This window comes from Falco biarmicus, chromosome 5 (assembly GCF_023638135.1).
Source record: "Falco biarmicus isolate bFalBia1 chromosome 5, bFalBia1.pri, whole genome shotgun sequence".
NCBI lineage: Eukaryota > Metazoa > Chordata > Aves > Falconiformes > Falconidae > Falco > Falco biarmicus.
The window spans coordinates 11,862,573-11,934,661 of NC_079292.1; positions in this window are offsets into that span (position 1 = coordinate 11,862,573).

Here is a 72,089-nt window from a genome sequence, read left to right on the forward strand (position 1 = left end):
AGTGGTGGCTTTAAAGAAATACCACTAGAGGGCAAGATGACAGCTGTAAGCCATTTGAATTTTGTGACTTCAGTCCTGCAGATGTTGATGAGAAATCATTGACTCCAGTGGTGCTGAAACAAGCCTTAAAAATCCATTCTTTTCCACAAATACTTAAAAATTCCCCTGAAACCCTTAAACGTGAAAGAGAAGCTATTTAAATTAAGCTAATGTGCTATAAATAACTGTTATATGTAATTAACAAAAGTTATATATACTGTCAATCAGTTTTATAAAACAAGAAGATGCAGGTATCATATCACATGTCCTTCTGAAACTATCTGGAGTTCCACAATATAAACAGCAGATCTTTGTAATTCTGTGATAGTTAAATAAAATATTTCAACGTATATACACACACACACACGCCCATGCCTACACAGAGACACAAATTTACCTCCACATTAACAATATAGATGGAGTGCTGAGCAAATGTGGAAGAGCTGAATTTGATTCCTAATACTGGTTTATTGTTCCCTGGAGCTTCCAAAAATGCTTTAAAAAATATCTAATGCAGTCCTACAGCCGGAGGCTTCGAGCTTGTCAGATGCCATAAACAAAGCCACAGTGGTCCTGGTCAGTACTTGAATGAGAGGCCTCAGAGGCAAGAAAGGAGTCTGTGGGATGCATGTATTTTCTGCTTTTAATCCTGCTGCTATTTCAGTCTCCCACAGAAGTTCTTGCATTTCAGTTTGTTCTCATTGTGAAACCTTTGTTTCCTTTTCTCCTTATATTTTAAAAAGAAAATTGTATACAAACAGTGGGAAAAGTCCTCAATTACCAGCTCATTTTTTTTATTCTAAACATTACTTGCATAAAGCTTCAAAGGAAATAATAAGCAGTGTTTGAAATAAGGTCTTTAGCATTTGGCTCATTGTTTAAAGGATGCTGTGGATAACATTTCAATTACCAAGTTACTGTGGCCTCAACCTGGAACCGTTTCCCTTTAATTTTGTCCCACAAGTGCACATAGCTGTGATAGCACTTCTTTACATTTATACAGCATTCTTTGCTGTACGAGTCCCTAAACACACTTCATCAGGCATACAGCAAGTTGATACATTAAAGAGGTTTCGTCTTGCAAGAAGTGGGCGTTGAGCCTTGGAAAAATCCTGGCACGGAGTGAAGGGGAAAGGCCCCAGTATGTTGGCTGTTGAAATGAATCTGGACTTCTCCAGCCTGTTGAGAGTCCAGATTTGCGGTGTCTGCACATGAGCATGCCTCAGGGTTGACCCCTTGGAGCAAGTTCAAGCATGTACTTTCTGAGAGTAACTAGGTCCTGGTGTACTCTCCCAGATCAGATCAATCTTACACAAATTACTAAAGATGGCCGTGGAGAGGAAGTCTGATTTTCAACACAAATTGTAGAGGCTTCATCCTGATGGAACATCCTAAAGCTTTGAGCTCTTCTTGCATGGCAGGGCAGGCCTGTAAGTGCCTATCCCTACACCAATGCCCTTTAAATCCTCGGCTTGGTGTGTCAGGCCCAAAAGCCAAAGAAAAATGTCTGACAGGTCCTTGAGGGCAGATGCTGTTGGCCACAAACCCAGCAAGAAGGGCTGTCCCTCCTCTGCATGACTGAGGCCTCAGAGGAGGTACAGGATGGAGCTTCAGGGCCGGCCAGCCCAGCCGCAGCACAGGCGCGGTGACCCACTGCCTCCCAGGGGGCTGCGTGCGGCCCCACTCCTATCGACACGACATCCCTGGGGCTTGGGAGAATGTAGTGATGGGCTATTTAAAGGGCGTGAAAAGTCAGACGCTTTTAGGACAAGGTGGGCTGTGGAGATGGTATTTGTCCCGTTTATCTTTTCTCCTTTTGTCAGTCCCTGGGCTAATCTGGCTGCTGGTAATAGTGGAGCCATCAGAGGCACAGGCAAGGGATGCAGAGGGGAGCATCATTCTCCTGATCCAAGAGGAGGAAGGGGGATCCCCCTCAAGAGACTCCTGATTGTAAAATCCTCAGTTACTGATGAAATCCTGCATGTGGCGATTGCAGTGCCCCGTGGGGTAATACTGGCGTTCAGGATCAGACAGCTTTTATAAGCTTTTTTAAGCTAGCACAAACCACAGATGAGCCAATTGTTTCTGGTAGGCTTCTGCAGGACTGAGTCATTTGAGGGACAGTTGCACAGCTAATAATTTTCTAAGGAGCTAGATCTGTAATGGGCAGGGTATAGCACAGTTATGTGGCTTGACTCTGTAGCAGATGAAACTTCCCAAGTGATTTGAGGAAAAGTGTTTCTTTAGTTTCTGTGAATTTGAAGTATTCTGTGTAAAAGTTTCCATCACCGCTGTTAATCATGCATATTTTAATAGCTATGTGCCCTGTACATTTGGTGGCTACACAGGACAGCAGTAACTAATGGTGATCTTTAGAGCTAGTTGGGTAACGTATAGCTAGTTGCATGTTTCAAAAATGCTGAAGACCGATACTCAGACACAGACACATGCAGACACATATTCTGTGGAAGTTTTTCAGTGACCGTTTTGTTATTTTATTTCACAAGCAATATTTAATTCTCTTTTTGGTCTAGTTTCTCTATTTATCCTGTATCTGATGATCAACCTGTTGCTAAATAGAAGCATCAGTGGAGTTCATGAAAGCAGTGCACCTTGGGGAAGCTCTCAGGAGAGCAACCCAAAAAGGTGATGGCGATGGGCAGATAAAGAAACTCACAGGGCACTTACTTGCATTTCCAAACATAAGATCTTGAGATTCAGAGAAAATGTTTTGTCTTTCAGGTTTTCATATTTCACAAAAAAATCAAATGGAGCATGAAAAGCAGACCTTGGAAAATTAACCAAAACCCTAATTTTCTGCAAAATACTGCTTCAGTAGGAATATTTTCATCAAGCTGTTAAAAGCATAAAACCCCCTGCTGATTGAACATAGTGCTCTGCTCTGAATTGCAAAAATGAGTATAGATTCTTAGACATTTGCATATATACCAAAGATAAAAGTCAGGTTCCAGCAGAATTTTGTCTCTATTGAAGATCTCAATCCCTTGAACTCCACTGAAAGCTCTTCCTCCCAGCTCTTAATTTTCTGTTTGACTAATTTCTCTGTTAGTTAATAAGAAGCTATTTACACTTCATTACCAAGATACTACTGTCAATATTAAAATATAGTTGATACTCAAATTTACCATTTACATTTGCTACAAACTAAAGTGTACATTATCTTTTTTCTTATGCTAATGATATTATTGCAATTCCCTTTGTAATATAAAATAGTTAATCCTGCTGTGGGTTTGGATAGAGTATTTCATGCCTCCATTTATTAACCCTGTTGTCAAACAGCAAACAAAAACCATGACTGGTTTCTCTTAGTTACTGTTGCTTTGGAAACTAGTTACATGTCTTGATTTTTAAATGACTATTCTTTCAAAAAAAAGTTAAAAGAATCTAGGGGATTTTTTCTTTCTTCTTTCTTTCTTTCTTTCTCTGTTACAATTAATATGCTGTGTCTAAGAACTCTATTTCAAATCGGTGGGCTACAGCTTCTGAGCCTTCTGAGTCAGCCTTCTGAAAGCTAATTAACTCATAATTCAATTTAGAGTAGACATTTATCAGCAGAAACTTACAATTGGAAAGGAAGGATGGTGTAAAGACTAATGAAGTCTTGTGCCAAGGTCTTTACCAGCCTTCCTCAGTGACCTTAGCAAATCTTTGTGTAAATACTGTTATTCTTTTTTCCTGTATCTGCTTTATCTAGAGAAGAAGTGTTTTGAGCAAGGACTATAGCTGTAGATGATAATGACTTCAAAGTGCTGCTATCTTGACAGTATCCCTCAAAGTTGTTTCTTGTTGCCTTTGAATCAGTAATGGGTCTCTGGAGTTGTCCCCAGCATAACCAGGGTGGAGGGGTCCACTGTGACTTAAGCTCTTGCAAGAAGGAAGATAGAAAGCACGGAAAAATCTTTCAGATTCTGTGATAATACAGTGTCCACTGTATAATCTTAATGTAATATATTTGTAATTATTTAATTGTAGATTTCAAATGACATTTTTGTTTGGTTTAAGATGTGTCTAATTCATTAGAGTGAGAAGGAGCTTACACATATATCAATTAAGCCCGTGTGATTTTTAAAAATAGTTGTTGTGAAACAGGAAATACAGAACAGGTACACATCCATCCCATGGCTTACCCTTTAAACACACCGTTAGAAACACATCTTTATCTAGCATCCAATAATTGCCTCATTAACTCTAAAACATTGTTAGGATGCTTTGTCTTCTCTGGTGTGCTCAGAAGAACTGAGTTATTTTTACAGCAGCAGGGAGTCTGATTTTAGTACTACGTGTTCATCACAAGATTTCTGGCAAGAAGAATGCTTTTTTATTGGAATTTTTGTCACGGATTGAAATTATTTTGAAAGTTACCAAGCTGACAACTCTGGAGACTGTCTTCCTGTATTTATCTGTTGGATGGGTACAACACTGGCAGTGACTGCTCAAGTTGCCCTGTATTCTTACTTTGCCATCTACTCCAGGCAGATGTAGAAAGTCTATCCTTAAAAAGGACAGAGGCAGTCTTCATGCATGACTTTGTACTGATAAACAATAACAATTCTGCAGTGCTTCTACATGCTAAAATCCTCTATTGGAATGGCACTCAAATCATCATGTTTATTTTCATCTAAGTCTTGACTAGTACCATTTGATCTGGTAACTAAGTCGACTAAGTAAGAGATTTTCTTCCTACTCTTTTTATATTCAATAGCCAGAGATCTGTTTTGCCAGAGGAAAATTCAGAGCAGGAGCCTGAAGTTAGGCGCTGAGAGTCTCTAAATTCACTCCCCACTACCCATCAAATTGCCAAAGATTGAGTATCCCTACAATGGACTTGCACCTCATCGAACCAGTCTCCCTACAAGCCCTGGAAGTGCATTACTTTTTGGCATTCTCATAAACTACCTGAAAGGAGGTTGTAGCGAGCTAGGTGTCGGTCCCTTCCCCCAAGTAACAAGGGTGAGAGGAAATGGCCTTGAGCTGCACCAGGGGAGGTTTACGTTGGGTATTTGGGAATATTTCTTCACTGAAAGGGTGGTCAAGCATTGAAACAGGCTGCCCAGGGAAGCAGCTGAGTCACCATGCCTGGAGGTATTTCAAAGACCTGCAGATGTGGCATTTAGGTGCTGGACTTGGCAGTGCTGGATTTACAGTTGGACTTGATCTGAAAGGTCTTTTCCAACCTAAAGGATTATATGATTCTAAACCCACAAGGCTCTGATACTTCCCAAGGAAACACCTGTAGAAGAGAAAAGTTATATGGATAATGCTGATATTGAGAACATAGTTTTCCATTTCTAGCTCCCAAAACATCTCAGCAGAGGAATGCCTTTGTGCTTTTTTCATATTCTGGAGCAAAGTATTTGCATTTCTCTGAGTACTGCCCAGGACACTGATACTAATGGTAAGTACCTCCTTGTAGGATTGGTATATTTTAATTTTACTCAGCTATTCTGAATCTGTAATACAAGAGAGATTAAATTTAAAGAAAACAAAAGCGCTCATTTGAAAATGCCAAATAAACACTATTGTAGATATTTAGTAACAGCCTGCCAACAAAAGTTAAAGAAAACCATCAATTATTCCTAAGGTTGTATCTGAAAGTTTAGCTAACAAGCCATAGACACTAACAGTTACCTAGTCCATATGATCAGGGATGCAGAATGGGAAAGAAGCAGGAAGGGACTGGAACTACGGTTTCTATTTAGATTTCTACCTCCTTTGTGACTACTGCTCCCAAGTTAATTCCGGACCAGGCTGATGCTCACAGGCTGCTTTCCCTTGTGTGGAAATGTTAATGCCCCTTTTACAGTCGTCCTCTCTTGGTGGAAAGCGTGGCTTGTTTATCATGGCTTGTCTAAATTGCTAGCAAATGTTTACTGTGGTGAGAGGTAAAACACTCTTTCTACCCTGGCAATTTGTAGAATTCATCCTGAAACCTTTCTACATAGGGCACCTTATATTTACTGCAAACGTGTGCAAACACGGGGTTAGGGCTGCATCTCATTGCTAGCTCTCTCTAGGTACTGGAGGGTTTTATAATCAGTTTGGGACCCCTGATTCCCAACCCTTGTCCTTAAATGGTACAGTGATACTCCTCATTTGAACACACATGCTCATTCCCTCCAAAGCAAATAGCCCATTCACTGCTTGCCACACTTCTTTGATAATTAGCCTCAACTTTCTTAAGACCCCCTTCCAATTTACAACTGCAAGATACATGCAACCAAGATGATGAATGAGCTTTCAGAGGTCTGTCTGTTAGATGGCAGCGTGTGACATATAAGCATCGGATACTGAAGGCAACAGCTTGGAGTTGTAACCATCTTAGTTACTGTTCCTTTCTTAAATGATAATTCTTAATTCCTGTTTAGGATCTATATACCCACAGATTTCATGGAAAATATTTAGTTAGCCTCTGAACTACAGACTCCTCAGGTCTCCAGAGGAACATACGTTAAAGGATGAAACTAGATGTTACTGTGAAAGCTGAAATCTGCAGTATTTTAAAGATTTTCTTTCCTAAAAATATGCTTCTTGATCTACTGTGAATCAGATATCTCAGTATATCCACTCCCCACTTACTGCACTAATAAAAAATAAAAATAAAATGGAAATAAAACCACATTCCAAGTATGTTAGAGACATCTTCAACAGCACAACAGAGTAGACAGTATTAAGTTATTCTTTTATAAGCATTAGCTACAGAAACTTTGAAATTAAGAAAAAAGTGACCTTCAGCTTAATATACCCAGAAAACGTAATGAACAACATCCTGGGGATAAGAATATATTGACCTCATCCACATTTAAGGCCCCTTTTATCACCTCAGTCAGCTTGGCAGAATAGTCAAGGGTTTTTTGTATAAATTACCACTTTTTGTTCCTCTTCCAAGAACTAGCACTTACTGTTCTGGGCCTAAATTCTGACTTCATCAGAAGAAAAGTAATTACAAAGTGTTTGGGAAGTATTTAGCATGATATGCTGCTTGTTACAAATTAAAAACGTGCCTGGATACACCTAATCAGGTGAAACGTAGCTGTACACAAAACAGTTTTGCATGCTGATGTTGAAGGAGCTGTAACATGTTGAATGTCAGAGAACAGAAAAAAAAAAAGTGTTACCTCTGAATAATTTTAATGAAATGACAGAGAATGAAGTACGTGTCTCAGATTTTCTCTTTTGGCCTGTGTTTGACCAGAAGGCACATCACTGGGTTGCAAAAGATGCTGAGTGACACAGAATCTTGAGGGAGAAGCCCAAATGCTGAGGAGGAGACAGAGAAGCCTTCACTTCCAGCATGTTCTGAAGCTTGTAAGAAATGCAGTCAGAGGGTTGTGGTTTGGGTTTTTTTTGGTGTTTGGGTTTTTTGGTTTTTTTTTTCCTGTAGATAATAAGATCTCTGATAAATGTCTACTCTGGTTATATTTTGCCTCTTAATGATGCATCAGGACTACTTAATTGCACCAGCTGGCTGAAAACATCTTGCCTTCCCAGCACAACAGAAATATCACAGTGCTCTCCCCACCCCACCCCCCACCCCCCCAAAAAAAAAAAAAAGGCCTAACTGTTTTAGAAAATGCTAACTTTTCACATATCTTTTGATCATTTCTACTAGAGGTTAAAAAAACCCAAACCCACATCTATGGAAACTGCTGTGATCTCTGTTAAGAACCCTATCAAGAAGTTGTGTTGCTATCTCACAGGATCATTATCAGAGCCATAGACAAGACATCATATATTGCTTTTTCAGAAAGTTTTCTGAAACAGCATCATACTTTTCAAATTTTAAATAAACATATAAATATAAACACTATCTGCAAATAAATAAATAATATTACTGGTTTCCTTATCTGATGAACATACTTTTTTGTTTCCAAGTAGTAGGTAATGAGGTTCAACTCACAGTGAGTGGAGACCAAGACAACATAAAGGACTGAGACCAGAACCTTAGAAGTACGCAGTTTCTCATGCTAGTGTTTTCTAATGACAACAATATACTTTCCTGATATTTAGTGGCTTGCTTTCGTAACTGTAACTCCTACTTCCAGCTTTACCTCCTGGAACATATCTTGTGTCTACTAGGTTGCAACAATATTGCTTCAAATTAAAAGGTGCTGCTTTAACCTAAAATCTGTCCAAACAGAGTTTTGTTCGTGGTGATGTATTTTGCTCAGGTTTAATCGTATCACGTATAGTTTGGTGTTTTGAAATATGATTCACATCACCTTTGTACAGTTAATCTAAGACAGTTTGATAGTCCATCAGCAATTAGAAAACAGAAGGCCATAGGCCTATATTGAACAAGTGAGTGATGCAAGTATGAGGCAGTGTCACCATAGCAACTCGGCTTGCACACAGGATGCTGTATTTAACCTTAGGGAGCTCTTAAAACTTAATTCCTGAAATAGCTAAGCACTATGTGGTAATGGGGATGTGCCTTCTGTGCTATAGCAGTAGATTTGTCTCAGAAATGTGCAAACGCCTTGGCCCAATATAACTTCAAAGTAAGAAACCAATTGTGTATGAGCATTCACACTGACGTGCCTCATGGAATTCATGACTCACTGTTGTAAATCTGCAAGATTGATTGCTCTTTTTGGAAGTGGGAGGGTGCTATCTCTATAGTTTATTGCAGTAAGACAGAAGCATCTTAACAGGAATATATTTCCAGGAATTACTCTTAAGAGTTTTATCCCATTTTCCTCTTGCTAGTCCACACACCCTCTTCTATCTGCACAGTTACTGTAAGCTTTGCCAGGAAAAGGAAGAAAAACACATTTTTGTGTTTGTCTTGCAGGTTTGAATTTTCCAGCTCCTAGTAAACTAGCCATGTGGATATTAATTAGAAATGTGACTCTATATACCCTCAAGTCAGACAGAAATTGTGAATTAGCCTCACTAGAGGGTCATGCTACCATTAAAAAAAAAGCTATATGCAGTCAGTCTTTGGTAAAACCAACATTTCAACAACCTTTGATGAGGAAATGTAAGGGGTTTAGAGGTGTAAGATCACAAGATCAAAGTGAGTTCTTAGAAGAAACAAGCAGCGTTAGGTTTGAATACTGTGTAGTTACTACCTCCCCTCAGCGGTCAGGCTAATGCTTCACCATTTCCACATTTTGCTTAAGATTGACCAATATGATAAAATACCTAGGTCAAGAGGCCAGATTCACTGGAGGACTTGTTACCTAACTACCTTTCAGGGTGCCTAAATCACATATCATTCAGGGTTTCACAAAACCCTCCTGACTACTTTAGATGTCTGCAACCCCATGGCACCTCAGTTTTCGGTAGTAACATCACCAAAGTCCTCGCTTTTCTGCAGAAACAATTGATACGCAGCCGTCCAGTGTCCACCTCACACCTATGCTCTGGCAAGACTTACAAATGAGGCTTTCCCATCTGTATCTCACCTATAGGATGGAAGATGTCTTTATATAAAATGATCTTTTGGGGAGAATCACTTATCTGAGACAAGGAAATGTGAAGATCTGTCAATAAAAGAGACACATTTATGGATACCTAAATTCCAAGGGAAGATTTAACAGAAAAGCCCCATTTAGTCTTTTAAGGAAATTATTAGGCAAGTTTACCAATAAGTGAGAAAACAATAGTGTTCATAACATACTAGAGAAAAAGAAGAGGCACCATTACATAATTATATCATAGCTGACGTAGTATGGATTTCAACTATATAAGAGAAATGTATAGACGGGGTTGTGTTAAATGCTGTGTTTTCCACACCCTGCTATTGCATTGCTGTTCAGGAACATGTGCTTCTATTGTATTTTAGTAACTCGTCTGAACAGATAATTTAAAACTCCATTATAGTTGAGTGAATTTTATAGAATTTCCCAACCAGAAACTCTGGTGTGAAAGTGGAAAAATGCTGAAAAACTATCTGGTAAATAAGAGAGCAAAAAGAAGCATGAATACTTTTACAATTTTTGCCGAGTATCAAAATCAGGTTACAAGGCTAGCTGAAAGTATTTTGGCCAGTCCATCAGTTTCCAAGTCACACTAATCTGTAAAAGCTGTGGGTTCATTTAAGAGTCAAGTCCTGTGCATGGTGAAGTCAGAAGCCAGAGGTTCCCCACTGACTTCAGCAGGGAAGAAAGGTAAACCCCTTTTAGGAGGGATAAATGTTGAAAATTTTCACCTTCAAGACGAGTAAGTTTTGGCCCAGCTCTTCAGTAAGGTATAATCCTGTTATTTGCGGTGCTGCTCCAGTAACAAACTTCTCGGTGGATGGCTGTGATTAGAGACTCTTGTAACATGGCCAGAGACGCCCATCTGCCAGTCTGACCACCCTGCTGGGACATGGGCTTCTTGACTAATCCAAAAACCTTAGGCACAGTGGAAAGACTGTTGAGGCATATCCAGTCCCTGACTGTGACTCATGCTATTCACGTTACTCATCCATGTGGGCACTAATGAAGTGACTGTGAGGTTCTGGGAACACAGGGGACGGAGTCCAGGTCACAAGTGATGCTTGCCAACACTCCCGTTTGACTGCAGAGGCCTACCCTGGGTCATATGAGTCATGGATTTGAATGTAGATCTTTACTAATAATGTTGCATTGGGCTTCAGCTTCGTTCAAAACAATGTGCTGCTTTTTAAAGGTGGAATAGTGGCAAGAGGGAGGCTGTAACAGGGAAACTGTCTGATAGCAGTGCTCAAACTTTGGGACAAAAACCTTTGATCTAGAGTTAAAAAGATGTGCACTACATCTCCAGAGGAGACAATTACAGAGTTTCAGATGCTGTTTGAAATGTTATTTGTCATTCACAGTATTGCACAGACTGGCAAAGTGTCTAATCTAATCCCCAGACTGACCTTCGGGATTTTCCAGTAGAATGACTACAGATCAGACCATGACTTCAGGCTATTTAAAATTATTATTCTAAAAAGTTAAAACTGCTAGCAAAACACTGTCTGAGTTCAAGCAAGGGTATATAATTGTCTCATTGTCTTAATTTCATAGAATCACAGAATGATGGAGGCTGGAAGAGACCTCAGAAGGTCTCTAGTCCAAATCCTGCTCAAGCAGGGTCAGCCACAGCAGGTTGCTCAGAGCTGTGCCCATTCAGCTTTGGAGTGTCATCAAGATGGTGACTCCACAAGCTTTCTGAGAAACTTGTTATAGTCTTTGGCCACCCTCACAGGATAAACACCCCAAAATTTTCTCTTGCATTTAAATGTAATTTCATATGTTTAGGCATGTGACCATTGCGTCTCAGCCCATCACTGGATACCAGCGAGGAGTCTGGCTCCATCTTCTTTACTCCCTTCCACTGCATAATTTTTCTGGAAAGGTGGATGTTGGGAAAAGGGGTCATAGACTACACTGCTAAGAAAAATCTTATTTCCCTGGGTAAGAGCGAGGCACTACCACAGCCACTGGGGCGGTTTACCCACACCCAAGTAAAGTAACTGCTGAACTCCCTCCTCTGCATGCCCTCGTTACTGAGTGACTGCCAAGAATGATTTTCAGTGATTCACATTAAACTGGAGAGGCACCTCACGTGGAGTCCCATTTCTTCTAAGTATTTTTATTAATGATTGAATGATGAAATTCAATTAAAACATTTAGAAAATCTGTGGACAATATGAAGGGACAGAACCAGAACTGGAAATTAGTCTGAAAAATCATACATAATCTGAAATTAGAAGCAGATTAAATTCAACAAAGACAAATGCAATAGACAAATGTAACAGGAGTGACATTACACAGAAAAGGATATGGGGGTTGTAGTGAATCACAAACTGGCTATGAGTAACAACAAAATATTTAGAAAAAAAGAAGTCTTGGTCAAAGACAAATACATTCATAGGAATATTGTACACAACCCTTGGGAAGTAATTATTCTGCTCTCCTTGGAAGCCAACTGGATCTCAGGCCACTGTGTCCACTTTTAGATACATTTTAAAAAAGATGGTGACTTGGAGAAAATCAAGAGGAGAAGCAAAGAATGCTAAGGGGTTTAGAAAACACAATCCATGAAGAAAGGTAACTCCATTCCTTTCGGCTAAAAAGGGGGCAGGATAAGTCTTCTAGTATGTAAAAAAGATCACTATAAAAAGAGTAATGATCAGTTGTTTTTTAAGACCAGCGAGGAAGGCCAAGAAATTGTTGCAACTAAATATTGTCTGCTCTAAATTGCCCTATTAATGCAATCTTTTAAGAAGGAGTATTTTGGCTGTTGAAGTACTGGAGTTGCTCTCAAGAACACATCTGCATGTTTTTGATCGGCTGTGTTTAAGGACAGTTCATACCAACACCTGTTGGGGACAGTGCAGGGGAGGGACAGGGCAGCCTTCCGTTGTCCTTCCCAGGTCTCTGTGGTCTTAGGGCAATGAGTCTCAAAGCAGATTAAGTGCGTCCTTTTTCATAGCATAGACAAATGTACATTCTGGTTCCTATACAGAACACATGGGTGTCCTTGGAGAAGGAAAGGTTCACACTTACCAGGCAGCAGATGGGATAAGGATCTATAAACAGGAACAGAAGAAATATTTCCTAGTGTATAATTGCGGTTTATAAAATCTACTAGTGCTGTCCTGAGGGCAGTCCTAGAGGGCTCCTGAGGTAGCCTAGTTTTCTGCCCGTAAACCAAAAGCTTGGGATGATCTCCCTCCTCTGATGTAATCCTCTCTCTGTCTCTTCTTAAATAATTCTTGCTAGGGCTGTTTTCTCCCTGGGCACTCAAAAATCTTTCTTTTGGAATGTGAGAGCATGCCAAGCCCCAGATATTTTTTCTCAAGTGTCCTGAAAAAATATAACCTAAATCTTCCTACAGAGTCCCCAGATCATCAGCTAACATAAATCAGCACATTGCCATCGGGTAGAAGTGCGCTTCATGGAAGATGGATGGCATAAAAGTTCTGTAAGTAAATTAAAAGTGTCAAAGCAGTGGTCTGAATCTAGAAACATTTCTTAGAGGGACAGAAACCCAACTCTAATTTACCAGTCTGCAATGTAAAGAAGAGGTTATTAATCTGGTGCATCCTGTCTTTGTTAGTAAAACTTAATTATACAGCAAAGCTCACGTGAAGGCGGTGGCTGCTGCTGCTCTTCCGCATAAAATTAAGTTGCATTGCCAAACCAGCCACATACATGCAAACAGAAGAAAACCTGCTGGTCTTTGGCAGCCAGAAGATCTGAAATGATCTTTGACTAAACTGAAAAGGCCCAGGCATCCCTGGTGTTCCTTAGTTAAAACCTTGCTGTCTTTCCAGTCAAATGGGCCACAGTCAGAGCAGGCCTTCTCCTTAGTGGAGCTGTCAGTGATCTGTCAGTGCGAACTGGCCGCTCATTCTTGTGGATGCTGTGTGATTCCCCACTAGAACTAAAATCATGTAGGAATATCAAGTTTTCTTTACTTTTTAAAATATAATTCCAAATGGTCTAATGGATAATGTATACAGATCCCTAAAGCATTTTTGTCACTAAACCTTAAAACAGCATTGTTCCCTCTTGTTAAAATCTGTAGATTTTGTCCATAAAAGAAGCCATGTGCACATACCCTTCTCCGTAGGGCAATATACAGAAATTTATTTCTTTACCTGTAGAGTCTAACTTTGTCAACATCTCTCTAAATAATTTCACAATAAACTTTGTGAGACAGATTCATTCCTGAGGAAAGCCAGCAGAAGTCAGTATAAACAGACTTAAATTAACACCTTTTCACTAGAGGTGAATTTATTACCTACTTCACAATTGAAAAGTTTGATCCAACAGTAAGGCATCAGAGAATGAAAATAAGAAGTTATGACAAGACAAAAGATACTGTCACTGCTTGATAAAACCTATGTTAAAAATGCTAGTGTTCCTTCAAACCCAATTCATTCCAATAATTACACAGTCATTAAAGCAAGAGTCTAAAGGGAAAAATACCTTCATGGAAGAGTTCATGTGAACAGTTATTTAATCTGCTTTTTAGTATATCTAGATGAAGGGCTTTTTGCTGAATTTAGGACAATGTACTATCAGACCTCTGATACTCATTCTACTTAATTACTTCTCTGCCAGGATCATTTTTATTCCTAGATCTACATATAAGGGTAGTTTAGAGGGAGAAACCCTCTTGCAGCTGTAGGAGAGTCATTCTCATCATTCTGTGAGTGGTTTCACACTGTATGTTCCTCACATTTTTCAGCCCTAAATAGACAACTGTTGATTTCCAAGTAGCCTTTTCGGTACTGTGCCTGAGGGCAGCTCCCACAATCAGATTTAAACATTCAGATACTGTCCTATTGCTAAGGTGGGCACCTCATCCCAAACACAGATCATCAACGCCCTTGCTGTGCTGCTGCTTAGCTAGGTATGCTCTCATATTCTAAAAGATTATGTTGCTCTCACCCACCTTCCCAGCTGAGCACCCTAACAACCCAGTTATAGACACATTTTTGCACTTTCATTCTCTCAGGAGCCCAATGAATATTCATTCCATGCAAAGTGGAACATTTTGAACAGAAATAATGGGACACCTCACCCGTGTGCCTTAAAATAGTCGACCTTTAGTGATCGGCATGTTCACTTTGAGGAGGGAGATGTCAGGTCAGATTCCCTCAGGCAGTAAAAGGAATTTAACCCAAGCCTCCCACAGTCTTGCTGGGATAGGTAGGCTTTATGCTGTAAACTTGTTCCTTGCTGTACCTTTCTGGTTGCTTATCCGTGTCTACATGCAGCTGTTGATCCCTTATGTAATATTGGTCATTTATGAAAAAATAGTACGATTGCCTCTGTGATGCTCAGCTGGGCTTCCTTTCAGTGGAAACCAGGGTACACAGAGCTGAGCCCCTCGCTTTGCCTCAGCAGGATACGGGCACGTACTCAAACCCAGCAATGTGAAAGCAGTCACTCTTTGCATGGTCTGGATGCCGGTGTTAAGTAACCCACCATGCTGGATCCTCTAGGAGATGCCTGCCTTTCCTCATCTTGTGTGGAAGGCAGAGCTTCACAAGCTTTTTAAACTGGAGAAACACCTAACTTTTCGAAAGGATGTCTGCCTTGCAGTGTTGCCACAACTATATTTATTTACAAATAGCTACAAGTAGTTTAGCCTGGAATGCTTGTTTATTCCTCTTGCTTTCCTCAACTCTCCTTGCTTGTGTGCATAACACTACATATACATGTGGTGGGATAAGGGGTTCAGGTTTTGCTCTGGTTTCATGCAAAACCTTTCAATGTCTTGAAGAATACTCATTCAGAGTTGTTGATCCTGTACTATGGTAGGGCACCTGAAAGCTATCTGTTCCACTACCAACATCTCTGCAGATTTGCTCTGATTCACAAATGATAGTGAACTTGTCTTCACTGCATTCCTGTAGAAATGGTTTGTGCTAATGTTCTATTGTCAGAAACGTCTGCTGCTTTTAGATAGCCAGCCTGGAATTCATGTTTCAGAGCACTTAACCTTTTTATAAAGTTTTATGCAGTGGGAACTATCTCCAGCTGCAGTTGTGAGTACTCACTATGCCTGCAAATTCATCTACAGCTGTTTCATAGTAGATACCCAGAAAATGAGGAATGCATCACTTGTGGCCGCTTTTTGGAAACTGTGGTTTGGGTGACCTTCTCAGCATTATGCAGGGCTTGAGGAGAGGTGCAGGGATACAGTCCTGGCTATCTACTGCAGCACTCAGATTTGGAATGAAAGAGGCAGGTGTTTGGGGAGCCATATTTTCCTCTGGTGCACAACCTTCACTTGACATAGGACAACACTGACCACGTGGATTGAATGTGTAAGAAATCCTGTGGAATAAATAATATTTGATCACTGAAATAAACACTCTATTGTAACACCTTTTTATAATATCAAAATATTCTTTAAAAGCAGTAATAGTCCAGGAGCAGCCCATCTTATTCCTTCTGTGTGCTGGGGTTTCTGGTCAGTGTGGGTGAAAGGAGCTGTGGTCACACAACAAAATGTTGGCTTATCAACTGATCTGGTAATCTAGTTTGGTTTATAGCAGTTCAAGGGATTTGAGAAATGAGCCTGGCCTGAGGCTAGTTTATGTAGCCTAAACCTTAAGAAGTGAAGCAATTATATAATGAATGACTTTGAACTTTTTTTCTTTACTGGGAGGTGTTACAGGTTGACTTAGAGCAGATTTTAATAGAAAAATAATGCCAAGACTCACTCTAAAGCTTACTTCAGGGTCCATAAAAAGAGCAAGCAGATCTTTTTGTTAGGCAGTAGGGCCAGGGAAGAACTGTGACTGTCACCACCTGCAGTAGTGGTCTGATGGTAACCTGGGGCTAAACTTCATGGTACTGGGGTGACTCATCCAGAAGCAGGCTCTGTGTGTGCTTACACATACATACATGTGCACATGTATTGAAGGCAATGTCTGGAAAATACCCATAAACGTTACCCAGAGAAGCAAAGTGTGAGACCTTCCGAGGCACAGAGGCAGGAAAACTTCTACATTTGTTTATTCTGTGTCTAGCAAAGCAAAATCCCGCTATTTTTTTCTTCTTTTCTTAAATAAAACTGACTTACATTTGCATGCTGTACAATTACTCTGACCAAAGAAGGAGCAATGGTAAAACAGACTTCAGGCCTGGGATAGTATTGTGAAGAATAACTCCTTGGAAAGACACTGAAGCAGAAGGGGAAGCAGAGGTCACATCAGATAAACCTCTGAATTAAGGTCATATGTTGTTTTTTGTGATTCTGACTGTTTCTGTTCATTTTTGTTTTTACTTGCGTGCTTTTTTCCTCCCCTCTTTTAGGAATTGCACAAATTCATCTAAATTTGTTACCAACATTTGATTTAATTTTACATTCTTCTTCACCTTCATGACTTTTTAAGAGATGGTGTAAAGTATATAAGTTTAAATAAAGCAGTGCAGTTGAGAGATCTAGAAGACAATCAATTTATTGGAGATGTTGATATTATTAGATATGGCTAGACTTAATAAAAGCTGATTTTAGGTCTCTTTTTGTGAGACAATCTGGTTTAACTGGCAAGTTGACTAAGTCAAACCTTGACCAAGGAAAATTAATGTTGGGGAAAAAACACCCTTACAGATACTACTCAATAAACAGAGAAATCCTGTGGTGATTTTGTATATCATAGGCTAGTCCTCAGCCTACCAGAACAGAAATGGCAGAAAATAGTTTCAGTGGAGGCTCTGAAAATAGCTTTTGAGACTTGGTTCTGCCAATTGTTCTACTTCAACGACATCCCTTGAGAACAGTGATCCCTGCAAGACAAACTGAAGTCCAGGGAAGCCTCATGGTCTTGTTTCTAGTGCAAGTAACCCAGCAATGCAGAGTAAGAAGATGCTGCTGGCACAGCAGCTAAGTGAAAATGCAGATATTGTTCTAAAAGTGATGACTTCTGATGACTATGCTAGATTATGCAGCGAGAAGTCACGATACAATGCTGTATGCATAAAAACAGTAACTGATTTGCCACTTCCATGTGTTTTTACAGAAAAGAAGTGCATAGCAAACATGATTAGGAATAGTGTTTCTTACAATTTTTGGCCCACAAAAATGCTGTAGTAATTTATTGTGGATATGTGTATAGCATTCATAAATAATGTTGTGTTGCTTCCCTTGACATACAGATGAATGGGATGCATCATGTTTAAGGACTATCTCGTTGGCATCTTTCACAACATGGCTTTAAAGAAGGGAGGCTAGGCTTCTGCTCCAGCAATATTGGGAGGGGGCAGCAAAGAGTGGGGATCAGATCTCTTTACAAGAGGAAGTTTGCTCTTCCTACATAATTTGACTGACCTCAGCCAAATAAAACAAGTGTAGTGAAACCTATAATAATAAAACCATAGCAAAAATCAGACATGCAATACTTTATGTTACTATAGACTGGCTAAAAAACAGCCAGTACACTACACTATGACCAGTATATTTCCCGAGAAATCCTACTCAAAGCTTGATCTTTAATGCTATTAAGATGAAAGTTTGAGAAATCAGAAAATAAGAATTACAGCTGGGAAATCTGAAAAAATTAAATCTAAGCAAATATGTCATTTATGCAAACAACAACAAGGTCACAAGTGCAAATAATTATAAAGTTAGGACTGTAAAACATGAAAAAAGGGATGCACTGTTCACCATCGGACCACATGCATTGCTTTGTTTTGCCATAGGACATTATACACGGACTAAAAAGAGATGGGGCAGCAGTTTCAGTAGTGAAATGTATCCTTTAGATCTTGTACATAGCACAGAGAACATTCTTGCACTGACAACACTCGCAAAAGGTACATCAGATGACTTGTGATTCTTCTTGAAGAGTAGCTTTTATTTACCCACACAGAAAAGATGACTTGCTTCTATTTTTTTCAGTGTTGATTTCTATTGGTGGAAAAGAAGCAGACAATGAATCTGCTTCAAAAGCCAACATGAGAGGGAGAAGGTCTAGGACACTTCGTTGTTGTTGTTGTTTGTTTGCACCATGTAGAAACAGGCTTGCATGGAGCTCCATGGAAGATGGGGGATAAGTATTGATTAAAAGAAAGAGTCTAATGCTATGTTAGCACAAATATTAATCAGGTAGAAGATAAATCTTATTTTTACTTTGCCTTTTATGTAGTAAATAAATTCTTTTCTTAAATTATTTTCCATGGATAATCCCCAGCAGACATTGGTGAAGCGATTTGAAGAAAAACAGAGCAGGACTGAGCTTTCATCTTCCTTCTGAGAGTTCACAAGCAGTACTCATGAGAGATATGGACAAACTGTCAGGGCAAGAGATACTGGGAAACCTAAGCATAAAAGCATAAGAAAGGTATGGCAGGAGAGAGGTAATTTTTAAGTGGAATGCAAAATTATGCAGAAATCATGTGGGTTAAATTCTCTCAAAGCTGGAAATTACTCATCCCTTTCAAATGCAAATGATGTAAAGATGTCTTGTATCTAAAAAGGTAAGAGTGCTCACTTACTAATAACACATAATATCAAACATGTTTTAATGTAGGCTATCTGGAATGTGCTAGTCAGGAAACTGATCTAGGCAGCAACAAAAGTCATTAGAGATATTTACAGAGGTTTCAAAAATAGGCTATACATTTTTTACCAGGAGTCTGTATCCAAGAAGGTGGTAGCTAGAATTAACTTCAATTTCCTTGGTGACAGTAATGGCTGAATGAAAGTTTTCCTGTAGTGTGGTGAAGCTGGTGGTATGGATCCATCCCTCCAAAAAGTTATTCCTTTTAATACAGTACTCAAGAGACTTCAGATTTTAAATGAAGTTCCGGTATAAAATATTGCTATTTTCTGTGCTGAACTGTTAAGTGAGGGGTTTGGGGTTTTTTTGCATGTTAAATGACTGACTTGCACGTGAAAAGGAGAGAGGCAGTTGGGGTAACAGTCTAATTAAAAGATCAGTTATAAAAAGTGAAAGTTTAAAAATTCAGTGGCTGACTTGTTTTGGCACATTCTCCATTGAATCAGAAGTTTAATTCTCTCTGGCTAGAAAATTAATAAACTCCTCAAGTTCCTGTTGGGATACATTCAGCAGGGTGTTTAAATAGCTAGTCTACAGAATCGTTTGCAATTGTCAAAATGTTCAAGTGAGCTATAAATAGCCAGAAGTAAAGTAAAACAGCTTGCTTCCTCCACAAAGTTGTATTATTGTTCCCTACAGTACTTCATGCATATCAGAAGATTCCTTTGTTATAACAGGGTCTCTGCTCCTCAGCAGTCAAAAATAACTGGGAAGAACTGAGTTTGAAGACTATACATTGCAAATGTGTCCCTGCCACGTCATGGCTGCACTGCTTCCACCAAGCCGGCCCACCACCTCCACCCTCTGCTGTCACCTGCACCATAAACATCCTCAGCTTTGGTGGGACTCGTATTGGCAAACAGATACATGAACATCAGGTTTTTTCCATGGTCTGTCTTCTCAAAGATTTCATTCCTGTGTGCCAAAATTGCTCTAAGTTGACAAAATTTCAGTGACTTAAACTGACAGCAGTTGTAAGAGGTCAGTGTTAAGACTGTGAATGTGTGGATCTTGTCCTCTGTAATGGACCTGACTACTTAAAATTGTCTTCTAAATTTGTTAGGATACAAACATTCATAACAGGTTCTGGTAATAACACAAAGGTACCTGCTGCTGCATCCATTTTCCAAGGGACTACTGGCTGGAGGGAGGGGTGGGGGAAGAGGACACCTTCTAAGGAGCAGCGATGTACTGCCCAGCACTATTCCCCTCTGTCTGCCTGCCCCCTGCTATGGCCACAAATCCCCCAGCTCAGCAATTTCAAAGTCTGATCTAAAGTTTGCAGAGGTCAGGGGTAGTCCTTTCACTTTGAGAGGCTAAATGACACCTTTTAGGATACCAGTAATATTTCTGTGTACTTAAAATTATCATGTATTTTGCTAAATTTAGGCCACACAGAGGTTTCAGAGGCAGGTCATCAGCTTTTGAATCTATAACCATTGTTAATAACAGTATGATAAATTTGTTTCCTTTTATGTTTTTTGGGTGCTGCTAATATTTATGTTCTATGCAGCAAGTCAATGTCATTAAGTGCAAGTGTGTAGGATTTTAATATTGAGAGGGTTCAGACTGTTTGCCTCCCTTGGCGAGACTGAGTCATGAAAGGAAAGGTTCCCTACAGATCTTGCAATATCATTCATTATTTAACTCAATTCCATATTTCGTTTTGTAAAAAAAAGATCTTTAAAAGCTTTAAGTAAAGGTGATCTCCATTTGTGTATGGAAAGGTGTGTAAAACTGTTTGGCAGACTGTGACTAATGCTGAGAGAAGCTGTTTTTGTTATTGTGTTTAAAGAGGATTATACAGTACAATTCTTTGATTTTAGCAATCAGGAAATTTTAAAAGAAACCGTCTGGTCATGGCAGCTCTATGTCTCTTTGGAGTTATGATATTCAACAGTAACACAGAGCGTTGCTATGGTAATTAAGCATTTTTCAAGGTTTCAGGTTTTTTTTTTTTTCAGTTTTCTTCAGTTATTAATAATTTTCCTAAAACAGTTTGGAAAAACGCTGGTACATTAAACGATCACTTGTTCCTCATAAATGAGCTATTTAGAGTCTAATCCTTGTCTTTTAAAAGTCTGTGGCAAATCTCCCACTGACTTTTATGGAAACATGACTCAGCCTTAAATATCTGGCAATTTTGGTATTATTTCCTCCAAGTATATTTTTTTAAATCAGAAATATTGAAAATGCCATGGTTTCTGACACACTAATTCCACCAGGGCTTTTGCAGGCATGTTGTTTCTGGCGGTAGAGTTCAGCTAACTTGAGAAACCCCAAGGCTTGTTTCATACCTGCTGCTGGTGCAGGATTGTCCTCTGTGGTACCCCAGCAGCTGGGCACGGCCATTCTCAGCACCCAGTGTCTGAGAGGCTGTGAAACCACAAGTTCTCGTAATGATCATACGGCGGAAGAAAGAACAGATTATAGGCAAAAGTATGCTGTAGTCTGACAGCTTTCACCGGTGGCATTCCCCCTGAGCCACCTCTGCCCCAGGGTTCCATCCCCTTGTAACTCACTGGCGGGATGTGACAGAGCAATCCTTCTGCTGGGAGATCCTGGAGGCAGCTCCCAGACTGGAGCTGGAGGCTGTCACCCATTGCTGCAGCGCGCAAAGCAAAGGCTCCCTGCTCCCAGTAGATCCCAGATGCCCCAGAGCCTGGCTGGGCACCACCAGGCACTTCAGAACAAGAATCACAGTAGCCAGGCACTGGGCGAGGGGCTGCCTGTGCATGGGTCAGGCTGCCCTTTTAGATGTCCACCCTTTCAGATACACCGAGTGGCTCAATCCTTTGAAAAGACAAACCAGGCCGTCTTCCGTCTCGTTGATAATAGCCGAGTGGTTAAAAGCAGGCCGGGAGGTGGAAAATGAGGAGCAGCATCTTCAGCCTCCTCTTTACTTGGCCACTGTCCTAACAGCTAAGGTATTGCACAAGCACGATCACTTACTGCTGCCACTGCCATTAATGGCAGTTACTGCTGTCACTTCGTTAAATTCAGCGTATGTGCAGTACGTGCAGATGAGGCCTCCAGATGGGTCTCTTGAGAGGCACACCTATTTTGTGTGTCCCAAGGAATCTCAGATGGGAGATGGGTTGATATCAGATGTTCAGGTCAAGCAAGACGGTAATATCTCCAGCCATGGGTGACCCCACAGCATCTGGCACCCCAGTAAGTTTTCTGGGTAAGGCTTAGGTACAGACAGACTGTCAGGCATCAGGGGTGGAGGGCTGGGGAGGAAGACTTTTTCTTTTTGAATCACTGTCTTGGACCTTCATGTCTTCTGCTTGAACAGTGCTTTAGACTCCTAAATGGGTTTTTTTGGAACTTGTCCTTAAGAAATTGTGAGACAAAGTTTTGCCAGATACATAGGATCTACATCTTGTGTACGGTACTGGAATCTTTGTGAAACTTCTGCAATAAGGTGAAACAAATATAGACAAAGTTTTCAGTCTTATTTTTACTAATTGAAAATTCCACCTCTTAGTAAAGGGATCAAAGAAAGAAAACAGATGGTTTGGTGCAAGATCATTCCTCAAGTGGGAAGAAACCCCTTCTTTTTTTCTGTGATAGTCACAAGATCTGGAGCACATCATCCTTGAAGAGACTTTAGCCCAACGTGATCTTTCCAGGCTGCCTTATATAACCAAGGACAAAAATGATTCCTTGACACAATACTCATCCTGGTCTTGCATTTTCAGCTCCTTGATTTTTAACACAGGCTTCCTGAGGTATTTCCCTCCTTTTGGCCGAGACAACCTGTACAGTTAAGGTGTATAAGTACCAGCATAGGTACTCATCTTCTCTCTTCTCCCAGACTAGCACTGTACATTACTTTGAAGCAATGTGCCTTTCAGTACATCTCCTTGTTAGCTTACTCAAGAGTTAAGGATCTACATCTTTAATTGCCTACAACTTGAAGTTAATTAATTATAGCCTTCAACATTCAGTCTCCCAAGTGATCCCTCTTAGTTCCGCTTATAACAGGAAAAGCATAAACAAGCATTTTCACTGAAGTGCTGCAGGAAAAGCTGGCTTCAGAGTTCAGACAAGAAGCTGGCTTCAGTATCTCGCTGGATTTGTCCTCAGTGGTTTGGATTGTTCCCTCAGCTGATTGATGAAAACCTGCCATGGTTTAACCCTGGCCGGCAACCAAGCACCAGGCAGCCGCTCGCTCACTCCCCCTCACCCAGAGGGATGGAGAGGAGAATCCAAAAGGAATGTAAAACTCAAGGATTGGGATAAAAACAATTTAATAGGTAAAACCAAGCCGCGCATGCAAGCAAAGCAAAGCAAGGAATTCATCCCTGCTTCCCACAGGCAGGCAGGTGTTCGGCCATCCCCAGGACAGCCGGGCTTCATCACGCGTAACAGTTACTCAGGAAGACAAATGCCATAACGCCAAATGTCCCCACACTCCTTCTTCCCCCAGTTTATATACTCAGCATGACATCTCATAGTATGGAATACCTCTTTGGCCTGTTGGGGTCACCTGTCCTGGCTGTGTCCCCTCCCAGTTTTCAGTGCCCACCCCCACCCCCCCCCAGCCCTCTGGCTGGCAGGGCCCAAGGAAGTGAAAAGTCCTTGATTTAGTATAAACATCCCCCAGCAACAACTAAGACCATCACTGCCCTATCAACATTGTTCTCACATCAGAGCCAAAACACAGCACTGTACTAGCTACTAAGAAGAAAATTAATCCCAGCTGAAACCAGGACAGCAAGGTAACCCGAAGTTTCTATAGAGAATATAGTAAGGCAACAGAACACAATGTCAGAGATCAGAGCATCACATTGTCCAGTCCATGAGGATATATAAGTGATGCAGACTGACTGGCTCAGAGTTCAAGAAGTTCTTGCATTTTTCTTTTTTGGTCTCAATGGTTTCCTTCCTTTTCTTGGAAAGTGTGGTTATTGAAGATGTAGTCTGTAATGGTCTTATTAGAGCTCTTGTTCACAAACACCAGTTCTTTAGGTAGGCTGAAACGATTACAAGAAATGCAGCACAGTTCGCCAACAATGGCAGGTCAACAGTCTTCCACTTGTTTTGTTTGTCTTCCACTGCATTTTGAGGGAAGTCATTGATCTCTGGTTTGATGGATCTCCACAAGTCATGCTTAACCCAAACCAAATAATCAGAAAAAAAATAAAAAGGGTTAGTATGAGTTCTTGTGGATTATCTGTAGGCTTAGCTTTCCCAGCCCAATAAACATCTTGGGAATTCTTGGACTCCTTTGAACCCTGCAGCTTGAGATTTGACCTTGGTCAGCTTCTGATCAACGGCTAATTTTTCATTTACACAATAGTTCAGCAACTTTCGCTTGAGGTCTTTGACCTTTACAGATACTGTCCCATTTTGTACTGCGCTGTTTACTCACCATTCCCATGGTGTTCAGAGACCCCTTCTCGTATAAATAATTTCTGATCAATGGACAAAGCTTGGGACGAGCCAAAACAGGCTTGTAGGAATTTCCTGATGGATGACAACCACCTTAATGTCACTGTTAAACAGAACTGAGTGTCCAATGACTCACTTAAGTATCAGGCAAGTACATGTGCTGGAAGAGGTGTGTCACAGGGGTCAGACTAAACCCCACACAACACACATCTTCACAGGAACACTTTTATTTAATGAAAATGTTGCATGTGAGATTCATCACATGGATAGCTGTAGGTATCTCCACTTCAGGTGCATGGAGCAGATTGCTGAGGACAAATCGGTCGTTTTTAGTGTGTTTATTGTGGTCTTGTAAGAATGGCTATTATTTAATGTTGGCATCAGATAACAACATAATGTCATTGGGTTTAGCAGAACTCTGCCAAATCTCTTGCTGCTCTAGGTGCTGCTAACTTTCCAGCTTGCTGTAACCGTGTTCATAGGTGTCAGACTTACCCTTTAGGAGGAGGTAAAATATTTACCAAACATTTATTATCCTAACAAAGTATTGTGTGCTTTCTTTGCTTCTTCAGACATTTTCATAAGAACTACATAATATTTTAGGCTTCTGGGCCGATGGCAGAGAGCCATTCAGTTCCTTTCCTGGCTTATTTTTTCAGTTCTGATGCTCGCCCAAAACCCTCAAATTTGATTTTCTACTTGCTTCATTTAGAAGCATCATCAAAAATAAATGGTTCTGGGGTTGTTACCTTATAAGCAGGAACCATGGAGCCTGAGGCTCTGCTTTTGACTGAGCTCTTTCATGGATATTGTAAAACTTACTTACCATTATCAGAGCTTCCACTATTGACCTATGCTGATACCGTGTAACAGATTTGTTGTATTAAATAAAGATGCCTTCGATACAGCTTGTCTATGCAGTGTGTCAGGGGCTGCTTCTTGGAAGAGGGGGTGATGGTTGCAAACAAGGGATGGGAGTGTCTGTGATTTATTTTTCTATTTAAAAAGAAAACAAGATGTTTCCACATAACCATAACAGAGAAGGAAGACTCCACTTAGTAAATTAACTAACTCTATTTACACTTCATTCAAATAAGATATACTGAACATGCTGGTGGTGTTGCACAATGTTTAGCTTGTATAGTCTGAACTTTGTGTAGACCTTGTGCAGGGCTCTGGCATTTCCTTTCTTATGATTTTTAATAGCTTCCAGTTCATGCAAACTGGAGCATTTAAAAACTTCTGCACCTCATATTTTTATTCTTTCTTTCACTCTGCGGTCAGTCTCCCTCTACAGGGGCCTTCAGCAATATCCAAAGGACAAGTTGCTTAATGCCTGTCTTCAGCACATGGGTGTATCTTTAATAGCATGCTGCTGTGGGTACTCAGGGGTGCTCAGGGATTTCTCTTCCCTGGAACTCCTGCTAACTCAAGTGCAGTGGGGTGTTACTCAGGATGAGAACTAGGAAAGGCTCTGGGGGCAGCTTCCCCGCTGCCACGGGACTGACAGAGGGAACAACCAGAAGTCACTGCCTGCGGCAGCTCAGGCCTTGAGCCGTGGGGAAGTGCAGCAGCAGCAGGCAGACTTTGGGCTGCCAAATCTCCCAGACACTTACTTTCCTGACCAGAAATATATGGACTAACGAAGTGTATGATTAATAAATATTAATAATATGTTGATTATAGAACCTGCTCTTTTCTCGATGGAAGGCTTGGCATGTGCTAGAGCAACAGCCCCTCAGTGCTCATTGATTTAGGCTGTTTAAAACTCAGTCTTTCTGAGTAGTTATTACAGTCAATGCATCAGATGTCCCTTTTTCTGTTGCTAACTTTCCTTGCTAGTTGCATTGTTTTGTGAAAAAATCAGCTGTATAATGCATTGCCTCTGAACTGTAGGAACATCAGACTATAGGAAAAAACAAGGAGAATAGTTTCTGCTTAGCCAAAGCCTCAGGTTTAAGTCATGTCACACCATGTAATGACAGGTAAAAATATTGCTGAATCAGAATTACTGAACTTTGTGGATGGTGGTGTTTAATATCCACTTGACTTCTGGAAAGAAGAATTGCAAGAAAAGGTAGATAGATTCACACTTAGTCTTGTTCCCAAGCCAAATCTGAGACCTGAATTGCAAATTATAGACAGGCGTGAGTGTTTTTCTCTTTTAAAATCTCTAAATATTTTTGTTCGTTCTTTAACAACAGAAACACTCTGAATTTCATCTCACAAATCAAGAACTGTGATCTTGAGCTGTATCTACACTTGAACTATGACTTGTTATAATTCCTGAAAGGCTAAGGCCTAAAGGCACAATTTATTTCTAATGGTGACACTACGACCATGTGTCACGTCAATACTCATACAGAGACTTGAAGAATTAGTAAACGATAGACCAAAGTAAATGTATAACAATTCTGTATTATGAGAGAATGAGCTCCCTGGGTTTGCAGCTGGCGAGGAAGAGTCAGAAAACCCCAGCTGTGCTTCAGGCAACAGGCCTGCCTGTGAGGAGGTCTAAGAAGTAAAAATATGTTGGGCTGTTAATATTGGCTCAACTGTCAGCTACATTAGAGAAACAGAGATAGATAGAAGATGGCTAAAACAAAATAGGTCAAGTGAAATTCATATGGAGGAAGGTAGTCTAGTCTGCAGGATGGGAGCAGAAGTAAGAGAAACATATCAGAGTTAGAGGGGAAGGTTTTATGATGGGAGAGAAGGAAAATTTAATCAAGGCTGAAGACTGAAGCTTAATTAATCACTGATGTATCAGCATATCAGTAGGAGAGGATCAGAAGGTGAGAGAGGACAACAAATGAGAAATCATAAAAAATATTGTCTGAGAAATTATGGAAAGATGAAGTGATGAGACACAGAGGGAGGAAGAGGTAATCTAAAGCTGAATTAGAAAGAGAAGAGAATAATGGCTGGTGCAGGCCAAGTTTGTGAACAAGAGCGTTGAACTGGGGCTACCTTTTCTCAGGGTAGCTTCTCTTGACTATATAGAGTTGCTTTGTGAAGTTTCCTCTTTTATGGAAGGGAACATTCAGTGCTTAGCTTGTCACACTCTCGCTTTTCTTCTTCTATCATTTCCAGAGGTATGGTGTTTGCCCTCTGCAAATCATCCTTCTCCTATAAGATATTATGCAGCACACTTTTCTTTCTTTTCTTAGTGCCTGATAAAGAACTGAAACAAGCTGTTTCAGACTAAGGTATTTTTAGTGCCTCACCAGTCACTGCTGTAATAGGCTTTTATGGCTCAGCATGAATTCCCTGCAGGTAGATACTGAAAGCCTAATCCAAAACTGCATAAAGACAACTAAAAGAAGTAACATAATATTTGCAGGCAGATCTACAATTCCTTTGTCCTGCAGGAATGTGATCAGAGGCCTAAGTTAAAAATACCTTTGTTGAGTATGCTTATCTTAGCCCTTTGAGGGGAAAAAGAAAGGAAAAAAAGTATGAAAATACATAAAACCAGAAATAAGGGGGATTAGCGATCTTGTTGCCTCATATGAAGCACAGCAAAAGGATGTCAGGTGCTGCTAAATGTATCCTCGTTGCTAGATATTTTATAAATAACCTTTTCTCTTCAGGCAGCAAATTTAATTATTCTAAAGTTTTAGTCTTAATTTTTGTCTTGGGCCACATTTGGGCAGTTAATAGCATCAGGGAACAATACACATTAAATCTTGAAATGTCCGGGTGCAGAGAACCTAGTTTAAATGGGAACTAGATGACTAGCTACATTCATCTTTTTTTTTTTCAGCAAAGGCCTTTTTTATTGAAACTTTCAAAAGGTGCTACCAGCTGTGTGATAACTCTCCCAGAACATGTTAGGTTTCTAATGGACAAAACTCATTAACCCAGCTTTTTAACACATCAGACCGTGCCACCTTCACTTGAAATGAGGGAGCATGGCCAGTTGCAGGTCCCTGCTCCAGACTCGTTACACGTTCTGCTGCCCATGTTTGCTTTTGGGGTCGATTCTTGGCCACTGAACAGCTGGTAGGGTCTGACACAGTGACGCTCCCTACAACCAACCTAAGCTCACTTTTCCCCTAAACGTGCGCATGCTAAATCTATCGCTCAGTCTTATTGTATATGTTACAGGAGTTGATCAGGAGCCTCCTTATGAAACAGATTTCCATTGAGAAATTTTGTTGGAAAAGAGTTTCTCAAGCCAACTCTTCTGCCAGGTCAACCTGCTCTTTGACTGTCTTCAAAGCCTTCTCTGTCTGCTTGTTTCTGGTGAGCTGGAGGTGGGCCAAGGTTTCCAAGTCTTCCAGCTGATGGTTGCAGGGTGTAGCTGGTGTCTGAGCAGTGTGGAACCCAAGTTATCACCAAAGCCAGGGCTCCTGGGTTAGCGGCTGACTGCCTCCGCAGCTGTCATCTCAAATGGTGGCTTTCCTGACACCAGCGGCCTCTTGGTTAACAGGAGAATAGATTGCTAGTTAGCTGGGTATCCACTGCCCAGGGTCTCCATATCAGCCCAGGGAAGGAGAAAGTAGCGGTCCCTTGGTCAGTCTCACTTCCCGGTAGTCAGCAGGCTTCAGGGTTTCTCCCTCATGCTCTCCAGCCATCTCTTTCTGTGGAGCAGGCTTTCAGCTCTGCGGGAGCCCGCCTACGTAGCAGGCAGCCAGAGGAGCTGGACAGCCCAGAAAACAAGCTGAAAAAATGTCTGCATCCTTCCAAAGTGGAATTTTTTCAGGCTTTTCCCTCCCACAAAAACGTTCTGATTATTAGCCTTTGTGTCCCAGCTCAGCACAGCTTTGCTTTTCTTCCAAAAGAAAAGCAAGTTGGAATAAAAGAGTCATCTGGCTAGCCCTGGTTATTTTATTCCCCTTTTCAGGCCATACCTTGGTATGCAGCAGGATACCCTGACATGGGAACCAGAAGTATTAGGCTCTCTTGGAAGCTAAGGCTGAGATTTTAATCTCTGGATGGAAAACCAACCCACAGAGAATTCTCTCTGGATCAGAATGAAAGCTTGAACTAGTGGCTTCACAGCTGTACATGAAAGAAGGTTAAACCAGGCAGCATTTAAGGGGTGGTATAAAACTGTTTTGATCACACTCCTCTTTAGCTGACCTAATGACGTTTGGAACAGATAATTACTTCAGCCTTTTTTTTTTTTTTTACTTTTGTAATGACAATTACAACATTGTCATGACTGTTGGTACTGCAATCCATGCTCATAACCTCGGAGAGGGAGGTTGAGAATGAGAAAACGGTGAGCCATTAATATAGCAGAGTTGTTGTTAATATGCAGGCAGAAACTGTGTTAGTGGAGCTCACTGATAATATTAAGCAGCAGTAGCAATCCAGAAGGCATCTAACAAGCTTCAGACCTGTGTAAAACTAATGCTGAAACTATAGAGTTTGGGGGGGTTGGGATTTTTTCTTTTTTCTTTTTTTTTTTGGTGGTGGTGGTGTTTGGTGGCTTGTTTTGTTTTTTTTTTTTTATGTATATTATTTAAATTGGGGGCTTATTACATGATATATACCATACAGAGATGGTTCAGTGTTAAATGTGAGATGATTGCTGCTTTTTAGATTTGTACTGGCAGAAAGAATTACATATATGTAGCTTCATTTTAACAAGATTAACTAGAAAATACTACATGCCACGCTGTGCTGCTTTTTACTGAGGTTTGCATTTCTTATCATTATGATTTTTTAACTTGACAACCTTAAAATTGTGATAAGCACATCCCTTATAATTTATTTTTCATAGTAAGAGTTTTTCATAAACATGGCATTAAAATATTTGTAATAACTCTTCAAACATTACACCTAAAAAATGGGAAGGAAGTTTAGAGACAGATAAGTTTTGATGAGTCTGTTGGCTGAAAAACGCTTTATTTGACCAAGTAGAGAGGAAACGGAATATTGTAAAAAATAATGCATAGAGCAATGTATTCAGATACTTGCTATAGAAATTTAATAAATATACCCTGCAAAAAATATTCAGGGAACTTTGCCAAATATCTAACATTTTGCCACCTTAAATATAGTCTCAGCTATTGCAAAACATGTATAAAAGTAAACAGTAGTCCATATTGAAAAATAATTGTCAGCACCTTTGGCCCTTTTTCTAGATGGTTCATAGAACCAGCAATCTCTCCCTCATTTCAGTAGACCACTACACTGGACATCTTTTAAGGGGCTAGGAGGCTTTTCTATTGAGATGTCATCGCTTAGCAAATACACCATAATTGTATTTTTGTGACTGATTAGCAGCTCCATAGTATCTGAAATGACATTAAAGAAAAGTTATCAAATGAAAATATGTATGTTTTGAGAAGCATTAATTTCTGCTGTTCATTGCTTTCATCCTCATGAATTGGAAAAACTTAACAACTTCCAGTGAGTCACCCAGATTTTAGTACAAAATAGGCAAGGTTCAACTGTGCTTGAAGAATTAATTACTTTTGTACTTGAATAAACTTGAAAGAAGAGAACAAAATACCAGTCTGCATGTATTCTTTTAGTATTAATTCTGACTGCAGTTGTCTAAAAGCTTTGATTTGTCACAGTCAAGTCTTTCTACTCGACCCTGAAGTGAAAAGTGTAGCCTTGAGTTCCTTGTAGAACATAGCAGGGTAGACATGAATGCCACTAAGTCATCTCAGGATTGGGTAGGAGGAGAAGTGGGCTTACTCCTCAGCCATCCTCTTTATATAAATAATAACACTACCTCCTTTTTCTCATGGTGTGTGTGGTTTGTTGGGGTTTTTTTTCCCTCTCTCAATCTGGAATATTTAGCAAGAAGCTGAGCAATCTATACCTTGCAGTCAAGAAGAGTTATGAAGAGAAATATTGTTGTTTCGTGCGCCTACCCGTGCCCTGAAGCAGCCCTGGCCAATGCTGAGCGATCCCTCACTGCCCCTCAGCTGGCACCCATTGCCTCCCCACTGCCCCCAGTTCCTCACTGTGCTCCTGGCAGCAATCACCTTCTCCTCTGCACCTCACATCACTCCCTGTCCCCTCCTTACATCCATGATGTGAACGGCTCATGAAATACCTGTGCCAAAGCACTGCACGTACAGATAAGAGACAAACCAGCTGCCCTCCTCAAGCCCGTAAATCCATGAGTCTGATAAATCAGACCTGGCTTTTTCTCAGCTTAGAAACTTGCTCCCGTCTCTAATTATACATAATAATTCAGTGCAGTCACTGGCATAATTGGCCATCTGTGTACTTCCATACGTGTGAAACGAACACTGGGAAAGGTTACACAGGCTGGTGCCGCTAATGTTCATGGAGAAGGGATGAAGACTAATCTTAAAAGCTGGATTTCAGCTGAAATTATTTTGGAAATGAAATACAATATTTCTTGTTGGTTTTGAGAGTTATGAAAGGACCAGACAGTATGACAGCAGAGTCTGATGGCAGGTGGAGAAGCAAGGGTGGTACCAGAAGGCTTGCAATTTGTTTCTGGGGAAAAAACAATTGTGTTTGTCATACTTGTTGCTCAAGTTTTGGTTTACTCCTGGACAGCTTCCACTATTAATGAAGTAAAGGACAGTGTTTCAAAAAGGTATCTTCAAAGCTGCTGTTCTAAGAAACCCTAGTAACAGGCCTTACTATCTATTGTATCTTTTTACAAACTTTACTAAAAATGTAAAAAATTAGGATGGGGAGGGTGAGCAGGGAGGGGAGAATCCTCATCCTTATTTCAAAAACTTCACTGTAAAGAAATCACTGCACAGGGCTGCCAGACTTGGAAGGGTTATAATGGAATACTGATAGTTTTCTTGTGAGTTAATTCTTGATGAATACAAAGAGGGGATAATCACATCAGAACCACATCTCCATCCACAAAACTAGGCACAAGCTCCCTTTTAAAAAGCAACCCTTCACTCAGCAAAAAAATCTTGCAGAAGAGTCCAGTTTCTCTTTTAACGCAAAGAGGAATGTTACTCAGGTATAAGGGTAAGAGAATATAAGCAATTGAGATGGCTTTCATAGTTCTGCAGTCAGACGAGAAATTTTTGAAGAGCTGCTTCTTGGCATCTTGTGCTTGCAGTTTGCTTGTGTGCACTCCCAGGAGCCCAGCACAACTCTGCCAAAGGTTCAGAGGGTTTTCCTTCCAGTGAAGAAACATTCCAAATGTTATTAAATGCCACAGAAAACAGGGTGTCCGGAAGAAAATTGCTGACAGAAAGCAGCATGCACAGTGGCACAATGTACTCCTGCACCAACCAGAGGTGTCTGCTATGTGGTCCTGCTTTTATTGTGATCTCTCAAAGTTTATGTATGTGTTACATATATTCAGATCTCTATATACATTTAATATACTCTTCCTCTTCTTTGAACTCTTAAGTCAAAAAGACATTTTGATAGTGAAGTCCTGCCAGTGGGGAGGCTGAGTGCATGCTCTCTCTCTCTCTCTCTCAGTCCATGCCCCCCGAACCCCACCTCCCAGCCTCAGACATTGAAACAGTGCCTTACCAGCACCCACCTAAACACACAGCACTCACAGAGAGCACATGCTGCCCAGCACTGTTCCTCCTCTCCACCTAATTAGGATTGAAGTCCACTAGTGGAAAATATGCATGTGTTTGTGTGCATATATATTTTTTACATGTGTGTATGTATATATATAAAAAAAACACGGGACGATCATTGCAGTAGCAGGACCCAGATTCCCTGGTCTCCCCAGGTGCTGGCACCCAGATGTACTAGGCGTGGAGGCTCACAATCCTGCTGTTGTTGCTGGTACACCCACCTCTTGTTCTACTTGCCTACAAGTCTGGCTTGAAGTTCACTAGCATTCACACATTCCTACTGAGAACAGAAGATCGTTATAAATAGGATGTAACCAGAATATCGATTAGACTGTGGTGATGAAGCACAGGGCTCAGGCAGGCAAATGCACTAACTAGCAACTTGTTTACGCATAACCAGCCCCTTTTACCTCTATCTTCACTTGCTTGTTCCTCTCCAATCCACCCTGATGCCTCCCTTTCCTCACCTTTGTTCCATCCCCTAAATATCCCGTATCTCATACCTTCCCACAATCTCCTTAAAAATGTCATACAGTCCCCAAATGCCCAGCATCCCATAGTGATCCCTGCGCCCTTGCAGGCAATAAGCCCTGGCAGTCTGCAAGGCATTCTGTAGAGATAATTTTTCCAGTTAACTCGTCTTGGTGGGTTTCACACCTGACGTAGCGGGTGAGTACTTCTCCCTGGAGAGTCTTCATTGCAGCCAATTCAGTATCAATCATTTTCCCGGTTGTTGGGTTGCTAGGGCTCCTCTAGTCTGTTGTTCATCTGCTCCTTACCAGGCCTCTGTGTTTCTGGTGATTAGCCTTTAATCACATAACGTATCAACCACCTTCTCCGTATCTGTCTGTGCCAGAAAAGCCAGGAGTGTCTGATGATGTGAACGGGATGTGAGGATGATCCCACGGCACTGCAGGAAGATGTGCTGCAGAGCCTCAGAGTGCTGGACTTCTTTTTAAATTCATTTTGATATTATGCCCAAATATGGTGCTGGAGAATATTATACTCCTGGGGGATTATTTTCTGGAGCTGGCAATGTGGGGTGAAAATGACTGCGTGCGTATAACGTGACAACAATGTCATTGTTCTACCAGGTCCCAGGACATACTTTGGTTAGAGGAGATTCCCTACCCAAATTCCAAACTGGAATAATATATTATGCCAATGAAATACCTTCTATTGTCTCATTGGTAAAAACAACTAGCTCTTCTTTTCTAAAAGCTAGCACAGGATTTTATTATTTACATGTGCTGATGCGAGACCCTGGAGATGGAGCCAGGGTCTCCATCACTTTCCTAAGGTGCAGGCCAGGAGTCCAAGCAAGCAGACAAGGTTGAGGGTGCATGGGCAGGCCTGTGCTGGCCAGAGGCCACCTGGTAGCTTAAAGCTGTCCCACAGAAGGCGGTAGTGGTAAGACTACTGTGACGTGCCCAGCAAGACATCGGCCCAGGCTACCCTCAGAAAACTGCAGGGATAATGAAAGAATAACATGGAAAAGCACCACTTTCTTTACTGAGGCAGAAACAGCTATATACATTCTTGAATAAAACTCCTCTATTTGGGTATCACCACTATATTTTTCTCCATACTAAGCTGCAGTAAAAACTCTTGCAAATGGAAAAATACCGAACTATCACAGTGGTTTTTTCCATGCTAATGTGGAATACTGGGATATGAAAACAAATTATTAGTTAGAAATTTGTGGGACAGAAGCGACATTGCTTCTCTCAGATAATGTTAAGCAAATGATGGAACTTGTAAACCAAGATGGATTTTCAAAAGATCTTTTGGAAATCGTTTCAAAACGGAGCCCTTTTAGTGACTCACTGGAAGTCACATTAGTGACACTGAGAAAAGTGGTTCTTAAAACACTAATTAACTTGGCTGAGAGTTTTCTTCTTAAGAAGCACTTAGGAATTTAATATTTTGAGATTATTTATCATAAACTCCTTTTTATCTGTATTGGCTTTTTTTAATATACAGCTGTATTTATTTCATCTGTTTTTAACATAATTTTAAACAATGTAGGCTCTACCTCTTTAATATAAATGTGAGCCTTCTGAAGTATTTTTTCATGAAAATACCCCACATCTTGACCAATACAAGAGACATAATAAAAGTTTAAGGCCTGATTCAGTGTTTGTGGATCTCTGAGTGTCTTTTGGTTATGGAGGACACGGCTTTTGACAACATGCACAGCAGTTTGTGTTAAGGCTGTGCTTGGACTAGCTCCTGGTAATCCTGGGACCCTACAGGTGCATCCGAATCACTGCGCTGGACAGCAAGCATGTGCTTGCACATGCAAAAGTAGGAAATGGCAATTCAGGGCTGTCAGCGGAGAGGTGAACTGGGACCTGATCTCCTCTTCTGCCAGTACTTAGCATAGGGTACTCTATGAGAGGGATCCAGCAGCTTGCACTGACACACCATGTTCTCTTGCATGTGCCTTCCCCAGATTCAGGAACACGGTGTCTGAGCAGCTCTTCATCCTGCATCATGCCAAGGTTATGTGTGCAGTCAGCTCCACTCCAGACCACTCGTTACTCTTTCCTTTAGAATCATAGGATAGTTTGGGTTGGAAGGGACTTTTAAAGGTCATTTAGTCCAACCTTCCCCTGCCTCCACCAATGAGCAGGGACATCTTCAACTACATCAGGTTGCTCAGAGCCCGTCCAACCTGACCTTGGATATTTCCAGGGATGGGGCATCTACCACCTCTCTGGGCAACCTGTTCCAGTGTTTCACCACCCTCATTGTGAAAAATTTCTTCTCTATATCTAGTCTAAGTCTGCTCTCCTTGAGTTTAAAACCATTACCCCTTGTGCTATTGCAACAGGCCCTGCTAAAAGTTTGCCCCCATCTTTCTTATAGGCGCTCTAAATACTGAAAGGCTGCAAATGTCATGGTTTTATTTTAGAATGTTACTTTACATCGTGCCAGCTGGAGGTTTAAATATTGCTGCAGAAACTGGATCAAGAAACCAATGCACCTTGTGATGAATAAATTAAGGCTACAGAGCTGCCACTTTGCCACATGCATTGTCACCTAACTGAATAATTGTACAGATACACCACCAGAGCTGAGCAAACAGTCTAAACACATGCCTATAAATAATTATCTGAATCCCATACCAAGTTCTGAGTTCACGACACTCTCGCATTCACATCTAAGCGAAGACAGGCTATTAACTTGCACACTCAGTCTAGAGGGATGCTTCAGCTGGCAATAACTTCCCAGCAGTGTATTTGATGATGGCAATGAGAGCTTGCCATTTGCCTTCCACTGTGTTCTCTACTCCTGAGGCAAACCCAGTAATGCACAAGTTACTCGACCAACAAAGCTCAGAAAACCAGTGCTTTGTTACAAAACACTCACAGGCTCTGCACTTGGGAAACATTCTGCAAACCGATTTGAAAATCATCTTGAATAATAAGCATATCTGAGGATGTTGCAATCTGCCTGCACACATTTCTCAAACAGAGGAAGAAGTGAAAGACAACCATTTATACATGAAGGATTAAACAAGGAAAGTATCAGGATTTAATTTGCTTGGCGATGTGTATGTCTGTAAACCCTTAGGTATGTCTCCACTGCTGACTTTGTGCCCTGACATGCTTGTGATGGTGGATTAAACTTGGGCATTATTTACTTGTCCTTAAGGCAGGCGTGTAATCTGCTTTCTGAATCAGCTCTTGGACAGATAAAGCTTGGTTGGAGTACCATGTGTAAGGACAAACCAAAATGAGAATTTGTTTACTTTCATTGCTGAAAACTGCAACAGATGAGAAGCTCCTGCCTGAGGAGCAACAATGGCCATGAGAGAGAGACAGGTGAGGGCAAAGCACTTTGAGTCAACCCTCCTGCCTCAAGTGCATTGGGGCCCTTTGCTTTCTCACTTTTTGCTCTTACTCCTTCATTCACCCACCCATGAGGTGTTTTCACTAGGTGGCACAAATGTATGTATAAGCTTGAGGCCAAGAATTGCTTTACTTTGGGCTGGTGATTCACCCACCTTGCAGTGACACCACAGGCTAAGTCACACAGGTACTGACAACCCCCTGCCTGCCTTCCCACCACTCTTTTTGTCCCCAGAAGGATGGGCAAGCTCACTGGGAAAGCAGTATGGAGCAAAAACTCTATGTCTGTAGAAAGAAGAACAGACCAGTCCAAGTGCTACCAAGAACTGTCTTCTTGGAGAAGGCACAGTGAGTGAGATGTGGAAATGATCCCATTGACACTGGTCTAACCCAGGAGCTCAGAACTGGATGGCCTCTTCACCCTGCAGTGAAGATCCCAACGGACATGGTCATTACCTGCTTGAAGACCCTGCCTCTCTGTGCAGAAGGGCCTGTGGTAGGTGCCTTTGGTGGTTGCCCTTTCTGAGCAGGGGAGCACACCTTGACCTAGGCAAGGTGCCTGGGTCAGAAGTGTTATCTTCTCTGTCCTGGTCTCCTTCTAACACCAGCGGCTGATGTGTAGACAGCTCCAGGTAGTGACTCAGGTCCCAGGGTTACTGAATGGTCTTCTGGAGACCTCTTCATCTCCTTGCTGCCACAGGGATGCTGCAGATGAGCAGGTACCTGAAAAGCCTCAGTCAGGTGCCTAAACTTAGGTGACATTGATGTCCCACTGCTCTGTCCCTTGTAATTCCCAGCTTCTATTTGTCACGTCTTTATATACATAGCGGTCTTCTAAAGAAAACAATGAGAGATAAATTCAGAGAGAAAAAAAAAATTGGGCTGAAAGCCCTTTCGTAACTAACTCCCACAGAGAGGTAAGAACAAACGAAGAAAGGCCAAGATAAAATATCTGTAAGTGGTGCCAGGGAGATGGAGGAGGGAGTCACATGCCTACTTTTTTATTGTCGAGCGACCCGGAAAAAAACCCATATGATATATCATTGGTATAAGGGATTTGGGCTTTTCTTTTCTTTTCTTTTTTTCTTCTTTTTCTTTTTTCCTTTGGATCTAAAGCTCACAAAGTAGCAATACATTTGCAGGAAATTTGAAAGCTGTGGCACAGACCTACTAGAAGGAATAGCTAGTTTAGGAAGATATAGATTCAAAATCTCAGTGCAAAAAGTTAAGAAAATTATCTGTTGGGCAAAAGAAAAGAGATTAATATACAAAGAATGGAGATCACCCAGGAACAGGCAGACAGTCCTTTGAGTTAATCATCTACAAAATCATCTACTAATATAATCCAGATTTCTCACCCATCTAACAGTGTTGGCAAGTGACATTCCACACTGTACAGCTCAGAACGATCCCAGATTGCAATCACTGTAAGAGGAAGAGCTGCCTCATACCAAGATTGTGTCTGACCTCCTCTACTTCTTTCTCCATTTCTCATAAATAGATAGTGTCTGACAAGAGAAAAAATCATCTGCATATACTCGATAGTAGATGTAGAGGTTTTCTTTTCATAGTGTGTTAGTGCATAATTTGTACAGCATAACCGGACTGGGTCCAGTCTTGTTCAATTTAGCCATTAGTGACCTGGGTGAAGGGGCAGAGCTTACCCTCAACAAATTTGCTGATGATACAAAACCGTGTATCTGTTTCGAGTGGCTGTGCTGCGCTGCCATTCAGCAGGACCTGGACAGACGGGAACCTAATGAAGTTCAGCAAAGGCAAGTGTAGGGTCCTGCACCTGGGAAGGAACAACCCCATACACCAGTATGGGCTGGGGCTGACCTGTCTGCGGAGAAGGACCTGGGAGCATTGGTGGGCGGCAAGTTGCCCATGAGCCAGCAGTGTGCCCTGGTGGCCAAGAAGGCCAATAGGATTCGAAGGAGCATTAGGAGAAACATGTCCAGCAGGTTGAGGGAGGTTGTCCTCCTCCTTTGCCCTGGTGAGGTCACACCTGGAGTGCTGTGTCCAGTTCTGGACTCCCCTGTTCAGAGAACTACTGGAGAGGGCCCAGAAGGGGGCTACAAAGATGATTAGGAGACTGTACTATCTCTTTTATGAGGAAAGGCTGGGAGAGCTGGGCCTGTTTAGCCTGGAGAAGACTGAGAGGGGATCTTACCAATGCATATAAGTATCTTAAGGGCGAGTGTCAGGACCATGGGGCCAGTTTTTTTTCAGTGGTGCCCAGTAACAGGACAAGGGGCAGCGGGCACAAACTGAAACACAAGAAGTTCCATCTGAATAGGAGAAAAAAATTCCTTTACCTTGAGGGTGACAGAGCACTAGGACAGGCTGCCCAGAGAGGTTGTGGAGTCTCCTTCTCTGGAGATATTCAAAACCCACCTGGATGCAGTTCTGTGCAACCTGCTGTAGGTGAAGCTGCTTTAGCAGAGAGCTTGTACTAGATGATCTCTAGGGTTCCCTTCCAACCCTGACCATTCTGTTATTCTGGGATAACATGCTTTATTTATTAGTCCTGAAACCCCAGCCCAGAGTATATATCAATAGCTTGCTTCTGCATATTGTACAACAAAAGAAGATTAAATATATTTATTTAGGACATAGTTCTTGTCTAAACTATTCTTCAACATTTCCAATAACAGTGAATCCTCAGACAGTATTTACTGGACAGTATTTCCTAGGCTTCACAGCCCCTCAGATCTCTTTTTTTGCCCCAAAGTGTATTTGAGTGTTCACTTGCAGCTTTGTCATTTCTACCACAGACACAGGGAAGTTTACATCTCCATCTTTGAAATTGTTATTATGTAGTTCACCAGCTGAACTTAATTTTCTTCCTTTTTTTTCCCCTCACAGGTCAAATTTTCTATCCATCCTATCTATTCTTATTGCTTGCCTGGAGTAAGACTACTTTCTTGAAGAGTGTGACCTGTTGCAAGATGTAGCTGAGCTGCCCAACTAAGGACCTCTCAAAGTAGAGGAGACAGATTACTCCTTGCTTTTTGCAGCTTATGTGCCTGTTTCACATTCTCAATATGGTGTTTGCCCACTTCTCAACATCTGTTGTTCATGACCAGCTATTAAATTATATCTTAAAACTGCAGGAGGGCTGACTACCATGACAAGTAACCCTCACAGCTTACTTGAAGAACTTGGCACAGTGAACATGAAGACTTGCAGAGTACGTTGTGATCCTGAATGTCAGATGTGTGGTGGGAGAGAAAGGCAACCAAACAAACCAATGTTCAGCTTTGTTCTGCCTTGGATAATGGTACTTCGAACTATGAAGGCTACTTTTAATGAAAATACTGAAATAAGGTGCAGTAAATTCAAATATTAATCCATGTTTCCTATTTCAATGGGTATTTCAATGGATATAAAGGCAGACAAAATAAATTTTTGTCTTTTCCAAATTCAAAATTTGGCTTTTCCAGAACTCTTTGAATACGAATCCACCAAATGTGTCACTTTGATTTCTGTAAAACCTGAGAAGTGCTTGCTGTTTTCTGTCTCACACTCTTCCTTATACTTCTATTTCTTTTGCCTTCCGCTTCCTTCCAAAGCAGCTCCACAATTATTCTTGTCTTCACCGTGCTGTCACCTTGCTGCTGTGAAGATCTCTTTCCAGTAAATACCTTAGCTGCTTTTGTGCTTTCTCTCCTGCCCCTACACTGCTTCACCAGACAGGTTTTTTAATCTCCTCCAAGCTAGCCATACTACTGACATTATAGCTGTTCAAGATCTCCCCTAACTCGATCTCACATAGCTGCAAGTCCCTCTGCCCAACTTCCACTACCTTTGAGGCCACGATACCACCTGCCATGCGACCTGCCAGGTCTGACATCTGAATTGCCTTCCTCTGCTCCTGGGCTGGAAGACAGATTCTGGTGAAATCACTGTGTCCATGCATTTTCCCTTGCCCATATTCATTCTTCCTCAAAGCAACGACGCTGAGTAGCAACAAGCTAAATATAATGCATATTTGGTGGCAGGTTCTTTTTCTGCAACATGTACAACACTAAGATCTTGGGGTGCCTATCTCTAGCTGTGGCATCATTCTTCTAAGAAGCCTGACACAAAAGAAACTGGTTCCGTGCCCACACTTTCCTGGCTCAATGTCTCTGTGAAAATTATTCCAAACAGTAGTGCTTGCCTACTAGTTATACCCATGCAAGCAAACAAAATGCTGGTTTTTAAATCAGAAACCTGATTTTTAAGCATTCCTAGAAACTCCAAAGCTGAAAAAGTAAAAAGCTGACAGCTAAGGTAGTAAGAAGGATTCAATACTTTGGATAGGTCACAAAAAGGAAAAAAATAGAGACATGGGTGCACTTACAGTGCATGCAGTCATTCGCACCCAGAGCCTGTTTGCACGTACACCTTCCCTAAGAGGATGCAGAGGCAGCTTGCCACACAGTTAGTTGTGACTCAACAGCTGTGCCTTTCCTGACAGATTAAGTGACTTGGAAGGAGAGAGTCTGATTCACAAAAAAGTCTGATTAATTTGAATTTTATAAAGCAGGGGTTGTTAAAAACTCGTTCATGACAAAACATGGTTATCAATCTCCATTATGATGATAGTGACAGGGTTAAAAAGAGATTGTGCAGTCTAGAGGTATAACAAGACACTACTGAAGAACAGAGAGTGGTGAAAAAGATTTATAAGGGTATGACCATGGGACATACAAGTTAAGAAATGTGCACCATAAATCATGTACTTTCCTCACATCGGTTTCAGGCAGGGCATATTCATTAAACCCCAGTCAGCACCTACACAATAAAACTGAAAATGTATTGGCCTGAGACTTTTGTCAGACAACAGATTGTGGTCAAACTTATACAGCCTGCATAGTTATTGCTTTGCACGTCTGAGGCCCAAAATGGCAAACAGACAGCATGGTGACTGGAATGAGAGCATGTATAACAAAAGCTTGCAATGTAGCTGCTTTTGTCTTAATCAAAATAACTGCCTGCTAAATAGTACACAGTATTTCCACTGCCTGCCAATAATTTAGCAGTATGTACTCTTAAGACCTTTGGGGAAGAGCAAAAAAATTATTCTTAACCAGGTCATGTCTCATTTTCCTGTTGTTGGAAGCACAGCAAAATCCGTGTGCTAAAAACTTAGGAAATGACTAATGGTGTTACTGCAAAACTTTGGCATTAGTGTTTTTTATTATGATTAATGACTTTACTGTTTCTCTACTTATAGTATCACAAATTAATATCACAAAGAGAAAACATTAAGAAAAAAAAAAATGATTTAACAATTAAACCAAAGTAGCATACTATTAACACACCCAAACCAGTTTTGCACAGGCCATCTCAAATCTGGCCAGTATTGTTAGCTAAAATGTAGTATTACACAAATGTCGAGCTATTGCAACTGTCCCCATGCATTCACGTAGCACAGCGAACAAAGGAGCCCTCCTTGGATCAGGAGCACAGAGCAGGGATAGCTCATCGGGGGCGGCAGTGCTCCAAAAATTACCCCACTCTGCATTAGCATGGAGAGAGGAGAATTTACCTGAGTTTATTTCTGTTATTCTGTTTCCACCAACAAATTTTCAGTTCATATTTAAGGCCCTTGTGATAATACCAACTTTTATTTGGCTCGTTTCTTCTGTCTGGCCTGAGCAGTGGCTTGATTCTTTCTTCATGTACACAAAAAGACACTGTTTCCCCCCATTTCCTGTCTTTTTGAGCTGCTGCATTCTGCTATTGGGAAAAAACCCAATTTTTTGGCTATGTTAGGGCCTTCACTTTCTCTCTTTAATCAGCTTGCTCCTGAAGTTTCCTCATTCTTGCCAGCCAGAGTCTAGATGCTTTGAGCATTATCATTGGCATGCAGCCATCTTTCAACTGCTTCACAAATATTTCCATTCATTTATTTTTTTTTTGCCTTTCCTCCATTTTCCGCAATGCTTCCTATTACACAGCTTCATTTTATGGCCAAGACTTCAAATAATAAAAAGACAAACAAGGCATGGCTGTTACAGAAATTAAACACAAAAATGACCAATTTGCTCATTCTCCATTTGCAAATGCATTTCAGAGATTGCTTTAATCTCTTCACAGGCAAAGTTGGCACTTCCAGTTCTAGGTATTTCTATTTTTAACTTAAGGTGGGATTTTTGTTCAAAGAAAATGTATTTGATATCTTACAGCTGTGAAAAATGAAGTTCACTGCAATAAAATGACAGTGCCTTTCACAAAATCAGGTAATGCATTTGAGGTGAAAGCTTCAAAGAACAGAAGGCACGTCTGGAGCCGCAGGTATAATACAGATGCAAGTGTTTGGAAGTAGAAAGTGTTTCTTATTACCTACAGTCAGAATGCACACATATGAAGAAAATTATCAGGCACTGCGCAACAGACAAAGGTATTAAGAAGTGGTCTTTTTTCACAGCCTTACTGGTCTTAATCTTTAATATAATTCGTGTGTTTTTTATCAGAGGGGTCCCATGCTGGCATATGTAAAACAGCTAGGATTTGCAATTCAGTTCACAACTACACTGGTGAAAGCAAGGGGGTTTGCATCTTTCTGCGTCAGCTTGTTTGGGATCTCATCTGTGCTCCATAGGTTAATGGGTCTCATTTCCCAAGACACAAATTTTTCCATCAGGAATTTCATCACCCAGAGAATGTTTCCCTATTAATCTTTCTTTTAAAAAGTATGAATAATTGCTATGAATATGCATATTGGCTGAGATCTACTTTTTCACTTGTCTGAGAAGCTATAATACTGCAGAAAGCATATTGATGATGTGGCAGGCTGTCTAACAAAGCTGCCCAGCCTCAGCTACTGTTAGCCAAGAGGACACCTTTATTTCTGACCGACGTACACAATTGGACACTCCAACTCTTCATCGCTTCTTGAACACATTTTTTAATGTGTTTTAGTTTTTCTTTTTATACTCCTTTTGGCTAAATTAAAAGCATCTGCTGCTTTCTTTGCCCATAGCAGACCATTCACTGTTTTGGTCTGTGGACAATTTTGTGTAACAGCAGCACTGAAGTACAGAGAAGAAACACAATGAAAATGGTATATGACCTAGTCAGTGAAAAGATTTCAGACTCTAAAACTTTCCTTTATGTGGCTTTGTAGTCCTGACCTAACTGGAGGTTATGGTCAGGAGGGAATCAGGGAAGTGCTACACAAGCTGTCAAGAGACAGCCTTTGAGTAAAAAAGGGAGGAGGTCCTGCCCAAAGTCAGAGCTGGTAGGCCTGGGAATGAAAACTTCAGAGAATTGCTCTACAGTTAATAACCAGTAATAACTCAAAAAAGGAGGGGCTGGCTTTGCTGGCTTAGGGAAAGAAACACAGAGAGGCTGTGTAAGAGTGCTTTGAGGCCATCCAGAGCTACAGCTGAGATAGCAGAGTGTATATACAGCCTATTTCAAGACCTGTTTTCTCAAGAAATAATACTTGGAGACAGTTGGCTGGTTTTAATTGCTCTTGTAATTACACCTGGAGGGAACAGAATTTCAGGCATTGAAAATAACTCAGCCCTGCCAAGGTAATCACTGTTAGTGCTGCTCTGTGGGTTAGTTAGTCAGGTGACGCTGTGTAGAGGTGCATGGTGAGTGGGGTGAGCTCTAATGAGAGCTGGGCTCAGAGGCTAGTTTGTCAGTCTGCAGGTTAGACTGGACCACGGTGCTGTCTTGTGCATCCCTATCACAGCAGCGTGGACAATTGCAATCTGATGGTCAGAATACCTGGAGACTACTCTGGTCTTTACGTGCCAGGGCTGAGGCATAGTGAAGAGTCTGGCATGCTTCCCGACCTGTCTTGGCATGTCAGGAGGACTTTTGCACCTTGGCCACCCTATACATCTCACCCACCACATGCGATCCATCTCATCCAAGTGACAGCATCACAGGGCAGGGTAGGAAATGCTGGGGCTGCTACCAGCCCATCTGCGTCTACACAGGCACTAGGTGTGTACTGTGGCTTGACTATATTTTCCTGAGTTTTCTCGTTCAGAGCTGTCAAAAGTCGCCTCTAGCCTGTGTCCAGCCACACACTTGCATCACCATGATGTTGCACCAACACAAGATAGTTTCTTCTTGTTACTCAGAACAGAAAGGAGACATCCCCAAAGTGTGCTGACATGGCCAATATAAGGCCTTTCTAGGAAAGCCTCTGAGTGACTGCCCTGTGATTTATCAGCCATGTGAAGTTCCAGCGAGGCAGTCCTGGGCATGTGCCACAACCAAGGTCATCAGTGGTGTCTCCACACTGTGGGGGATGATGAGGTTAAATCTGCACTAACAATTACGGAAACAAATCCCTCCTTCTCCTCCATCCCTGATGTCATTGAGCTCATCTTGGGAAAAGGCTGGTGTCCAGATGGGACAGAGATTTGTTAGAAATGGGTCTAAGTAAGGATTGGCCTGTTTTTAAAAAAAAGTTAGAGGAATAAGAAGTGTGACTGACCTGATAATTGTGCCAGATGCTTCTCATTACAGGGCTTCTTCCATAGGCATTTAGTAGCATTTTGACTAAAGCAAACAGGCTGTGCAATTATAGTAATTTACCTGCCCCAGTACCTGGGAGCAGCAGGTTCCCACTAGAGGAGCTCAGACTGACTTGCTTCTCCCTGCAGAATTCATTTCCATAAAAAAAAAAATAAAAATGTTCTGAAACTATCAGCTTTGAAGGAAAAATTCCCAGGACTGTTCCTCAGAACAAACCATTCCAATTCAAAATTTTAAAATTACCTTTTAGATAAGATCATTTACCTAGGCTGTAGCACAGAGTTTGACACTGTTTCACAGAGCATTCCAGAGAAACTGGCTGCTCATGGCTTGGACGTGTGTACTCCACGCTGGGTAAAAAGCTGGCTGGCTGGCCAAGCGCAAAGGGTGGTAGTGAATGGAGTTACTTCCAGCTGGTGGCCACAAGTGGTGTTCCCCAGGGTTCAGTACTGGTACAAGTCCTGTTTAATACCTTTATCAATGATCTGGATGAGGGGATCGAGTGCACCCTCAGTAAGTTTGTAGACAACACCAAGTTGGGCAGGTGTTTTGGTCTGCTGGAGGGCAGGAAGGCTCTGCAGAGGGATCTGCTCAGGCTGGATCAATGGGCCAAGGCCAATTGTTGGAGGTTCAACGAGGAGAAGTTCTGGGTCCTTCACCTGGGTCACACCAACCCCACGCAGCGCTACAGGCTTGGGGCAGAGCGGCTGGAAAGCTGCCTGGTGGGGAAGGACCTGGGGGTGCTGGTTGACAGCCAGATGAACATGAGCCAGCAGGGTGCCCAGGTGGCCAAGAAGGCCAACGGTGTCCTGACTAGTATCTAAAATCGTGTGGCCAGCAGGACAAGGGAGGTGATCGTCGCCCTGTACTGGGCACTGATGGTGCCACACCTCAAACCCTGTGTTCAGCTCTGGGCCCCTCACTGCAAGAGGGAGCAGAGGGGCTGGAGCGTGTCCAGAGACGGGCAACGGGGCTGGTGAGGGGTCTGGAGCACAAGTCTTTTGAGGAGCAGCTGAGGGAACTGGGGCTGTTTAGTCTGGAGAGGAGGAGGCCCAGGGGGGAGCCTTGTCGCTCTCTACAACTACCTGACAGGAGGCTGAAGGCAGGTGAGTGCCTGGGAGTAAAAACTGACTGGACAAGAGGAAACAGCCTCAAGTTGCACCAGCAGAGGTTTAGATTCTCCAACCAAAGATTGGTCAAGCATTGGAACAGGCTGCCCAGGGAAGTGATTGAGTGCCCATCTCTGGAGGTACTTAAAAGATGTGCAGATGTGGTGCTTAGGGACATGGTTAAGTGGTGGACTTGGCAGTGCTATGTTAGTGGTTGGATTTAATGATCCTAATGTTCTTTTCCCACCTAAAAAATTCTATAATTTCAAAAATCTATTAGTACTAGCATATTGTTCCTAAAGAGTGTTATATCTACTTATCGAAATAAGAGTTTCAAGAAGCTGAAATTGAAGCAGAACACTTCCACTCAAATCATTGGTTTCACAGAAATTTCCTCCAGGGAGGATTGCAAACTTTTTGAATGGACAAAGTGTTTCTAATTCAGAAACAAGGTAAAATTTCAAGATTCCTATTTTCTTCATGTGTCAGTTTTCCTATTCTTGCACGAACATGTATCTCAGATGGCAAAGCAAAATGTGCACTTGCTCTTAAATGGAATAGGATCCACAAGATAGTCCTTTTCTGACGTAGCTGCTTGATACTGTACAAGAAAGATAGCTGGCATGACTCTGCTTTACTAGCTATCTAGTATTCTATTACTCTCAATAATTCCCTCTTGAGCCACATCTGACAAAGCAGATCTGCATGCAAATTATCATGGCTGCTGGTGCAAAAATAATCTTAAAGAAGAAGAATGGCATGAATGACAGCATCTTGGTCCATAAAGTGCAGCATCCATCTTGCATTGCAGACTAGCACTGATCCCAGGTTCCCCTAAGAATCGCAAAGGTAAAGGTACATCTGATTCTTTTGTGCCAAGCATTGAATAGCAAAGCACAACATCCAAGCCAAGATTTTTAAGCCCAAGACAGCAATGTCATGTTAAACAAGGAAAAATGTACCTGCCTGAGCTATCAAATGACATCGCAGATATTGAAGTGTAGGCCTGATAAAGCTTTTCACTGGGAAGTTTTGCACTTACAGTCAGTCTAAAGAAAAGAATTCAGAAAGGTGTCAACAGAAAAGAAATAAGCAGTGGGTCCTCATTTTGTCTCTGTGTAGGTGCTATACACACAGTGACATTGCCTATGTAATGATTATCAAACATGAACTAGAGGTCTGTAAGTCTTTGTTCGAAAATCAGGTTGGACTAAGAGCAATCCGTTCAGTGACATTTCATTTATTTTACATTCAAGATGTTGTTGGAGCAGGAGGCTGCAATTAATGACTGCATTAATAGTCTTAGCACAAACAGGGTATGTGTACTTTCCATTTGCAGAGCATCTGGTAGCAAAATTAACTGACCTTCTGTGATTCCTATGCATTGTCAGTGAGCACAGTACCAGTCTGTCACTTCCCTTATGCCTTCTGAAAGCCAGGCAGACCTACTTATTTGTAGTCATTAGCTTTTATTTAGAAGGCAAAGGGTAACACTAAGATGAAACTCACAGTATTCAATACCTGATTATCAGGTTTCTGCAAACTTCAGGTTAAGTTTAATGTATGAAAGATTATCAAAACTTAGAATTTAATGAATGTCAAGAGTATTTTTTTATCTTTGCAGATGCTTCTTTCAAGCAGAAATATGACAAGAGGAGGCATTAGTCTGTTGTGAGAATCTGAGATTGTTTCTCAGCAAGTAGACAGTAGTTCTGCAGCCATTCTTAAAGCAATGTCCTCATCTAAAATTTTAACCAAAAAAACAAACAATTCATAGAACAAAGACTTTCTCTACAAGTTGCTTTGAAGAGTGAAGTCCTGGCTCCATGGAAATCTGTGGAAAATCATCAAATAGGTTTTCTTATAATTCTTATTTACCAATATATATGTCTATCAGTCATGTAAACAAATGATCCCAAGTCACCCTAGCCACATAAAACCATGGAGAACTGGAGAACTAACTTTCAGTAGAGCTGATAAAAAGCATTACTGTGGAAAAGAACAACAAGTATACCTGGCTTCCAGCAGCTGGATCATGGCCATGTTTACAGGGCAGGCAGCATCCACAGGCTTGTTCCTGGGAGCACTAGGCAAACTCAGAGTTTCAGTTTCCAGCCTGAGACACAGAAGAAGCTGATCTATTGCTGGGAAATGCTTATTTGAGCACAGACAACAGCCAGAAAAGATTTCCAAGTGAAGATTAAACTTTTTAGGCTTAAATGTTTGCCATGTGCAATCACTTCACTTTGTAGCTGTCAAAAGAATCTATTTGTTATTTCAGGAAGACAAGCAAATCTCTGGACTGTTAACTTTTGTGGTCAGCTGACCTTGAGATGTCAACTTTTCATTTGTCCCAAACATTGTTTCTTTGTTTATGTTCTTTCCTGGAAGAAGAAATACATACCCCTCACTTTCACTGAAATACAGGCCCTCAGTTTGGCCCTCATTCTCCTTCCAGTGATGCTAGCATGGATCAGGTTTTCCTTAGCTCCCCTGAATGCAACATGTTTGCCTCAGTATAGAACTGGTAAAACTGAGAAAAGAGTGAAATTTCTGTTCAGATGAGAATTTTCTGGGTTAGAAGTGTTCCCTCAGCCCTGTTGCTAAAATCAGAATGTAAAGTCTTCCAAAATTTGTGTTAAATTATGATCAATTTTTAAGGAACCCTTTTTGCATACCTCTAGGGTTTTGAGTCTTTGAGTTCCATCTGTTTCATATTTTCAAAGTTCGCTGGTTTGCTGGGAGGAAACGTTTAGGTCTAGTTTTCTTTTTGTTTTGGGGTTTGTTTTTTTCTTCCCTGTTTTTCTTTTTTCTTTTTTTTTTCTTGTCTTTCCTTCTTCCTTCTTAAATAGACAAGGCATGAGTCTCATACAGTTTTTTAGTTTAAACATCTGATATTTTTAGAAAGATGCCTACAGCTACGAAACTCTTAACAAAATAGTAATTGGCATCCCTGCTGTTAGTGACAGTAAGGCAGGCATGAATACCAAGCCAACGTCAGAAGCAAAACTGGGGACAGAGGAAATTGGGCAGTGCAGATTGTAGGAGGGAATAGCAGGATCAGATCCCAGTGCCAGAAACAGAGACTGCAATTATTGTAAAGATCCTCAGGGCCTTTCTCTGAGGCCAGATTGCACAAAGAGCCTGCACCCATGTTATTAAACTCTTTTCCTCAAAAAAAAAGGGCAGCACTATGCATATTGTCTATTGCAGATAGTCCCTGGTTTGTGCTAGTTCCTGAACCACACCTGGGAGAACTTTGAAATCCTTTAATTGTGAGTTGTAGTTTACCCAGGCCAACCTGTGCAAAGGGCTGCTCTAGAGAATTAACAACACAGATAGCCAAGCTTCTGGGTCCACCTCATTTATTGATATTGACGTAGCAGAAGTTCTGGAGGCATCTGAGGGCAATTACTATATTCCTATCTCTATCCACTAGTACATGTCCATGCATCTAAGACTAGGGGAGGAGCCAAGTGATAGATGAGGTGCTTTAATACCAAATCTGGACCCTCAATATGCATGAAATTCTTTCAGAGGATCATTTCAAGTACAAAACACTAGGTGCAAAGTCTCTGATAGTCTCTCCTTCCATATCAATGTGATTACCAGTCACCAAGGTTGAGTACATCTAATCAGCAAGTAATGACACAACCATCACAGCCGTGTTCCCTCAGATGGACTGACAAATCACTTTTAAGAGACTTGCCAGATATCGCAGGAAGGTTTCACATTCACACCACAACGTGGTAGTAAAAGCCACTGAAGTCTGGGAAGAAACTCTCAGTGTCAGCAGAAGGGACAGAGTGGAGGCTGCTGCCCTGAGCAGCCTGAGGGAGTGAGGCTGTGGTTTCATGACACAGCAGTTTTGGGGTCACTCAGGGATGTTTTTAACGCACCTTTTAATGCACTCTGCCTTCATTCAACTACTCATCTCTCTCCTAGTCCTCTGGAGATACTTCGTGTGGGGAGATTCTAAGTGGCATCTTCTGAAAGATCACTTTCAGCTGCAACCACATGGGGTCTTTAACTGACAGTTGGGCCTTCAGACAGCCTACGCTAGGTTTATTTTTTAAAGTCTGTTGAGCTGAAATGAGTTCAAAGTGGAACTAGGCACATGGGCCAAAAAGCTAAATGTCAGCAAAGTGGATATGAACTGCCAAGCAAGCCTAGTTGGTAGAAAAGGGAACTGTGCTACAGAAGGGCTAGAAAGTATGAGCCTGGGAATTGTGAACTGACCCTGAAAATAAACAAAACTCTTTGCAGCTCTGGCAATATCATTCTGGAACCACAGGCAGGACAAAGGACTATTCTGTGAAACCTATTATCAGATCCACCTCCTTCACCTGTGCAAGCAAGCCCATCTAACCCTAGCTTCTGCTGGGACTTTCAAGAATACTGATTTAAAATCCAGGACAACCTTGCTTATAAATAAGCTGCATATACTTGTGCAGTAGTTGGCAAGTAAGTGGCTTGGAGAATGGTTATAGACATATAAAACCAATCATTCCCTTCTATTTGTTACTCAGAGTACTGTGCCCAGTTTTAGTCCCCAACATGCAGGAGAGATATTCACAAGCTGGCGTGGGTTCAGTGGCTGGAGCACATGACATGTGGGAAGAGGTTGAAGGATGTGGGCTTGCTTGACCTGGAGAGGAGAAGGTTAAGGAGAAGGCCAAGGAGGGATCTTACTGCTGTTTTCAACTAAAAGGAGGTTATAGAGAAGACAGAGCCAAGGTCTCCTCAGAGATGCACAGCAAAGGAAGGAAAGCCACAGTCACATGTTGGAGGATGGGCTGTTCTGATTATCTGTATGGAAAAACTTCCTTACACTAAGAACAGGTAAGCACTGGGTCAAGTTGCTTCAAGAGACAGTGGAATTTCCACCCTTGGAGATTTGCAGCATGCAGGTGGGAAAGACCCTAAGCAACCGCTGTAACTTGAGGGTAGACCTGCTTTGAGGAATGGTTCAGACTAGGCAACCTCTGATGTCCCTTCTAACCCAAATTATTCTGTGACACTAAACACAACCTGCTCAGCAGGTCTCCCGACTACCTAACCGCTCTGGAGAGACAAAGATCTCGATCACTTTTCAGAGCTGTGCCACCATTCCCCTTGCTGGTGCACACTGACCTTTCTGCCAGCACTAACACCAGACAGCACATTTCCAAATCAAAGACCGGTGTTCAGGAAAGCAATCCCCTCTGCTTTCAAATCCAGCGTGTGGGCTGAAGCTGTGGCTGTGGGCTCTGTGGTCACCAGGATGGCCTCAGGGCCACATGAAGCTGCCACCACAGGCCTGAAGGCAGGACACTGTCTGTGCCAGCACCTGGAGGGGACTGCGTGTACCCAGCAGTGGGGAAAATGCTCTTGTGCTTGTGGGGATCTCACAGAGGCTAATTTAAAGCATCCAACAGAGGAGCCTCATCTGGGAGGCTTGCCTCCCCGCCTTCCCTGTATGTACAGTGAAGGACAGCAGGCACCTCTCTGACAGCTAAGAGGAAACATGGAGCGAGGATGTTCCTGACTTAGGCATCTTGGCTATGTGCTTGGGGTTTCAGGGCCTGATTCAAGGCCTGGTGTGCCCTAGCTGGCAGCTGGAGAGTGGCAATGTAATCGTACCCCTTCTCTTCAGGACAGCTTCCTCCACAAGGACAAACCACAAATGCTTGTGTACATGGTGGCTTGTCAGTGTGCCAGCAAGCGGTTCCTGACCATGGCTTGAAGACATTTCGGAGGACAGACGGCAGCAGAAGATGCCTTGCAATGCATCAAGATGCCTTGAGGCTGCAGCTGCTTTCAAAATCCACCACACAAACTAAGCGTGTCAAAAAGTGTGAAGGTTATCTTAAGAGGTGAAGAAACAGATGTTATCTGTAGTGATGAGATTTTTTAGCAAATTTTTATTAATTGGTGTTTGCTTCAGACCTCAAACACTAGAACAGACGAATGAAGTAAAGGGTAAAAGCAGAAAAATCACAGGTTAATAAGCAAATCAAAGAAGCAAATACATGAAAGACGGGCATAGGGGGCAGGAGGAGACAAAAATATGCTGTTACCAATACCAGCTCCTTCAAGCAGGATCTTGCACCACATTAATCCCTGTAGGCTTTTATCAGCCGGTGTTTTACTCCCCCAGTGATAATGATAAGCCACCTCACTTGGCAGCATGTTATGCCCCCTTGCTGTTCTTTCAGATTGGCCACAAAATGCAGAGTGAAACCAAAAACCCAGGGCTCCTGGTGCAGCATGCACTTATGGCAGCTGTTTTCGGAAGGGTGGATGCCAGCATGGGTGGCAGGGGCTGCCCAGCCTTGTGCCTGGGCCCATGACGCAGCTATCCTGGGGCCAGGTGTGCAGGCGTGTGCCGCTTGCGCTTCTCCACACGCCACTGCTGGAGACAAGCAACACCCTCAGCAGCTTCCCAAAAGTGCTGGGGTGGCTGCACAAGTGCTGCGCAGGTCGAGGGAGGCGTGGGTACCAGCAGCTCCTGCATTGTCCTCAGGAAAGGCAGAGGCAGAAAACCCACTGGCCATTGTCCGAACAGCCCCACTGCCCTCCCCTCGCCCCGTGGGACCTGCGCTGTGGTGTCCCAGCGCCATTTCGCAATGCTTTTACGAAGGTGGTTTCTACTCTTTCATTCCTATCAGTCTTGTGCATTACAGTCGCCCGTGAGTTGGCAATCATTCACCTTTCTGGGGAGCACTCAGGTCCTCAGAGAGCAGCATGCTGTTGCACTGCCAGTTATTGTTATTATTACTTAGCATTTTAATTGTTAGTGTGATGCTTTAAGCTGATGAAAGTGGGATTTCCAAATAAGACCTGCAAACAGTGAATATATTGAAAAGAATGCTGCATAAAAATGGATCCCACTTCCAAGGCCTTACTCCAAATTAATACTGCTATAGCTGAGAGCAGAATTTAGTCCCATGTTATTATCTCTGAAGGAAGATTAAGGCTCAAGATGCAATTAGTTTCAGTTTAGCAAAAAGGGCAGGATGAAACAAGTATGTTTCCAATAGAGCATTTTCCATAGGAGACCAAGAAACCAAAGACCTTTTCTGTTGCCATTTAAATTAGACATTTCTCAAAGTTTTGTCTTAACCTTGAACAAACCAGTCATTAGTCAAATAATGCCTTTGCATTTCAGATTATTTTTGTATACTGAAATAATTACCTCTCTAAAATTCCTGGTTTAAACACAAGAATATTGGTATGAAAATGTTTTTAGAAATAAAAGTTCATTCTCTTCCTGTTTCAGAACACACTCCACTTATATAAACACTTTTCCCCAGATGCAGCTAATGCAATTCAAATCTTCATGTGAAATAGAGCCTAGCCATTTTCCTGGTCCTGTGTATCCCCTCAATCAGCATGAGGAGGAGGAAGTACATGAGTCACTAGAAATGTGTTTTTCACTCTCAAAAAAAGTTAGATTTAGGAGGCCTAAAAAGTGTGTTTAGATTCAATACAGTGCTGTATTCTGGCCTGGGGCTTTATCCAATGACGTTCTTTGAACTCCAGCAATTTTCTAATGCCTTAAAGCCAGAATGAATCAGGTCTATTCTTTGTTCTTTTTCTACTACTGACCATTTCACATTGGTCAGTGCCCCTCTCTCCTTTGTGTCAAATCTAAATTAGAGAAAATCTTGAAATGTAAGAAAAATATTAATGGTTTTCCTAATATGGACTGTACTCTGCTTCGGGCAGGGGCAGGTTCACACTACAGGGTTGCTAAATTTTTCAGCACTGAGTAATGACATATTTAGTTGGGATTGCTATACATTACCATAGTCTACATGTTATGCAATGTGTTTGGTTTGCAAGTCATTTTGGAGGATATTTCTTCTTCTTTTTTGAGAACTGAACTTAATGGAATAGGCTAAGGGAAAGCAGGAAAGCTGAAAAAGGGCATTTTGAGAAAGTTTCATTTTAGTCATAGTAAATAACATAAAGTAAAATGTATTGCATGCAGCAAATCATGCTTAAATATACCTTCTTACAGGCACTGTATTTTGAGAACAGACTTTGGGCTAACTAACATGGTAACAGGTTGAGAGTAGCAAAAGCAATAAGGAGGAGTCGTCTTTATCAGAAGAGTGTTCACAGTTTGAAATTCAAACCCCAGCCACTCTAGAGACCAGAGCTTCCCTTAGAGACTTTAAGGTCTCCAAGGTCCTTGATTAATGAAAGATAAAATGTCTTCCCACTGGTCCATGGAGATCATGCAGACTGTTTTCTGGAGAAAACATTTGAAAAAAGTATTTCATTTTTCTCATCATCACCCCCCTTTCTTATGGTAAGGGTGAGAGGAGTAAGTGTTTGACACTACCTCTTTCACCATAGCCTCACTGATGTTTGGGTTACATGTGTGTCCCCAGGCTGCCTGGGAGCAGAGCTTACAGTTCATGTGCTGTAGTGGGCTAAGGTGTTCTGTGACTCTTTCCTGGGTGAATTATGAAGAAAATTGCCTGTCTTTCTGGGCATGTGGGTGAAGAAAAGAAAGATGCTGGAAAGTTATCAGCACTCGTATGATTTATTTTGCATCTGCGTTTCAAAGCATGCAGTCATCACCAACTGAAAGTGGCAGCCAGTTTCCAGCCCATCCCTGGAGACTGGAATACCAGCCCGGTTTGAGATCAGTGTCAGGCTCAAGTTCTTTGATTTTTGTCATGTGTGATGGAGGTTCCAGTATCTCAGTATAAACCTGAGATACATCCAGCAAAGACGTAGTATTTTGAGAATACCATATTGACTACAGCCTTTTCCTCCATCAGCATAATTTCTTTTATTCTAGTGCCCATAATTTTTCCTTGCATTAAAAACAGGGTAAATAATACTTCTGACTGTTTTGGAAAATTAGAATCACTTTTCCATAGCCTCTAATGATCAGACATACACTTTACTGTATGGGATTCAAGTTCTGTGAAAGCGTTAGTTCTCAATTAACATTTGCCAGCTCTTCTCAAACACATTGGTGCTTTCTATTTAGCTCTGTTTAAAAAAATCTTTTGCATAATGAAGCAGGGAATAGCATAAAACAACAACAAAGTAATCATTCAAACCTCCTGAGAACTTTGCAAACCATCATTTATCATCATCGTGGCTGTAATTTGTTCGAGAGTCTAAGAAGTAGAGGTATTTATAACATTAGAGTAGTTCAAAGCCAGAACAAGCAGTTGTGTTAGATATTCAAAGATATCTAACACAAAAAAGAAAAGGTTTTTTCTCCTTGGAAAACCAGGAGCAGCAGTTATCCAAAGGCTTTCACAAAGCTGAGAAGATTTCTAGAATTACATACGTATAGTCTGATAATCATTCATGGAATATCTTTGTAGAATATATAGAGTCTTAGCTGTTAACAGTCCTTCACAAATGCTGTTATTTATTAATTAATTCTGTTTGGTGCAGCTATATCCAAGGACTGACTTGGGAGCTCATTTGGACACAGAGTACCTAGGATCTATCTTGAAGAGTCTTAAAAGTGAAAGAGATGTAGGAAAAAGTCGTGATGTGAAAATCAAGAAGGTGGTGCTTGTATGTCATTTAGTTCTCTTTAAGCACTTTCAAGTGATTGCACAGCAAAGTAACAAGTAAATGGAAAGAAAAAAGTGGTGTACTGGGTAGAAAAGGGCAGGGGAGGAAAAGAGGTGTAGCTGTGGAGTGACACGGATGTACAAGGTTGTGAGGAGAACGGAAGGGTTAAACAGGCAAAGAAGAGAACAGAAGTTTGTGCACACACAGAGCACTCCTCGTCATGGTGCAGTGGGTCCAGCATCCCTGTGCAGGTGCAGCGAGTCCTCTGCATGGACACATGCACCAAGCCACCATGCTGGATGTGACAAGGGACATGCCCTTCCCTGTCTTTGTGCCTCTCTCCTCAGCCTCCCATGCCTGGCAAGGAGGAGATCTTCAACCAGATGCAGGCTGGGTGGAGGGTTGGGACTCATGGAGGTGCTGTAACTTCTCCAACCAGCTGTCCCACCTCTGCACCCTCTCCCTGCCAAGCTGGCATGGATGCTGTGAGAGAAGGGTTGCACCAGCGGAGTTTGAATTTCTGCTGATAGATTTGTCGGTGCAGACAGGTGTTGGGGGTTGAGTGCCCCAGCGCTTGTTTTGGCAGACTTTGTAGATGCACCAGCCACCCAGGCTGCTTGTACGCAACAGGAAAGGAGCTGTCCCCTGGGCAAAGCAGAGGAGGATGCGTAGCAAAATCCTATTAAATGACTAGCTAGTGGGGCTATCGTAGATTTTTCTTAAGCCTTGTAACTAAATGGTCGGTTGTTATAGGTGGCTTCATGGGACACAGATGCAAGTCATCAGTGTTAGCAGGATATGACACAATTTTCTTTAGGAAGAAAGTTAAAACCTTGTACAATTATTTGAAGCAGCCTCTGTGTCTCAGCTCAGGTTTAGCATGTTGCCTGCTACTACAGAAGCCCCCCTCAGGAGCTGGGACCATCTTGCAACACAAGTAAGAAATATTATAAATACAAAATCATTATGCAGTTGGATATGATAAGGATCAGAAACAATAAATGTGTGTTGATTAAAACTTGACCCCAAGGAAAATACAAACGTGTAGCCTATATGCATTTGTGTCAGCTCAGCAATCCGAAAGATGACCGTGCCAAGCGCTATTTTTTGAAAGCTGGAATAGCATACTGACAATCCAGATTTAAATTCAAACATGCCCCTAGGTTCATACCTGTAACATTCATTTATGGTGAACCTGAAATAATATTGTATTAATGAATGCAGCTTATACACTACTGGAATAAATGATATGCCACAGCTGGGGAGAACATGGTGGGATCAGCTTGAGATGCATTTATTTCTGTGATACATTAAGCCAGGAAACTAACTACAGTGCAGTTTCTCACACTGAGGTATTTTTGATATATTTTTCCTTAGGTTTCCTTGTAAAGACAGAATAAATTGTCCTTGACATTCGTAAACATATTTCTTCTGTCAGTCTGTGCCCTTCCCTCTCTATGTGATACCTCATGGAAACAGTGCATGGGGGAAGCTGTGCTTAGTATTCCGCAGCACTGAGCGCCTGAGAGCTCTGAAATGGAAAGCTCTGCTCTCCAACAAATTACTGCAGGGAAAAAAATAGACCATGCTCGTTTTCAGCCTACAAATATTTGCCTTTGTGAAGTGCAATGTGGTTTGGGAAAACAATGCTGATGGCATTTTCATATGAAACTGGATTTCTTATATTATTGAGTAGTGAAGAAAGATGAAGAGCTGAACCATCCAGCTCCTATTATTCTAGGTAATAACATATTCCTTGGTCTATATTTGTCTGCATATGTGTATGTATGTGATAGTCTTTGTACTTGTATGCGATCATCCATGTGTACTTTATATAGCTTGTTACCACCAAGAAGCAAAGATACTACTCCAGCATCTAATGATGTGTCATGGTTTAACCCCAGATGATAACTAAGTACCACGCAGTCGCTTGCTCTCTCCCCCCCCACCCAGAGGGATGGTGAGGACAATTAGAAAGGAATGTAAAACTCAAGGGTTGAGATAAGAACAATTTAATATGTAAAGCAAAAGCCGCATGTGCAAGCAAAGCAAAGCAAGGAATTCATCCCCACTTCCCACGGGCAGGCAGGTGTTCGGCCATCCCCAGGACAGCCGGACTGCATCATGTGTAACGGTTACTTGGGAAAACAAACATCATAGTGCCAGATGTCCCCCCACCCTCCTTCTTCTTCGTCCCAGTTTATATACTCAGCATAATGTTCTGTGGTATGGAATACCTCTTCGGCCAGTTTGGGTCAGCTGCCCTGGCTGTGTCTCCTCCCAACTTCCCATGCCCCTCCAGCCCTCTCGCTGGCAGGGCCCGAGAAGTTGAAAGGTCCTTGACTACGTATAAACATTACCCAACAGCAACCAAAACCATCAGTGTGCCATCAACATTGTTCTCACACCAAATCCAAAACACAGCCCTGCACCAGCTACTAAGAAGAAAATTAACTCTGTCCCAGCTGAAACCAGGACATGATGCTATCCATAGTTCAGCCTTCCTCCTTCTCCCACACTTACTTTACTTAAAAAGCTCATTTGAGATAGAGATTGTGTATAGGCCTGATGCTGGTCCTTTGCAAATGTAAATCCATTTCAAAAATTTGTCAATGTTAATCTGTCACACAGGTCTTTCCTGCAAAATTGCCTGTCAAAGTCTCCGTTGCAATCCTGCTTAACAAGAACTCAAACGTTTAGGCTGATGGTGCTCTGCCCCTGCCTGTCATGATGACAAATATGGTTGTGGTGTTTCTTAGGATTTCTCTGCCTGTCTGGATTAGCCTGCTGTCTCTAGTCTTCTACTTCCATCACATGCTTTCATTTGTTTTGCTTTATTTGGTGATTTATATAGCTCTCTAGGCAAAGGAATGTTGGTCCTTATGCATTAAGATAATGCAAATAAATAATAATAAATGAAAAGTGAATTCACTAATAATGCACTCAGAATGACGAATGAACAGCAAAACCTGAAGGAATTAAACTCAATTAAATCAGACAGACAAAATAGAAAGAAACTGAGGAAAGATACTCTGCTTTCTTTCAAAGATAAAGAATGTAATCTGTTTTCTATTTGAAGAATAACAGGGTTTTCACAAGGTCCTCGTTGGCTAACTTAGACACACTAAGGTACCAGAATTCGTTTATTTTTCTCTTCTTTCAAAGTAACCACTATGGCAACAAATAGGAGATTCCTAAGCAGCTGCCTGCAGTGATGGTTTCATGTATTCAGGCTCTTTGCACCTGGGGAAACTTTGAAATTCGGATGAGATTACAGCACTTGCAAAACATAAGCTGCATCAAATGCAAAGGACGTGCATTCCTTGCTCACAAAAACTATTGTGCTGAAATGCCACACGTACAGCTGAGCTGGTCTGCGCTCTGTGGTCCAGCTTGCAACGCCATATTCCAGCTAAAAACCTTGAAACACTACCCTGCCTTTGTGTCCTCCCTCTCACCCCAGCCAGTGCAGAGGCAGTGCACAAAGGGCAGCACGTGGCTTAGCATCCTTTAATTTCAGAGCCACTAAGGATAAATTCATTGATAAAGAGGCAGGCAGAAGCTGGCAGCTGGCGCTCTGCAGCAGGCTTGGGTGGGGCAGAGGCTGCGGGAAGCGCAGAGGTGTGAGTCGGTGGGAGTGCTTCCCACGGCGGGGGGGGGCGGGGGGTCCAAGTCACCAAAGGAAGGCGGCTGTCATAACATGGAGATTGGCACTGCATATTTGCAGTACGTAATCAGTTTAGATTTGTGTGGAAAGTGGGACCCAAACTCTGCTCCACTTAACCCAAAACGCTGCATGTAAGATGCCTCTGCAAGCTCCGTTTCCATGGAAATGAACATTAGCATTAGCTTCCCTCAGTAAAGGAATCTATTAGACCAAGTTCAGTAAAACAGGTATTTCATCCCATTTCACTCAGGGAGAAGATAAGGATTAGTCTGAAATCCACACGTGGCATTATAAGAGCGTGACTTGATTATTCCTTTGGGGCTTTATAAGATTGGGAACTACTAGGCTGTATTACGTAGGTAGAACAATACCCATTTATGCTGAGGCTGACTCAGATGCGTAACTGCCAAAGCCTTATAAATCTTACACCAAAAGGAGGACAAAATAAATCTGAGCGTATCTGCCTTCAAATTAGACTTTATTGCTGACATGGTCTTCCAAAAATAGAATTATTCTGATTTCAGGAAACAAAGGGGGTGTTTCGGTTGCCCTACTGGTTTTTTTTAAGGGTTGCATCTATTTCCTACAAACAAACCCTCTTCCTCACCACAACATTAAATTACTAAATCATCTAAGTCAAGTGAAAAGGAGACCTTTTCTGTAATGACATTAAATAATAAACTAAACTCTATCTTAAATGTGGAGGAAAGGCAGGATTTATATGGATTTGTTCTCAATATATGTTACCAGAAACACTGCTTGGTGGGTCTTTCTCCAAGCTGTCAAAGAAATGGCAAATCTCCAAGGAATATTCTGGAAATGAAAAGTTTTTAAATAAACCAAAAGAGGTTTCAAAGCTATTTTCAAAGCATGGTGGATCACTGAAGTTTGACAGAATGAGTACAGTGTTTACTCAGTTTAAATGTAGTAATCTTATTTAAAATGGTCAGTAAAAAGGCTAATGCAGAAAAAATGGAACATTTTTTCTTATTAGACCAGTTCTTTTTTCACACCTGTAAACACTGGAGAACCAGAATATCTGTGGGACAGGGAAGGTCATTTCCTGGCCCAGGGATCACTAATATGATCGCTAATTAGAAACTCTGCTGCAGAATCATTAGTTTCCTTCTTTCTGTGAGAGAAACCTAATAAGACTTCAGATCCCAGGATGGATTTATGAAACTTGGTTCACAGTTAAAGAAAATATATTTTTTTTAGTAAAAGCAAAGATAATTTGGCCCCTGACACAGAAATAAAATTAAACTTGTATTTAATTGTGTGTTCTTGGTTCTTTTGAGGTAAGGTCTTGATATAAAATAAGAGAAGGCTGTGCATGGTCTAGTGTGCTGACATGTCAGTTTGACTCCTGGAGTTTAGGGTATGTTTTTGCAGAAAATATAGTAAGCAGAAGTGAGGATGCCTCTCCTGAAGTGCAGGAGTGCTCCAGTGAAGTCAGGAACACCCTCCCCTCCCACCAGATCCTGCAGGGTTGAGGGTGCTCATCATCCCATCCACATTATCAGCACCTTACAGAACTGGGCCTCTGACAATCCATGCCATTCTAGCAGGGAATTGCAACAGATATTGAGAGAATTAATGTCTTTTTCTTTCTAAAGCTAAGGAAATTTCCCCACTAAGACCAAATGGTCAGAGGCCTTCTGTGTAACACCCATATATGTGAAGTTTTCAGGTAAACCTACGCAGCCTTTGCTCCACATCATTATTCCTTCCCTTGCAAACCTCAAAGTATATAATCATCCTAAAATCCTTAAAAATGCACCCTTCTGTCAGTCTAAAGCAAATTCATAGAAAAACCCAACTATTGAAAAATTCCACTTAAGAAACAAAATTCTTTCTAACACAAATGAGGTTACAGGAGTGTCGTAGTTTAACGCAGCTAATTCCATTGGGGCATAACCTGATCTCCTACTCTGCAACAATATACTGTTTATAACCTGCTCTTTTAAATCATTTACTGATCAAATCCATCCCAGTTCATTAAAAACTATTCTCCAAGAGTAGCTAATAAAAGAACTAATTGGGACACAGGCCAACATCTCCTAGCTTCTTGATAGAGTTCTGACATCTTAGTACTTTTAATTAAGTGTATGTGCTGGTGTTATAGTGTGCAATAAATTGTTCAGTAAAGATATGGAATACACTTTAAAACTCTTTTGGGGGAGGGGACAAATTTTTATTTTGATTTTGAAACAGATGGACAAGGCCCTCTTAAATTTCTGTTCTTGAACAAATGCACCAAATTTTGGAAGCTTCTCTCCTCCTCTTGGTCTCATAATCCTGCAAAATCTTTTTTTCTGTTTCTCATGTTTTCTAGATTTGATTGCCTGTAACAGAAACATAAGACTTTTTTTTTTTTTTAAAGTTGGCTTTTGTTTCATTACTGATACTCCGAGCAGAGATCTGAAAATGAGAATGAATTCTGCAAATACATTGAATTCTCTTTTGTTTCCAAGACCACTTCATGTTTTCATTTCTCCTTTATTTTAGCAGCCCACTCTGGGATGCAAAATTAATTCTTCTTATGGCACTTGCTGAAATCGTTGTTCCCATTGCCATTTAGGTCACCAGAAGTTCTGCAGCTGACCTCTCTGCAAGCAAACTCAGCCTGGACCACAGGCATGTGCAGGTGATGGGACAGATCATGTAGAGAAAATAGGAGGGGATAAAATTGCTAAGGACATCAAAATACAGGTAGGGATTTTGTTCACGCCCTTTCTATCCACGCACAAAACCTTGTTGCTTGACGTTCCAGTGGCCCTCCCAAGTGACACACCTGGAGGCTGGGCTAAAACTTGGACTGGGAATTCACTTGGACTAGTAAATCAACCACTTCATAGCGAGAACAGACATTCACAATGCCACATACAATCTGACAGGCACCTCATGCCTTCCCACTGTTCGCTTCCTAAGTCGGAAGAAAAAGCAGGGCTTTCTGTAGCTGCAGGAGAGAAGCACCAAACAGCTCAGCCAAGGCAGCGCAAAGACTTGTACAACGCACTGCACAGTCTGCAGCGGGAGGCTGCCTATCCAGGCGTCATCCAAAGAGTAGGTTGCTCACTCTAGCTAATTTATGGTACAGTTATAGTCCGAAGGCCATTGGCATGTAACAAATACTTCCTGAATTCAGTCAGCTAAGTAATTTTAATTTGTTTCTATTTCAATCCATTTTGGCCCTAAAGCCATCACGGGTGTTTCCTTTTGTTTGACCTTCCCAGTGGAGAAGCCAGTGACTGGGTAGATAATAAGCAACTTCCATTTCACCCTTACAGACCGAGTCTCAGCTTTCTTCCTTGCCTCCATAGTGTATGTTTGTAGTTTAGAATAGGCTGGAGGAACAATGTGGAAAGTTAGTTCTGTGTCTGCATGTATCTTTTCCATATTGCTAAAAAACGTTATTTCGTGTCCAGCTTTGCTGCAGGATACCTTTTATAGGCATATAAGTCAACAAAAGAAAGTTCACTGACATTTAAAACAGAGCTCAATACTTCATATGTCAGAGTTTTAACCATTTTAAGGTGTATTCTGAACAAGGATAACTGACTATAATTATTATTTCACAACTTGTAATGAAACAAAGGAAGAAAAAAATTATGGATTTGAGATACATTTATCTGTTGACTGGTATCTGTCGCTAAAAACCTAAACAAAACCCACACAATTTAGGTTAAGGAAGATAATAAAGCGATTAGTATCTATCAGGCATCTATAAACAAGTAATGTAAAAAGAGCTTTTTGCACATAAAGCCTAATTACTTTGGGAGAAAATCCTTCTTTGCACACAGAAGGACAGATCATGTGCTAGCTCTAATTTATGCTGATCCTTATATATTGTACAGTAGTGATCTGTCTTATCCTTTGGCTGTCTCTACATTACATGCAATTTTTCACAGTACTTCCCAGTGATTTTCAGAATTCAGGAGCAATTCAGCATGGAGAACAATGGCAAGCAGGATGTGGTGAGTTGTGTCTGCTTATGGCAAGCAGTTATGTTATCTTCCAGCAATATGAAAAGAGATTGCATGTTATCATGACTACTACTTGCTCTTGTAACAGCTGTAAAGTGGAAAAGAATTTCTACCCTTTTTTTTTTTCACAATCTAGCCATGTCTGCCTTCTAAAGTAATCTCCATATTTTTTATCTTTTCCATTATTTCTTCTGTATCAACATCTTAATTCTTTAAGGAGTTGAAGCCATGTAATTCCATGTACAACAGCTAGCGGGCTTATTCTATCAAATACAATACAAAATGCTTCTTCATTATAACTTTTATGTTTATGACCTCTCTGAAAGCACTGTAAAATCCTTGGGTGATATTACTGGTACAGTGAGCATGGCTATTTTAGGTATATGTTCATATTTCAAGATTAGCAGGGGATTTTTTTTTTTTTAATATGGCAGTTACTATAGTGACAGTGACAGTTCCAGAGAGGAAAGATGGTATTGTGATAAAGATATTGTACAGAGATTCAGCTCAAATTTTCAGGAACACTTCAGAGAGGGTCACTTATGTGTTTTTATTTTCCAGTATTTTTTATTGTTGTGGCAGTGCTCTGATGAACAAGTTGTTGACTTGAATTGCCGTAGCAGAGCTGACTGAGAGTTGTTCTTTCATTCCGCAGAACTCTTGCACATTTAAAAAATGTTCTTATTCTGTAATAGAACCAAAATCTCTTGAAAGCTATTTTGTGTAAATAAACCATCCTAGCACAACCTAATGCTGAAGACCTATGATTTGTGCAGAAACGGGACTTGAGCCTAAGCTGCTAACCTGTCCCCAGAAGGCTAATACCGCTATAGTATTGAGGAAGTTTGGTGTTTTTCCTCATTTTGAAAAGTAATTTCATTCTGGATTTAAAAACAAAACAAAACAAAACAACCCAAACTTTTTCAGGCAAGAAATTTGTCAGAAGTGGTATGTTTCTATAAACAGTCAAGTTTCTGTTGAATTGGTATTTTTGCAAGGACTTTATTTTTTTTTTTTCTTATAAAAACCAGCTGTAGTCTGAACAACTGTGCTGGTCAGTTAACAGATATCTAAATAAAATATGAGAAAGAATCGATCTGCAATGATTTCCTGAAGTCTACATGTGTGTGTAATTCTACAATTTCTAAGGCTAAGCTCTAATTGAGGCTTGGTCAGGACATGCCGGCTTTTCATCCGTAACTAGCAAGCTACAGAAAGCCTGTCTTCATAGTCACAGCCAAGTATTCTCCTCATGCTTGGCCAAAATGCAAAGATGGAACTCTGTAGTCCAAACCTCTCCAACACCCCACGTAAGGGAGCTGCCACCTCATAATGAACTGTCAATACCCATGGTAATTATCAGAGTAGCCATGTTATTATCAGTGATGGCCGAGGTGGTCTGTTCTTGCCTCTGATGTCAGTAATACACTTGTTTTAAAGTGTGACAGAGCCTTTGACACCTTAAATTTACTGTACATATGGAATCATTCATGGCTGTTGGCAGCTGAAATGTTCATGGCCAAAGTCCCAGTGACAGCTGAAACAAGGTTCAGACTGCTGATCTTTACTCCGTTTCAGTAGCTGATTGCCAGCTTAGAGCTGGTAATTAGCCATGTGAGGCGTTGCTGTCTTTGGCTTGCAAGTGTGAGCTATCAGTGGAGGACAACCAATCAGAAGAGTGCAGGATTCTGGTCACCAGCCTCAGCTAGGCAGAACCAGAAGTCACTGATTTTTAGTTGCCTCCTAAACAAGACTAGTATCCAACTGAGTGAGCTGGCAATGAAGTTTTAAGACCAGAATTTTTCCCAGTTATAGCTGAGAAACCCGTTTCTTATCTCTTCACCTCTTAGCTACCTGTGAATACTCCAGGGAAAAGTCTACCAGCTCAGCTTACGCTGCCACGGTGTCCACTGAACTGTTTAATATTACCCTGGAGGGACTGGAAGCATCAACATAAACAATAGCTGCATGTGAGGAAGCAATCACAGAGAAGTTTTCTAGGTTATCTCCGTACTGAGGTCTTCAGGATAAAGCCTCTGCCCATTCCTTGTGTGAACAATCGCCAGCAAGAACAGCACGTTCCAGAGTGTTTTAATGCCACACGGTAATCTTCTGGTAATACTGCTGTATCCAGAACCATCCGGATCTCCTATTACAGGGTGTTGGTCTTCGACAACATGAAAGGCTTATTTCCCGGTTTTGTTTTTTCACCTTCTGGCTTTGGTAACTCTGCTTCTGGTAGACTCTCTTGCAATGCAGGATAAAGAAACCTGATATTCTTTATTGCCACACGGTGTTACTGGAGTGGTGTGATGAACAATACTGTTATGTCTTACTTGGAGGTGATTCAGCTCATGTGGGCAGAGTTGGCATGATTGCCTTTTGGCATGGAACTGAAAGGCCTAAGAAGCTGATTATGCTGAAGTGTTTGAAGAAGGGATTCAGGACACAATCCTGAGAGCATTATAATCCTGCTCAAGCACAATGTGACTTAAAAGCCCACTGTTCCATTCTAGTTGTTTTCTCCCTGTGCCTGGAAACCTTCTCTGTCCTTCAGACCAAAGTGTACTTCTTATTCTGGATAAGGTGATATGAGGTCTGAAAGAAATGTTGCCGCCTGAGCTTACCCCACAGATTAGCTTTTCAAAGGGCTACAGAATCAGAGCAAGTCTCTGTTGGTTCTGCTGGCAAGGAGTAAAACGAGCAGTATTTAGGTTTTGAGAATATAATTCCATGTGAACCGGTTCTTTGGCTAGATTTGTAATGTTTAGTAAGATGGGTTCAAATGGGCCACGTTACCTTGGGTGGGCTGGTTCACAGTGGGGCCCTGTTCTGGATACCAGCTCTGCAACCCATCAACAGAGGAAGATGAATGCTTGACATGGTCAGCTACTTTATAACAGACTACTAATAATCTGTTATAAGGGGGCGGTGAGGATCACGGTGGGAAGAAAATTATAAAGATGATCTATGGTGCAGTATTTTTTAGAGATCTAGATCATCTTTAAGGCCCTAGGGCAATGGGTATGATAAAACACACATCCAGTTACCATCTTGCCCTGAAGACCTTGTCTGCTCTAAGTCCCTTAACGTAAAGTTAAGGGTGTAAGATAAACACCCTGAAGCACAAGCTTCATGGTATTTCACTGAAAACACCATCTTACTGTCACTAGTGCTCCACAGTGTTCTTTTGGGGAATTTGATGAAAAAGCTTAGGGTTGATCCATGAACAGCCACCTCCTCACATTGCTAAACAGGCATTGTGAGAGATACTCAAAGGCACCCGAGGAGTTGGGCTTTAAGCTCCAGTTATTGGTTTTCTTGGGACTCTGTTTTCATTGTATTGGTTGTTGGGTTTTTTTGTTTTATTAGTATCTTTTGGATCATTTTACTTATCTGACAGGCTGTCATGTATAATGCTGTGTTTCTGGGTTAAGTTATTTCTGTTCTGAAATGTTCCAGGACATTATTTAAAGCAAAATCCTTTCCTGGTTCCTCTGTTATTCTAAAAGTTGTTTTGAAAAATTCTGCTTTGCCACGCATACAAGGCCATGAGGAGAATGAGGAGACCATCGGTGCTCTCACATCACTGGCACTATTGCCTCTCTCTGCAGAAACAGATGTTACAGCACTTGTGCGCTCCCAGGGCTGGGCCTGGAGGAAAGATGGGATGAAAAGTGGTGGGGTGGGAGAAGGCTCAGGCAAATGCAGCTGGGAAAGATTTACTACCGAATCTGGGTGATTCCCAGATTACTGTATGGATTTGTATGCCAAAAGCATACACGTCTAACAATGTCAGGAAGCATCTGATATCCCTGTTTCACAAACTTGTCATTATTAGAGCTATTGTCAGCCCAGCTACTGGAGCCAAAGTGAGTCCTTAACACAAAAGAATAACAAGAAAAAATATTTATATCAGTTCCATTTAAATTTTACTAGATTTATGATAATTGTCATAGAATTGGTCTTTTTGATATATCATAGCTGTGTAAAGGTCTGAGAGGGCTTTTGGTTTGTTTCTGATCTTAGACACCAGGACTATCAGTTCAAACCCAAGCTCCCCGTTCAGTGCCTTTATATCATCCAGTGACTTAAATAGAAAATGCATGAGGACTCCTGGGAGCAGGGATGGGATTGGGTCTTAACCAATGGGACTGAGGCTTAAACATGATTAAGTCAGCGCTCCTCTTAAATAAGGCTTTTTACCCCTTTACATCTTGCATTCCTATCTGCTCAGCGGCCCAGCTTAAAAATGGAGCTGGAAAATAACCCCACCACCATCACATCATTAGAGCCACCACCCACAGTCAGGAGGTGGATTAGAAATTATTTAGGTTGAGGAATGCTTAGAATAGAGCTCTCTCCAGACCAAATATTTATGCTACCAGGCTGGGTGATTGCTGCCGCCTTCTATCCCCTAATTTATTCCTAGTTTGGCAACTATTCCCCCAAGAGATCAGAGAAGAGCCTGTTTAGACACCGTCTGTGCCTGGGGTTTCCTGTGGGTTAGTCATTGGCATCGTCCTGCACAACATTCAGGATCATTCTGTCATGCAAGTCCCTCAGCACCCTACAGAGTTAGAAGGAGATAAAGATGTCATCTGAGGTACCTCTCTGTTTGTTGCACTGAAGTGTTTGTCTTTTAATCATTTCAACAGCTGAATTGGAAGGCAAGGGTTGGATTCATCTCACCCACGTTAGACCATCTGGAAGATAGATGCTTGGTCCTGACTAATCATTTCAGTTCTCTCTGTGTGCAGGGACAGCATATATGTACCTCCAGGAATCGGTACCCATCTATCTCAGATACCCGTTTTAGTGTGATCTGAATCTGCCTCTGCAACCGCCTATCTCTCTGCAGTGATTTCTTAGGGAGATTGCAACACTAATTCAGGCTGGATCTCCACTTTTAGGATGAGTGGTATATCATTCATTTCTACAGTACTCCATCAGAATATGATCCACTGTAGTCCATACATGATCCACAGTGGACGGCATTCAGTGCCTACCACTTACCAGATTGAGAGAGCACAGCTGCTAAGTTTTCTGAGGAGCTTTCAGTTGAAAATCCATCAGAACTGATTCTGTGTAGATATTGGATAATACAGAACTGAGCCATACCGGCACGTTCATATTCAAGTCAGATGGGAGTTGAAAGGAAGTGGAGAAACTGGTGGTCCAGGATCCACACATTAGCACACACGGCACAACGGACAGACTCTCCCCAAGGAGAAACGATGTAGTTGCAGCTTTTGCAGTGTTTGAAGTTTAAAAGAGGGTATTTTACAACACTCTCCAGACATAACTTTGCATCTATACATATGTAGCACACTGAAAGAATGTAATGATTTACTCGAGGGCAAAATGATAGCCCACTTGCATAAACGGTTCATCCCTTAGGCGCTGTGAGGTTATGCTGTCTTTTCCACTGAAGACATTGTGGCATTTAACCAGCTCTAATACACTTGCTATTAGGCCAGCACTGGGGGTTACAGTACTGCAAAGATGCAAAGAAGGCTGCTTAAAGCTGACAGATCTTACCATATTAGGAATAGCTGTATGTACTGCAGTTTAGCTCTTTGTATAGCATTTAATATTATTAACAGATAGTTTTCATCGCTCTAAAGTACATGTAAAGGTACTTTAATGTCTTAGTGGAAGGAAATCATGCACATCATTTGTGTAGAAACTATTGCTTTCAAATGTGTCTTTAATTTTAAAACAATATTTTTAAGAGTTCTGATGTCTGAAACTGGGAAGTTTACCTATTAACCAGCTTGATTATTTCAAACGGGAGATAACGGCCCAAATCCTCTTCTGGTGCTTGTAGGACAAAAGTGTAATTCAGAAACAATGCAGTGGTGGCTGTAAGCTCTGTCAGTACTGCTTGGTCCTAGACCAGCTGTATGGTGATCTACTTCTCATTTTCAATACAGTAGCCATGGGGCTGCTCTTGCTTTCCAAAATCCTCAGCGCTGCTGCTGCAATTGCTGAGAGCACAGGGAGACACATGGGAGGCAGGGGGAAGGGAATCATAGAATCATTTTAGTTGGAAAAGACCTTTGAGATCATCAAGTCCAACAATTAACCCACCACTGCCAAGTCCATCACTACACCATGTCACTAAACAACACATCTACCCATTTTTTAAACACCTCCAAGTGCAGAGGAATGAAGTCAGTGGGTTGATTAGCATTGATAACATGCAGCTGTGGCCTTGCCTCGAAGGCAGTGGGTTGATTGACCTGGATGATGTGCAGGTGTAGCTCGTTCCATCCAAGTAGTTAAATAGCCCTGAGGACTGTGGGAAGGGGGTTTCAGTTGGAGGAGGGGTAGTAGTGTGGTCTGACTTCTGGAGGAAGGAGAAACAGCATGAACAGTAGGATCTGACTGATGGTAAGTCTTGTTGCAGCCTGATAGCTTATTTGTGCTGCAACAATTGGTGCCCTGTGTGAGGCCAACTGAGCTGGACTCTGACTACAACAACTGGTGCTTGATGTAGCTGTGACAAGCGGGAGAACCTGCAACCCATAACAGACACTGTGAGAGGTGAGCTGTTGACAGCTAATTGATACAGGTGTACTGCAATATTTGTTGTTCATCTTAAATTACAACTTCTGAGGAGGGTGATTCTACCACCTCCCTGGGAAGCCTGTTCCAATGTTTCAACGCCCTTTCAGCATAGAATTTTTTTCCTAATGTCCAGTCTAAACCTCCACTGGTGCAACTTGAAGCCCTTTCTCTCACCCTGTCACTTGTAGTCTGGGAGAAGAGACTGACACTCACCTGCTTGCAGCCTCCTGTCAGAGAGTGATAAGAACCCCCTGAGCCGCCTCTTTAGACTAAACAACCCCAGCTCCCTCAGTCACTTCTCATAGTATTTGTCCTCTAGACCCTTCACCGGTTTCATTGTTCTTCTCTGGACATGCTCCAGCCCCTCTGCATCCTTCTTGAAGTGAGTGGTCCAAAACTGAACACAGGGTTTGAAGTGTGGCCTCACCAGTGCTGAGTGCAGGGGGACGATCACCTCCCTTGTCCTGCTGGCCACACGATTTTAGATACTAGTCAGGACACCATTGGCCTTCTTAGCCACCTGGGCACCCTGCTGGCTCATGTTCATCTGGCTGTCAACCAGCACCCCCAGGTCCTTTCCCACCAGGCAGCTTTCCAGCTGCTCTTCCCCAAGCCTGTAGCACTGTGTGGGGTTGGTGTGACCCAGGTGAAGGACCCAGCACTTTTCCTCGTTGAACCTCCAACAATTGGCCTTGGCCCATCGATCCAGCCTGAGCAGATCCCTCTGCAGAGCCTTCCTGCCCTCAAGGAAATCAACGCTTTCTTCCCCCCCCCCATGTTGGCGTTGCCTGCAAATTTACTGAGGGTGCACTTGATCTCCTTGTCCACAGCATTGATAAAGGTATTAAACAGAACTGGCCCCAGTACTGAGCCCTGGGGAACATCACCTGTAACTGGCCACCAGCTGGAAGTAACTCCATTCGCTACCACTCTTTGGGCTCAGCCATCCAGCCAGCTTTTTACCCAGCGTAGAGTACACCCATCCAAGCCCTGAGCAGCCAGTTTCTCCAGGAGAATGCTGTGGGAGATGGTGTCATAGCCTTTACTAAGGTCTGAGTAGACAACATTCATATCCTTTCCCTCATCCACTAGGCAGGTCATCTTGTCATAGAAGGAGATCAGGCTCATCAAGCAGGACTTGCTATAGAACATTCTGGAGCATCCCTGCAAGACCTGTGTGAAGTACCTACTAAGTCAGCCATTGAACTAGACTGGCAAAAGTTGCTTAGATTTTACAGGTTTTTTATTTTGCCTTTGGAGTGCCTCTACAGGTGTTTTGTATTACTTTTTTGTAACACTACCGTGCTTTGTATGTTTTTGTGCAGTGGGGTTGTATTAATTAATGGTGATCACCATGATTTCACATAATGTTCCATTGTGATGGAGAAGATGGGGATATAGTTTTCAACCATTATTTGGATGTCTTATATATGAGATACTTCTAAAATACTGCTGTGATGTAATTTAAAAAAAAATATCACAAGTGAAAGTTTTATTTTCATTCTCCAAGCTCCTCCTTTTTTTCTTTGACAGACATTGGTTAATTTAGTTCCCTGCATTTTGTAACAAGGAGTGAAAAGTCTGTTTTGTCTTCAAAGTGGATGGGTACTGCAAAATCTTCATGGTCCTGGGCAAGTATCACTAATGTTAGTGCAAGTCTTGGAACATGGCACGTATGTAAGTTAAGTGTGGATGGGAGATATTTAATGCAGCACAGAGGAATTTCTTCATTGCTTTTGATAGAGTTTATGAAGCATATTTGCATTAGAACTGACTGGGACATTTTTTAATAAATGAGAATTTATCAAATGCAAATGTTTTGCAAGGATATAGAAACAATTTTAAATAGAAAAGGTTTTAGCAGTGTGGTCACTAAAGTACTGGCCCTAGGAAGTGGGAGGTGCCCAGCCAAGGC